Here is a 64,690-nt window from a genome sequence, read left to right as displayed (position 1 = left end):
GCTAGCCGGCTTGGGGTCCACAGCGCCCTCTCTCCTAACAGAGCGCGCCCCTGCGGAGAGCTGGACGGGCGGAGGGGGGATTGGGCAGTGGGCGAAGAGAACGGCTTGTCTTTGAAACTCGGTGTCGTGCCCTAGGATTTCAGGCTCCCTCTTGGGGGGTCCAATATCCCGTGGTCTGGGGCGAGGCCGGATTTCCTCGGGGAACCCGGCCTGTGCCTTCTCAGCTTGGGGTGGGGGTAGGGGTGGGGGTGGGGGCGGGGGTGGGGGCGGGGGTGGGGGTGGGGGTGGGTGTTGGGGCCTCCAATCCTCGGGGAAGGTACGGGGACAGACTGAGCTTTGATTTGGAGACTTTCTAAACCGGTGACTGGGATTGGGGCCTGCAGCGGAGGGGGCGGGGTGGGGGAGGGGCCGCCCCCACTCGCTCCCGGGTTTGGAGTAAACAGGGACACCCGCGGGGACACGCCAGAGCTTGTCCATTCACCTAGGGCTCCGGGATGGAGCCCACCTCAAGTCCCGCTCCGCCTTGCTTGCCTGGCACCGGGCGCCGGAGGGGCAGGCCCTGGTTTGGAGGGAGGTGAGTCACTAGCGGGTGGGGTTGAGGAAGGGCCACCCCCCCTTGCCCCAAGATATGGGGGCTCGTTTATTTTTTTGTTTTTATACCTTTGGGCTGGGTTCTCACCAAATCGGGGTTTTAGATTCTGAGCAGCAGAGATTTGGAGTAAGATGAAGAACTCTGGACCTCCAATTCCAGGCCTCGGGGTGCCTGCTGAGGGCTGGACCTTTGTCCCGGCCCTGATCCCTTACGGGAATGCTACTTTGAGTCCAGAAGGCGCCAGGCGGTTCCCAGAGCCCGGCGAATGTGCTTCTGGCCACCGCCCCCTTCTGGGCGATGTTTAAAGCTGTGGTGTCTGACTTTCTGGGTGTCTGGAAGTCAGGGTTCAGGGACCTAGGGCAGGCGACTTGGACTGCCAGAAACTGACTTTAGAGATAAGGGACATTGGACCACCCATCTTCCTAAAATTCTAGTCAAGGAAGGGCCCCAAACCCCCACTCCAATCTGCCCCTGGCTGAAAAGTGAGCATCGTGGAGGACTTGGCTGTTAATGACAGTGGGAGGGAGTGAGAATCTCGACTTTTCCCCCAAGCCTGTGCTGCTTCTGGGCTTGCTTGGCTCGGCCATCCTCACCCGTCTTTAGTCACCTAGGCTAGAAGCCTCAAAATTATTGCCAACTTCTCAGGGCCTTTCTTACATCCAATTGTGCAAGCCTATGTTCAAGGCCTGTCATTTTTCCCTTTGAAATCTATCTATGATTTCCTCCATTTCCACTTCCAGACAAAGTTTTTCTGGGTAGAGGTGGGGTCTTACCTATCCTTTTATCCAGCCCTCATGGCCCAGCGCTGTGCCAGGCACACGGCAGGGACTAACTAAATGTTATTAATGAATACCTGCTAGGTTCCTTCCTCTGCCAGGGCCCCTACCAATATTGTCATCCAAGTGAAATTAGGTTAAAATAGGCTTCAGGCAGCTTTGAAAGTAAAAAGATACCTGGAGTGACCATAGGTAGCCCCAGGGGGCTGTGAGAGGGCAGTCTCATTCCCCCTCCCCTCTGTCAGTCTTCCTAAAATTCTGCTTTCCTGTCTCTCTTCCTTGTTGGTAAACTTCTGCTGGGTATCTGTAGACAACTAAACCAAATGTGAACTTTTCTCCCAGACAGTCATGGTGTAAAACCTGGCCTTGGCCAGCCTGTAAGACTTTTCACTTTTTACCTCCCAACGTACCCCAACTGCCATCTCCTGAATGTGAATGTGTATTCATTTTTATGAACTTTATGTTGTGAAAAAGAATGCATGCTTCACTATTCACAAAAGGTGAATGTCCATCCAGAGATAGATGAATGAATAAACAAAATGTGCTGTATATATATACAATGGAATACTACTCAGCTATAAAGGAAAATAAAATCTTGACACATATTACAACTTGGATGAACTTTGAAAATGTACTGAGTGAAATATATCAGTCACAGAAGGACAAATATTGTATGGTCCCACTTATATGAAGCAGGCAAATATATAGAGACCAAAGTTTGTTGGTGGTTACCAGGGGTGGGAGTAAAGATTGGAGGTGGATCCATTTCTTAGGGGACACTGAGTTTCTGTTCATGGCAGTGGAGTAATTTGGAAAAGGATAGTGGTGATGGTCATACAGCATAATGAACAAAATCAATGTCACTGAATTGTACATGTAAAAATTGTTGAATTGCCAAATGTTTTGTTATATATTTTTTTACCACAATTTAAAGATATAATACATGCTTAGTGGTTAGAACAACCCAGAGCATAGAAGGGTACAAGGTGAAGAGTAAACTTGCTGCTTTCCACATTACCATTCTTGAGCCCCACCCTCAGAGTAACCACTACTAACAGTTCCCTGGGTATCCTTCCAGGAGTTTTTAAATATATATATAAATGAATATCCTTAAAATAATACAAATGAATTCATACAATATATACTGTTCTGTAACTTGCTTTTTCAACAAACTTATCTTGGTCCCTTTACACATAGTATGTATATGTCTTTCATACTATTTATATCTGCTATTTGGAATCTGGAAACCCTGGTTGCATAGTGGTTAAAATGCTATGGCTGCTAACCTAAAGGTCGGCAGTTCAAATCCTCCAGGTGCTCCTTGGAAACTCTATGGGGCAGTTCTACTCTCTCCTGTAGGGTCACTATGAGTTAGAATCGACTTGATGGCAATGAGTTTGTTTTTTTTTTTTTTTAATTTGGAATCTGCTTACTTGGGTACCCCAATCTATTGAGATTGGTTGGCATTTGGGTAATTTCCAGTATGTGAAGTGCTGAGGTGTCTCTGTGAGATGAGAGAATGCATATTTCTACCTGAGCCTTTAATTATACTGTTTCCCCAGCTTCCCCTCAGAAAAGCTCTCTTGTTATTCTCGCTCTGCCCATCTATTGTTTTTCAAACTTGCTCTCAAGATAGCCTGAGTACTCAGAGTTTAGCACTTAATTATGTGTGTCCTATATCCACCACCAAAGTATAAACTTCTCGAGGACAGGGACCATGTCTTTACTTCTTGGTATCCACTCAGTGTTAGGAGTTCTTGACTGATCCGTGGGGAGCCTGTCAAGAGTGTTAGAACTAGGGGCACCTGCCCTGGTAGAGGAGACAGCCATTAATAACTATTGTCGAATAGGGTATGACTGGAAACCCTGGTGGTGTAGTGGTTAAGTGCTACGGCTGCTAACCAAGAGGTCGGCAGTTTGAATCCACCAGGTGCTTCTTGGAAACTCTATGGGGCAGTTCTACTCTGTCCTATAGGGTCACCGTGAGTCAGAATCGACTCGACGGCAGTGGGTGGTGGGTAGGGTATGACTGTAAGCATTTTGCTTCCTCATGTTTTCCTATAGCACTCATCTTTCAATTCCTCTCTGCCTTAGTTTCTTCTCTTTCTCCCCACTTCTATTCTTAAGAAACTTTTCCTTTTATCTTCAAACCCTTGGGTTAGATTATACAGAAAATAATGGGATATCAGGGAAGAATTCTCTGCAATCCATAATCAGGATACCTAGAATGGTGGCAGTGGGCAAAGAAGTTGATGTGGGAAGAGGATATCTCCTTTTTTTTGGATCCTTCAGCAAATTTTTCAGCAAATTATTAAACATCCCCCTTTCTTCATTGAGGAAACCCTGGGTTGGTAGTAGTTAAGAGCTTGGCTGCTAAGCAAAAGGTCAGCAGTTCAAATTCACTAGCTGCTCCTTGGAACCTTATGGGGCAGTTCTACTCTGCCCTGGAGGGTCGCTGTGAGTTGGAATCCACTGGATGGCAATGGGCTTGGTTTTTTTTTTGTTGTTGTTTTTTTCTTCTTCATTGAGTGTAACATTGCCTGGGATGGGGCATTAATAGGGCAGCTCTGGGAGTGTCAGGCCAGACTGTCACCACCTAGTGGTCAGTTAGAGAAGTGTGATTAGGAAGGCGTATCTCTGAAGGATCTGGTAGAAGGTGGGGAGAGAAAAGAGAATGAAGATTTATTGAATGGTTACCATGTGCCAGGCCCATATAATAGATTTTACATGGAAACCCTGGTGGCATAGTGGTTAAGAGCTATGGCTGCTAACCGAAAGGTCGGCAGTTCGAATCCACCAGACGCTCCTTGGAAACTCTGTGAGGCAGTTCTACTCTGTCCTACGGGGTCGCTATGAGTAGGAAGCGACTCAGCAGCAATAGGTTAGTATGGGTGAGTTAGCTCACTGAAGTCTCAAAGCCACCTTGTGACATAGGTGTTATTTCCAGTTCGTAGATAAGGAAATAGAAGTTCAGAGAGATTAAGGAATCTGCCCCAAATCACAGTGCAGATTTGAGCCCAGGTTTCATTCATTTAAGAAACATTTATTAGGTACCCCGGATGTGCCAGGAGGCACTAGGGATATGAGATGGAAACACAGTCTCAGCCTTCAAGAAGCTTACAGGATAGTGGGGTTGCTCTATAAAAAAAGGTGATTGACAATTACACTAAGTGCCCTAATGTCTATGTTAAAGGCATGCATGAGACCCATGGGAATCAGGGAAGCACACCTATTCCAGATAAGGGGATCAGGGCAGAGCATGGCAGATGATGCCGGGGTAAAGGTTGAAAGGGAGGAAGGAAATAAAAAAGGAGGAAGGAAACAGCAAGTGAAAACAGAAGGAAAGGGTGTTTTAAGCAGGAGGGCAGGCAAAGATACGGAAGCATGAGGAAGCTTAAAACATTTGAGGAACTGCAAATATGGTATGGCTGAAGTTTAACATACTTATTGGAGAGGATGATGGATGAAGTGTCAGGGACCCTAATCACAAAGGGCCTTGTGTGCTAAACTAAGGACTTAACATTTTTTTCTAGAAGTAGTGGGGAGCCAGGTGAGAAATCGATGTCTTTAAAAATTCTTGCATCAGTGATAGAGTTGGAGAGGAAGAGAAGGATTCTATAGACACTAAGGAGGGTAGGATCAGGTATACCATTTGGTTTTTCATTTGTGCCTAGAGCGGAGTGACAGAGAAAGGTTTAAAACTTTGGCTCACATTAGAATGTTCTCAGAGTTCTCAAACTTTGGCTGCACCTTAGAGTCACCTGGGGAGCTTTTAAAAATCCCAGTGCTTGATTAGGTAGTAGATAAGAACTACTTTAGGTGAAGGGAAGGATAATACTCAATACACAGAAGGTCGGCTCAACTGGACTGGACCAAAAGCAAAGAAGTTTCCGGGATAAACTGAATGCTTTGAAGGTCAGCAGAACAAGGGCGGGGGTTTGGGGACTATGGCTTAAGGGGACTTCTAAGTCAATTGGCAAAATAATACTATTATGAAAACATTCTGCATCCCACTTTGAAGTGTGGCATCTGGGGTCTTAAATGCTAACAAGCGGCCATCTAAGATGCATCAATTGGTCTCAACCCACCTGGATCAAAGGAGAATGAAGAACACCAAGGTCACACGATAACTATGAGCCCAAGAGACAGAAAGGGCCACATGAACTAGAGACTTACATTATCCTGAGACCAGAAGAACTAGATGGTGTCCGGCCACAACCGATGACTGCCCTGACAGGGAACACAACAGAGAACCCCTGAGGGAGCAGGAGAACGGTGGGATGCAGACCTCAAATTCTCATAAAAAGACCAGACTTAATGGTCTGACTGAGACTAGAGGAATCCAGGTGGTCATGGTCCCCAAACCTTCTGTTGGCCCAGGACAGGAACCATTCCTGAAGACAACTCATCAGACATGGAAGGGGATGGACAATGGGTAGGAGAGAGATGCTGATGAAGAGTGAGCTACTTGTATCAGGTGGACACTTGAGACTGTGTTGGCATCTCCTGTCTGGAGGGGAGATAGGAGGGTAGAGAGGGTTAGAAACTGGCAAAACAGTCACAAAAGGAGAGACTGGAAGGAGGGAGCGGGCTGACTCATTAGGGGAAGAGTAAGTGGGAGTATGTAGTAAGGTGTATATAAATTTATATGTGAGAGACTGACTTGATTTGTAAACTTTCACTCAAAGCACAATAAAAATTATATTAAAAAAAAAAATCCCAGTGCTGGAGAACTTATACTAGTTGACTTTAAGACTTGTAAGCTACAGTAAGCAGGACGGTGTGGTACTGGCATAAGAATTCACAGATCCCTGGAACAGAATAGAGAACTAGAAATAGACTCACACTTAAAGGTCATTTGATTTTGACAAAGGAGTCAAAGTAATACAATGGGGAAATGCATGCCTTTTCAACAAATGGCTTTAGGACAACTGGATATCCATATGGGGGAAAAAATGAATGTTTTCTCATACCTCATACCATACCTGAATTTAATTCAAGATGGATCATAGACCTAAACCATAAAAACTAAAATCATAAAGCTTTTAGATGAAAACAAAGACTATCTTTATATCTTTATGACTTAGAGGTAGCCAAAACCATCCTAAGTTATAGAAAGCAATAACCATAAAAGAAAAAAACTAATAAAACATCAAAATTAAAAACTTTTGCGCAAACTCAAAAGGTTAGATACGAAGCTTAGGGAACAGTGAGTTTATGCCATTGAGGGAGGAAAAATTTGGAAAAAGGATGAGAATGGTTGTACAACTTGAACCATATGACCAATGTCACTGAATTGTACTTGTAGAAATTGTTAAATTGGTATGTGTTTTGCTGTGTATATTTTCAACTATAATAAAAAAATAAAAACTTTTGCTCATCAAAAGATGTAATTCCATGTCCATTCAATGGGAAAGGACTAGTATCTTCAACAAATGGTGCTAAGACAACTGGATTTTCACATGCAAAGGAATGAAGTTGGACTCCTACCTCACACTATGTATGAAAATTAACTCAAAATGGATCAATGACCTAAATATAAGAGCTAAAACCATAAAACTCTTAGAAGAAAACATAGGGTGAATCTTCATGACCTGGGGATGCCCAAGTCCCTGTGGTCTCTGGAGCAATGTCTAACTGGAAGAGCCTGAGAAGGGTTCTTAGTTGGGCAGGTAATGGAGTTAGATGGTACGAAGCCTGAAAATATGAGCTGATGTCACTGAGGACAGCATTTGGGAAGTCCCCCTCAACCCCTTCTCCTTTTGCCACTTTGTGGCACCCCCCACCCTCTACCCTTTCCCACTCTGATAATCAGGCCATGACTAGCAGAAGCACAGCCAGGCCCAGTGGGCAGCCCGAGGCCAGCAAAATATGCCAGTTCGAATTAGTCCTGCTGGGGGAATCTGCAGTGGGGAAGTATAGCCTGGTGTTATGTTTTGTCAAAGGGCAGTTCCTAGAGTATCAGGAGAGTACCTTCCTCACCCAGTCCATTTGTCTAGATGACACAACAGTCAAGTTTGAAATCTGGGACACAGCTGAGGGGGGAGCCATACCACAGCTTGGCCCCCATGTACTATGGGGGTATTCAAGCTGCAATTGTGGTTTATGACATTACTAACGACGAAAATTTTGCCCGAGCCAAGACATGGGTGAAGGAACTACAATGACAGGCTAGTTATAACACTATTATTGCCTCGGCAGGAAACAAACCTGACCTGGCCAGCAAGCCCAAGGTGGAGTATGAAGAGGCCCAGGCGTATGCAGGTGACAACAGCTTATTGTTTACGGAGACTTCAGCCAAGACAGCTGTGAATATGAATGATCCCTTCCTGGCAATCACTAAGAAGTTGCCAAAGAGTGAACCGCAGAATCTGGGGGAGGGGGGTACAATAGGCCGAAGCTGGGGTGTGGATCTCCATGAGCAGTCCCAGCAGAACAAGAGCCAGTGTTGTAGCAACTGAGGGGGTGGCTAGCAGCAAACAAGTATGGAGCTAGCACGAGAGCTAAGAAATAACCTCCATCCCTACCCCTCAGCACACAGCCCCTATGGCAACAGCACCCTGAGCCCTGGCTCCCAAGGGCTGACTCCTGACAGCTCCGTCATGGCACTTTTTAATGCTTCAGCAACCAACACCAGGCAGCTGTTGCCACTGGCCTCTTACCCCCTACTCTGGGGCTTGGGGGTCAGATCCCCCTGGGACTTACCTTCTACAACAAACCTTCTTCACTTTGTATTATAGGTGCAAGACAGTGACCTACTTATCTTTCCTTCTCTTCCTCAGCATTCCTCCCTATTTTTTCAGAAAACACTTTCGTCTCTTGCCCCTTCCCTCTGTCTGCTCTTGGTCAATCCCTGTTGTTGACCACCTTTTTCTCCTTCCCCCAGGATGGAGAAGGTGGTGAACCCAGGAACTGAGGAACGAGGTTTCCAGTTCAGTCACGTGAAGGGCCCTGGGGGAGAATAAGGCTCACAGCAGGAGGGAGTAAGGAAACATTTTGTTTTTATTTGTTTGGAGTTTCTCCTATTTGAAAACACTGCAGTATCCATGAGTCGGCCTTGTGGAGGGTGTTTCTAGCAAGAGATGAGAATGGGAAGGCAAGCTCTCTGGCACTAGGTGGGAGTGGTGTTGAGTTAGCCAACTGGGCGGAGGCGGAGAAGGAGGTGTAGTGTCTGCGGTGGCTCTCCATCTCCCCAAGGCCTGTTTCCCTTCACCCAGGCTCTTAGGTAGCTTCTTCCCTGTGGTGGGGATTGGAGTCCAGAGTCCTCCAAAGAATCTTCACTGGTTGCCTGCATCTTTGGCTCTGCTGCAGTCTGATTGGAGGAAGGACTAGTTTCTGATACCCATCCTCTGATTTATACATATGCATTTTTTCCTCTGGCCTTTAAATGGGCCCTAGTCACCATATCCCCCTGCAGTTTGCACTTTAATTGATGGTATTTCAGTTGGAATACTTGTTTTATGGGGGTTTTATTGACTCACCTACTCTCCTACCTTCTTTTTAATTAAATGGAATCCGAGTATATATGAAGCTTGGGGAGGGGCTGGAGAGAACACTACTCAAGCCCAGTCTTCACTGCTAGCTTCCTCCAACTCTGATTCTTAACCTATATTCTAGCCAGCCTAGTTCTTAAGTGGAGGTTTGCCTTCCCTGTAGAATTAACGAGTAACTGAGGAGTAGACTCCGGATAGCATAGGCCAGGGTTAGAGAGTGTGAGGAGGGGCCAGGTAAGAGGGAGGAGTTTTCTCTCTTTTTCCAGGGTTCGCTTTTAATCTGATATGCATTACCATGTCTTTTCTACTCCACGTAAATAGGTGTGATCTTTATGCCCACTGTACAGTCTGTTCTATCCCCCACTTTACATCAGGCCCTGTTCTTTTCTCTTTTGTAATGTCTTCAGTTTGTTTCCTCCATCCCTATCTCCATTCCTACCTCTTATGCATCCTTGTACCACTAGAGGCTAGTACTACAGAGGCCGGCTTGTGGCCCCTTTATGTCATACCCCCTGTGCCTGTGGACAGGGAATAACTAGCACTGAAAGGTACTTCACAACTGTCTCACACCACCAGAGGGCTTTTGTCCTTTCTAAATCTCTAGCTTCTCTTCATAGCCCTCATCAGGTGTTTTTAGAATATCTGTGGGAAGCCATCAATGCAAGAGAGAACTCTAGGCTCCTTGTTTTTCCAGCCTAGAATTTTGGGAAGATTTGGGGAAGAGAGATAGGAGTGCCACAGTGACCAAGGATTGGGCCTTTTGCCCTGGCAGACTGCCTTCTGTCCCAGAGCAGCTGAGAAATCCATGAAGCTGAGATTTTGAAGAACCAGCTTAGGTTCTTCCACTTAGGCCTCAATTCCCCCTCCTTTTCCAGGGGCAGCCTTAGTTCCCATGGCCCTAAAACATGTATTTCCCCAGCACCCACTAACTCCCCCAAAGCACCCAGTGCATCCTTTTTACAAGTGGAGGAACTAGAACGGCTCTCCAAGTTTCTTAGAAATGAAGTTGAAGTTCTTTCTCTGAGCACCTTTCCCCATGGAGCAGGAGTGAAGATGTTTCATGGCCTTGGAGCTGGGAAACCACTTCCCCTGGCTTCTTCATCCCTCCCCTCTGCCTACCCCCTCCACCCTTAGGAAAAGGATTGGCCTTAGCTTCTGGGCCTGTCTGCTGCCTTCCCTCTACTTCCTACAAGCTCTTCTTTCCTTTGAGCTCTGTGGGCTTGGGGATCTTGGGTTTTTATTTCTCAGTTCTTCATTTTTTCTTCTGATCAGTTCTTTTTTGTTAACCAGGGCTATCTTTTTTTTTCCTTCTTCTTCTAAGAAAGCATTTGCCTTTTTTTCCCCTTTGTCCCTCTCCCAACATAACAATTGTGGTAACAGAATGCAAGTGCTGATTTACTGATGTATTTAATATAAGTAAAAAAAGGGGGGGGGAACTTCATGATCTTCGTTTGGCAATGGATTCTTAGATACGACCCCAAAACTATGAGTAACAAAAGAAAACATAGATAAATTGGGCTTCATCAAAATTAAAAAACTTTGTGCATCAAAGGACACTATCAAGAAGGTGAAAAGATAACCTGCAGAATGTTAGAAAATATTTGCAAATCATATATCTGATAAGGGATTAACATTTAGTTTATTTACAGAGCTCGTACAGCTCAATAATAAAAGGACAAACAGTGCAATTAAAAAATGGGCAAAGTTCACACGAACAGATATATGCACACCCATGTTTATTGCAGCTCTGTTTACAATAGCAAAAAGCTGGAAGCAACGAAGGTGTCCATCCACGGATGAATGGGTAAATAAATTGTGGTATATTCACACAATGGAATACTACGCATCGATAAAGAACAGTGATGAATCTGTGAAACATTTCATAACATGGAGGAACCTGGAAGGCATTATGCTGAGCGAAATTAGTCAGAGGCAAAAGGACAAATATTGTATAAGACCACTATTATAAGATCTTGAGAAATAGTATAAACTGAGAAGAATACATACTTTTGTGGTTACGAGGGGGGGAGGGAGGGAGGGTGGGAGAGGGTTATTTACTGATTAGTTAGTAGATAAGAACTACTTTAGGTGAAGGGAAGGACAATACTCAATACACAGAAGGTCAGCTCAAATGGACTGGACCAAAAGCAAAGAAGTTTCCAGGATAAACTGAATGCTTTGAAGGTCAGCAGAACAAGGGCGGGGGTTTGGGGACTATGGCTTAAGGGGACTTCTAAGTCAATTGGCAAAATAATACTATTATGAAAACATTCTGCATCCCACTTTGAAGTGTGGCATCTGGGGTCTTAAATGCTAACAAGCGGCCATCTAAGATGCATCAATTGGTCTCAACCCACCTGGATCAAAGGAGAATGAAGAACACCAAGGTCACACGATAACTATGAGCCCAAGAGACAGAAAGGGCCACATGAACTAGAGACTTACGTCATCCTGAGACCAGAAGAACTAGATGGTGTCCGGCCACAACCGATGACTGCCCTGACAGGGAACACAACAGAGAACCCCTGAGGGAGCAGGAGAACGGTGGGATGCAGACCTCAAATTCTCATAAAAAGACCAGACTTAATGGTCTGACTGAGACTAGAGGAATCCAGGTGGTCATGGTCCCCAAACCTTCTGTTGGCCCAGGACAGGAACCATTCCTGAAGACAACTCATCAGACATGGAAGGGGATGGACAATGGGTAGGAGAGAGATGCTGATGAAGAGTGAGCTACTTGTATCAGGTGGACACTTGAGACTGTGTTGGCATCTCCTGTCTGGAGGGGAGATAGGAGGGTAGAGAGGGTTAGAAACTGGCAAAACAGTCACGAAAGGAGAGACTGGAAGGGCTGACTCATTAGGGGAAGAGTAAATGGGAGTATGGAGTAAGGTGTACATAAGTTTATATGTGAGAGACTGACTTGATTTGTAAACGTTCACTTAAAGCTCAATAAAAATTATTTAAAAAAAAAAATGGGCAAAGGCTAAAGAATCCACCAGAAAACTACTTGCTTTAGGCTGGGTTCTCTAGAAAAGCAAAACCAGTAAAGCCTATGAATATATAGAGAGAGATTTATATCAAGGAAACAGCTCACATGATTGTAGGGGTTGGAACATCCCAAATCCTTTAATCGGCATAGAAGGCTTTTCCCAATTCACAGAGCTGCACAAGCTGGTGAACCTAAGATGAGCAGGTGAAAGAGCAGGACTCCAGCTCACAGGCTGTGACAGTTGAGGAATCTCCAAGGTTGGCAGGCAAGACTGCAAAGTTTCTCCTGATTCACGTAGCTGCAGGGCCTGCCAAACCCAAGATAAGTAGGTTGGGGAGCCGGATTCTTGCTCTCAGGCTGTGAAGATCAGTGAATTCCAAGAGGGACAGGTAAACTGCTAGTTCAAGTCCCAAGAACCAGAGGTCAGACAGGAGACAGCTGCTGGATCCAGAACAAGCCAACAACCTTTGCAAGGCAGCATGAAGGAAGGAGGCAGCAGAAGGTAGAGAGATGAAGCCTGAGGGTGTAGTAAGCTGCCACAGGTGCCCCCTGCCGGTACCACTCAGCAGATTCCATCATGGGGGTGATCGCATATCAAATTTCAACAGGCAACATAAAACTGCCAATACACAAGTTGACACACGCAATCTTAACCATCCCACTACTGAAACCTATAGAAGATTTCAGCAAAGTATCGGGATACAAGATAAACATACAAAAATCAGTTGGATTCCTCTATACCTACAGAGACCATCGAAGAGGAAATCTCCAAATCAGTAACATTTACAATAGCCCCCAACAAGATTCAATACTTAGGAATAAATCTAACCAGAGATGAGAAAGACCTATACAAAGAAAACTATAAGACTATAAGACTGCAAGAACCAAAAGAGACCTGCATAAGCGGAAAAACATACCTTGTTCATGGATAGGAAGATTCAACATTGTGAAAATGTCAGTTCTACCCGAAGTGATCTACAGAAACAATGCAATCCAGATCTCTATTGCCACCAAATGCTATGGATTAGCAGTGCCCTCTTAACTAGTGGAAGCAGGGTCATCAACATCTTTAAGACTAACCAGACTGGAGAACTAATTTAGAAAACTCATCCCTAAAATTCTGTTTCTCTTGAACCACTCTTGGTACCAAGTGTCTTAGACTGAGTTCTCTACAGAAGCAAAATCAGTAAAAACGAAAAACCCAGTGCCGTCGAGTCGATTCTGACTCCTAGCGACCCTATAGGACAGAGTAGAACTGCCCCGTGGAGTTTCCAAGGAACGCCTGGCAGATTTGAACTGCTGACCCTTTGGTTAGCAGCCGTAGCACTTAACCACTATGCCACCAGAGCGTATAAATATCTATATACAGAGATTTACGTAAAGGAAATGGCTCATGCAGTTGTAGAGGCTGGAACATCCCAAATCTGTGGGTCAGTCTGGAGGCTTCTCCTGATTCAGGCAACCACAGGGGCTGGTGAACCCAAGATCTACAGGTCAGAGAGCAGGGCTCTTGCTCAAAAGCTGCAAAGACTGATAAATCCTAAGAATGGCAGGCAAGACTGCAGGTAAGCTGTTAGCTCAAGTTCCAAGAAGTAGAGGTCACATGAACAGGAGCCAGCTGCAGAATCCAGAGTGAGAAAAAGGTCATAAGCCTTGCCAGAATGTCCATGTATATTTGATGCAGGCCACACACCCAAGGAAACTTCCTTTGAACTGATTGGCAATTCACAGCAGATCCCATCATGTAGGTGATCACATTATATCAAATCTCATTATCTCATCACACCATCATATGACTACTAAGTCACTGAGAATCATGGCCCAGCCAAGATGACACACAACTCTAATGATCACACCATTTGACCCAGCAATTCTACTATTATATTCAAACAAATTGAAAACAGAAACTCAAACAGATACTTGTACACCCATATTCATAGCAGCATTATTCACATTAGCCAAAAGGTAGAAACAACCTAGGTGTCCATCAACACATGAATTGGTAAACAAAATGTGGTATATACATACAATGAAATATTATTCAGCTACAAAAAGGAATTAAATTCTGATACATGCTACAATATGGATGAACCTTGGAAATATTATGCTAAGTGAAATAAGCCAGACAAAAAAGGAGAAATATTGAGGAGGCGGGGCCAAGATGGTAGAGTAGTCAGATGCTTCCTGTGATCCCTGTTGCAAAAAAGACCTGAGAAAACAAGTGAATTGATTATATATGACAATCTAGGTGCCCTGAACATCAAAGACAAAGTTGAGGAGTCAGACTGAGTGGCAGGGGGAGAGAGAGATGGGTTAGAAGCAGCAGGATTTGCCAGACCTGACCTGGCTGGTGCCCTGCAGGCTGGATCAGGTGGCGTGTGCTGGCTGAGGTAAGCAGTAGTGCTTGGGATGCTTTTTCCACACCGGGAGAGACCGAGCAGTGAAGACTCTGTGCAGGCCTGTGGAACTGGGGGAAAGCAGTGCTGAATCTGTGAAAATTAAGTGCAAGCATCTGACCTATCTCGTGGGACCAAAAAAACCCTTCCCGCCTCTGCTAAGTACCTCTTTCTCATTTACCCACGCCTTCCCCACTCTGCTGCTGCTTTGGGTCCAGGTCCCATTTCAGCAATTGCTAAGCCCTATGGGCCAGAAGTAGGACCTGTTGCACACTCTGAGCCATTCTCCTGGCTTTGGAGAAGGAACAAATTAACAAATAGGAAAAAATAATTGGCCAGCTCTGCTAAACTGGGAACTCAGGGCAGGCAGAGCCCTTTGCCTAGGCACAGGCATAAGGGGTCCACAGACTTTGAATACCTTTCACCCCTGCATAGACCTGTGTGGGCCCATTTCAACAGCATAGGGCCTCATTAGCACAATACAAAAGGGTATATACCTGAAGCCTATTTTCAACTGCAACAGCTAAGGGGGAGTGGCAGATTTGTGACTTCTGACACCACTCTGCCAATTAAGCAAGGTCCTCACCTACCCATATCAGGAGCCTGAGGGTTGGTGGCTCCACCCATTCCACCTAGCCACCCGAGACGGAGGTCCGAGAATAAGCAGTGCCTCCCAGTCCTTACAGCCAACAGCACTGGGTGCCCAAAGTCTAATTGCAAAATCCACCCACCTATGTGCTCTAGGGAGCAGGGACACACCTTTCACTCAGGCACTCAGGTGCAGCCGTCAGCCCCTCTACCTTGCTCAGCACATAACCCCCTACCGCAGCCAGATACCGGGGCCTACTCCAATCACCCCTACATAGCCCTGTCCACTTAGGACTGTATGTGAGCGTCTGCATCACACACTTGGTGATGTACAACCTGGACACCTGGGCTGAATCCACACAAGAAAAGTAAATGGGATCCTGGGCTCACATACCTAGTCACAGCTCTAACCATCTGGTGACAGGATGTGAGAGCTTCAAAGATGCCAATAATCAAAGTAGCTCACCCAACCGGCCTATTTGGACATATCAAAACAAAACAAAACAAAACAAGAAGCTAGGACACAACAAGCAAACATAAAATAAATAAATATAATAACTTATTGATAGCTCAGAGACAACAGTCAATATCAAATCACATAAAGAGGCAGACCATGACGGCCTCAGCAAGACACCAAAATAAAGAACCTAGAAATCTCTCAGAGGAAAAGAAGTTCTTGGAATTACCAGAGGCAGAATTCAAAAGATTAATATACACAGCTCTTCAAGAGGTTGGGAAAGAGATCTGGCGAAATGCAGACCAAGCCAAGGAACACACAGAAAATGCAAAAGAGGAACTTAAGAAGGTTATTTAAGATCATAATGACAAATTTAACAGACTGCAAGAATCCATAGAGAGACAGCAAATAGAAATCCAAAAGATTAACAACAAAATTTCTGAACTAGACAACTCAATAGAAAGTCATAGGAGCAGAGTTGAGGCAATCTAAGTCAAAATTAGTGAGATTGAAGATAAAGCACTTGATGCTAATTTACTTGAAGAAAAATCAGATAAAAGAATTAAAAAAAAAAAAAATGAAGACGCCCTAAGAATCATGTGGGACTTTATCAAGAGGAATAACCTATGAGTGATTGGAGTACCAGAACAGGGAGAGATAACAGAAAATACACAGAGAATTGTTGAAGATTTTTGGCAGAAAACTTCCCTGATATCATGAAAGACAAGAAGATATCTATCCAAGAAGCTCATCAAACCCCACATGGAGTAGATCCCAAAAGAAAGTCACCAAGACATATTATAATCAAAATGAAAAAGCCAAAGATAAAGAGAGAATTTTAAGAGCGACTAGGGATAGACAAAAAAATCATCTACAAAGGAGGGTCAGTAAGACTAAACTGTGACTACTCAGCAGAAGCCATGCAGGCAAGAAGGCAATGGAATGACATATATAAAGATTTGAAGGAAAAAAATTGCCAGCCAAGAATTATATATCCAGCAAAACTGTCTCTCAAATATGATGGTAAAATTAGGTCATTTCTAGATAAACAAAAATTAAGGGAATTTGTAAAACCTAAATCAAAACTACAAGAAATACTAAAGGGAGTCCTCCAGTTAGAAAATCAATAACATCAGATAACAACCCAAGACCAGAACACAGGACAGAACAACCAGATATCAGCTCAGACAGAGAAGTCACAAATATAAATCAAAGCTAAAACACTGAAAACAAGGAAACAAAGACATCAATCTGTAAAAGATGACAACATTAAAATGAAAAAGAGGGACTAAGTAATGTAGTCATAGAACTTTCTAGTTTAAACTTAGAAAAATAGAGGTAAATATTGAGGTAATCACAAAGGAAATCAACAATCCTACACATCAAAATAAAAATGAAGAAAAACATAAAGACTCAGTAAATACAAAATCAACAACAATGAAAAACATGAAAAGAAAATACATAAAAATGACTCAGCACAGAAAATTAAGTGGAACAAAGAAACTGTCAACAACACACACAAAAATACATCAAAATGACAGCTCCCAACTCATACCCATCAATAATTTCGCTGAATGTAAATGTACCAATAAAGAGATGGAGAGTGGCAGAATGGATTAAAAAACATGATCTGTCTATATGCTGCCTACAAGAGACACAACTTAAACTCAAAGACACAAACAAACTAAAACTCAAAGGATGGAAAAAATACATATTAAGCAAACAACAATCAAAAAAGAGCAGGATGCAGCTTTTCTAGATATGCCAAACATATTTCCATAGCAGTTGTATCAATTTAAACCTCACCAACTGTTGTACATACGGCTTCTTAACATCTTTGTAAAGATTCGATATTACGTTTTTTTTCCATTTCAGCATTTTGGTACTCATGTAGTTGTTTGTACTGCATTGGGATATTAATTGTCATTTCCTTTATGGCTAATTAGAGAACTTTTTATACCTTTATTATCAATTTGATATCTTTTCATAGGGTCTGTTCCTATATTTGGCCATTTTTATATTGACTTGTTTTCCTATCTCGTATTAATTAATAGAAGTTCTTTTGTATTTGGAATGAGAGTTCTGTGTGAAATAAATGTATTAAAAATTAAAAAAAAAAGAGTAAAGTGGCAATATTAATCTCTGGCAAAATAGACTTTAAAGCAAAATTCACCACAAAGGATAAGGTAGGACACTATATAATGATTAAAGGGTCAATACACCAGGAAGACATAACCATGATAAATATTTACTCACCCACACCAGGGCTCCAAAATACATAAAACAAACTCTAACAGCACTGAAAAGAGAAATAGACAGCTCTACAATAACAGGAAGAGATTTCAACACACCACTTTTGGAGAAGGACAGAACATCCAGAAAGAAGCTCAATAAAGACATGGAAGATCTAAATGCCACAATCACCAACTTGATCTCATAGACATGTACAGAACACTCCACCCAACAGCAGTCAAGTATACTTTCTTTTCCAACACACATGGAATATTCTCCAAAAAAGACCACGTGTTAGGCCACAAAGCAAGTCTTAACACTATCCAAAACATTGAAATATTAAAAAACATCTTTTCTAACCATAAAGCTATAAAATTTGAAATCAATAACAGAAAAATCAAGGAAAAAATTCAAATACATGAAAACTGAACAACAGCTTGCTCAAAAACTACCAGGTTATAGAATAAATCAAGGACAGAATAAAGAAATTCACAGAATCAAATGAAAATGAAAACACTTCCTCCCAGAATCTTTGGGACACAACAAAAGCAGTCCTCAGAGGCCAATTTATAGCAATAAATGCACACATGCAAAAAGAAGGGCCAAAATAAAAACATTAACTCTACAACTCAAACAAATAGAAAGAGAGCAGCAAAAGAAGCCCTGAGGCACCAAAAGAAATGAAATAATAAAAATCAGAGCAGAAATAAATGAAATAGAGGATAGAAAAACAATTGAAAGAGTTAACAAGACCAAAAACTGATTCTTTGAAAAGACCAACAAAATTGATAAACCATTGGGCACACCAACAAAAGAAAAACAGGAGAGGAAGCAAATAACCGGAATAAGAAATGAGATGGGCTATATCACAACAGATTCAACTGAAGTTAAAAGAATTATGACGAATACTATGAAAAACTGTACTCTTAACAAATTTGAAAACCTAGAGGAAATGGACAAATATCTAGAAACACACTACCCACACAAACTAACACAAACAGAGGTAGAGCAACGAAATAAACCTATAACAAAGAAGAGATTGAAAAGGTAATTAAAAAACTCCCCCCCGCCCAAAAAAAAGCCCTGGCACTGACGGCTTCACTGGAGAATTCCACCAAATTTTCAGAGAGGAGATAACACCAGTACTACTAAAGGTATTTCACAGCATAGAAAATATGGAATACTCCCAAACTCATTCTACGAAGCCAGCATAAACCTGATGCTGAAACCAGGCAAAGACACTACAAAAAAAAAGAAAATTACAGACCAATACCCCTCATGAACATAGACGCAAAAATCCTCCACAAAATTCTAGCCAATAGAATTCAACAACATATCAAAAAAATAATTCATCATGACCAAGTAGGATTCATACCAGGTATGCAGGGATGGTTCAACATTAGAAAAACAATCAATGTAATACATCACATAAATAAAATAAAGGTTAAGAACCACACGATCTTATCAGTTGATGCAGAAAAGGCATTTGACGAAGTCCAACACTCGTTCATGACAAAAACTCTCAGCAAAATAGGAATAGAAGGGAAATTCTTCAACATCATAAAGGACATTTATACAAAGCCAACAGCCAACATCATCCTAAATGGAGAGAGTCTGACAGCATTCCCATTGAGAACAGGAACCAGAAAAGGATGCCCTTTATCACCACTCTTATTCAATATTGTGCTGGAGGTCCTAGCCAGAGCAATTCTGCAAGAGAAAGAAATAAAGGGCATCCAAATTGGTAAGGAAGATATAAAAATATCCCTATTTGCAGATGATATGCTTTTATACACAAAAAACCCCAAAGAATCCACAAGAAAACTACTGGAACTAATAGAAGATTTTAGCAATGTATCAGGATAATAAATAAACATACAAAATTTGGTTGGATTCTTCTACACCAATGAAGAGAACATTGAAGAGGAAATCACCAAATCAATACCATTTACAATAGCCCCCAAGAAGATTAAATACTTAGGAATAAATCTAACCAGAGACGAAAATGACCTACACAAAGAAAACTACAAGACACTATGCAAGAAACTAAAGGAGTCCTACATACGTGGAAAAACATACCTTGCTCATGGATAGGAAGACTCAACATTGTGAAAATGTCAATTCTACCTAAAGTGATCTACAGATAAAATGCAATCCAGATCCAAATTCCAATGACATTTTCTAATGAGATGGAGAAACAAATCACCAACTTCCTATGAAAAAGGAAGAGGAAAAGTCCATTAAATGAGGAAAAGACAGTCTCTTTAACAAATGGTGCTGGCATAACTGGATATCCATCTGCAAAAAATGAAACAAGACCCATCCCTTACATCATGCACAAAAACTAACTCAAATTGGGCCAAAGACCTAAAGATAAAATCTAAAACAATAAAGATCATGGAAGAAAAAATAGGGACAATGCTAGGAGCCCTAATACATGGCATTAACAGAGTATAAAACCTAACAGTGCACAAACACCAGAGGAGAAACTAGATAAATGAGAGCTCCTAAAAATCAAACACACATGCTCATTCAAAGGCTTTACCAAAAGAGTAAAAAGACAACCTACAGACTGGGAAAACATTTTTGGCTACAACCTATTTGATTGGGGTCTAATCTCTAAACTCTACAAGATACTGCAAAACCTTAACAAGAACAAAACAAAAGCAAATAACCCAATTAAAAAATGGGCAAAGGGTATGAACAGACACTTCACCAAAGAAGACATTCAGGCGGCTAACTGCTACATGAGGAAATGCTCATGATCATTAGCCATTAGAGAAATGCAAATCAAAACTATGAGATACCATCTCACACCAACGAGGCTAGTATTAACCCAAAAAACACAAAATAGTACAAGTTGGAGAGGTTGTGGAGAGACTGGAATACATACACTGCTGGTAGGAATGTAAAATGTCACAACTACTTTGGACATCCATTTGATGCTTCCTTAAAAAGGTGGAAATAGACGTACCATATGATCCAGCAATCCCACTCCTTGGAATATATCCTAGAGAAATAAGAGCCATCACATGAATAGACACATGCACACTCAGGTTCATTGCAGCACTGTTTACAATAGCAAAGTGATGAAAACAACCTGGGTGCCCATCAACAGACAAATGGATAAACAAATTATGGTATATTCACACAATGGAATACTACACAATGATAAAGAACAACGATGAATCTGAGTAACATCTCGCAACATGGATGAATCTGGAAGGCATTATGTTGAGTGAGATTAGTTGCAAAAGGACAAATATTGTATGAGACCACTTTTATAAGAACTCAAGGAAAGGTTTAAACACAGAAGAAAACATTTCTTTGATGGTTACGAGGGTGGGGAGGGAGGGAGAGGGGAGCTCGCTAACTAGTTAGTAGATGAGAATTGTCCTGTGTGAAGGGAAGAACAACACACAGTACAGGGGGAGTCAGCACAACTGGACGAAACCAAAAGCTAAGAAGTTTCCTGAACACAGCCAAACACTTGGAGGGACAGAGTAGCAGGGGCAGAGGTCTGGGGACCATGGTTTCAGGGAACATCTTTGGCGTAACAAAGTTTATAAAGAAAATGTTCTGCATCCCACTTTGGTGAGTGGCGTCTGAGGTCTTAAAAGCTTGCGAGCAGCCATCTATGATGCATCAATTGGTCCCAGCCTGGGGGCCGTATCTTCTGGGGTTGCTCTAGTCTCAGTCAGACCATTAAGTCTGGTCTTTTTACGTGAATTTGAGTTCTGCACCACACTTTTCTCTCCTGCTCTTTTAGTTTCGTTTTGATTCATGGGCCTCTCTAATCTTTGGCTGAGAGTGAACCTCAGGAGTGTGTTCATTACTGAGCTAAAAGGGTGTCTGGGGCTATACTCTTGGGCTTTCTCCGGTCTCTGTCAGTCCAATAAGTCTGGTCTTTTTTTTTTCTCGTAAGTTAGAATATCAGTCTACATTTTTCTTCAGCTCGCTCTGGGACCCTCTATTGTGATCCCTGTCAGAGCAATCAGTGGTGGTAGCCAGGCACCATCTAGTTTTACTGGACTCACTCTGGTATAGGCCATGGTAGTTGTCGTCCATTAGTCCTTTGGACTAATCTGTCCCTTGTGTCTTTAGTTTTCTTCATTCTCCCTTGCTCCCGAAGGGGTGAGACTAGTGGATTATCTTAGATGGCTGCTCACAGGCTTTTAAGACCCCAAACGCTACTCACCAAAGTAGAATGTAGAACATTTTATGAACTATGTTATGCCAATTGAGCCAGATGTTCCCTGAGACCATAGTCCCCACAGCCCTCAGTTCAGCAATTTGGTTCCTCAGGGAGTTTGGATGTGTCTGTAGAGCTTTTGTGACCTTGCCTTGTACAAGTTGTGCTGGCTTCCCCATTATTGTGTACTATCTTAACCTTCATGAAAGTTACCACTTACCTATTGTCTATTTAGAGTTTATCCACCCCCACCCCTCCCCGAACCATCAAAGATTGTTTCTTTTTGTGTGTAAACCTTTTCATGAATTTTTATAGTAGTAGTTTCATACAATATTTGTCCTTTTGTGATTGACTTATTTCACTCAGCATGATGCCCTCCAGATTCATCCATGTTGTGAGATGCTTCACAGAGTCATCATTGTTCTTTATCGTTGCGTAGTGCTTCGTTGTGTGTACCATAGTTTGTTTATCCATTCATCTGTTGATGGGCATTTAGGTTGTTTCCATTTTTTGCTATTGTGAACAATGCTGCAATGAATATGGGTGTGCCTATATCTATATGTGTGACGACTCATTTCTGTAGGTTATATTTCTAGCAGTGGGATTGCTGGATCATAAGGTATTTCTATTTCTAGCTTTCTAAGGAAGCACCATATTGTTTTCCATAATGGTTACATCATTTCGCATTCCTACCAGCAGTGCATAAGAATTCCAATCTCCCCACAGACTCTCCAACATTTGTTATTTTCTGTTTTTTTGATTCATGCCAGTAATGCTGGGGTGAGATGGTATCTCATTGTTATTTTGATTTGCATTTCTCTAAAAAAAAAAAAAAATTTTTTTTTTTTTAAATGCTAGTTATCTCTAGCATTTCCTCATGTGTCTGTTAGCCACTTGAATGGTGAAGTGTCTGTTCATTTCCTTGGTGAAGTGTCTGTTCATTTCCTCTGCCCACTTTTCAATGGAATTATTTGTCTTTTTGTTGTAGATGTATTGGATTTTCCTGCAGATTTTAGAGATTAGAACTTTATCGGATTTGTAACAGCCAAAATTTTTTTCCCAGTCTGTAGGTTCTCTTTTTACTCTTTTGGTGAAGTCTTTTGATGAGCATAAGTGTTTAATTTTTAGAAGATTCCAGTTATCTAGCTTATTTTCTGAAGTTTGTGTGTTGTTAGTTATGGTTTGTATCCTGTTAAGGCTGTGTGTTCGGGCCTCTAGCATTGATCCTATTTTTTCTTCTATGATCTTTATAGTTTTTGGCTTCATATTTAGGCCTTTGATCCATTTTGAATTAATTTTTGCGTGAAGTGTGAGGTATGGGTCCTCTTTCATGTTGTTACAGATAGACATTTGGTTTTGCCGGCACCATTTGTTAAAAAGACTGTCTTTTCCCCATTTAATGGACTTTGGGCTCTTGTCGAAAATCAGGTGACTGTAGGTGGATAGACTTACATCTGGGTTCTCAATTCTGTTCCATTGGTCAATGTATCTGTCATTGTATGTAGCAGTTTTTTATAAAACTAAGCATTCACCTACTCTACAACCTAGCAACTCCACTCCTAGTTATTTATCCAAGAGAAGTAAAAACACAAAGACTGGAACGAGAATGTTCATAGCAGTTTTATTTACAATTACCAAAAACTGGTTACAGCTCAGGTGACCATCATTAAAAGAAAGTTAAACAAACTGTGGTGTATCTCTACAGTGGGATACTACTCAGCAATACAAACTGTAATACTCACAACAACATGGATGAATCTCAAAAACATGCTGAAGAACAGAAACAAGACATTAGGTAAAAACTAAGAAAATCTGAATGCATTATGGGCTTTAGTTAATAATAATATGTCAATGCTAGTTTGGGTTAGTTCATTTGATTGTAACAAGTGTACCATATTAATGGAAAGTGTTATTCACAGGGGAAACTGTGTATGAGGGTATATGGAAGCTCTGCACTATCTTTGAAATTCTTCTGTCAATCTAAAGCTGTTCTAAAAAAAAAAAGTTTATTAGAACAAAACACATTGTGTGAAAGAAGCCAGGCCTAAAAGTATGTACTATGTTATTCCATCCATGTCCATGAACTCAAGAACAGACAAAAACTAATTTATAATGGAAAAATATCAGATCAATGATTTCTCCTGGAGTGAGGATAATGATCTGTATCTTGATCGGGGTTGGGTTACACAGGTGTATGTATTTGTCAAAACTCAATGAATGTATTAAGATTTGTAAATTTTATGAGTTGCAAATTTTGGCTCAGATTTTTTTTTAATTGTAAAAAAACAAATTAATGATTAAAAATAAATTTCAATGCCCAGGCCACACCCCAGAGCAATTATAACAGAATCTCAGGTGCTTCTAGAATACAATCTAGGTTGAGAATCACTGGTCAGCGATGACTCCCAGGTTTCTGGCCTGGGCAACTAGGTACATCTATGGTTTCATTTACTGAGTCAGGGAATAGAGGAGGAGGAGGAGCCAATTTGGGCAGAAGGTGTGATGGGTTCAGTTTTGCATTGTCTGACTTTGAGATCTCCATGGGACTTTAGTGGTGATGAACAGGAGGCAGCTGGATACCCTAGAGCAAGCTGGGCCTCATTAGCAGGGATTTATTTAGAATTAACTCAACTCTATGAGGTAGATAGGATGATTATTAATTCCATTTTCCAGATTGGAAGCTGGAGCACAGAGAGATTCTGAAGCCTGTCTGAGGCTACACAGCAACCAAGTGGTAGGGCAGGGATTTGAACCCAGGCCCTTTGATCCCAGAGGCCATGGTTTTAACCACTATACTATATTGCCTTGCCTCTGGGACACTGCAGCCTCGAGTATAGTATGGATTACACAGGAAGAGTAGCCTGTGCAGACAGGAGACTCAGGAGGAGCACCCAGAGGGGAAGGAGGAAGATCAGGAGAGAGGGACCGCAAGGATCAACGAGGGGAGAGCTTACTCAAGAATGGTTAACAGTGTTGAATACTGCTGAGAGGTCCTGCAAGGTAAGGACAGGGGCCAGCCATCTTTCTGGGCCTGAGGAGGACATGTGTGACATGGGCCAGAGTGGTTTCATTGAGCTAGTAGGGGCAGCAGCCAGCTGGCAGTGTACTGAGGATGTGAGGAAGGGAAGATAGTAGATATAAACAACTTCCTCAAGAAGCTTGGCTGCACAGGCCAGGGGAGGGGAAGGGGAGAGGCAAGACAGTAATTAGAGAGCTAGTTACCCACTGCCATTGAGCCTATTCCGACTCACAGCAACCCTATAGGACAGAGTAGAACTGCCCCATAAGGCTTCCAAGGCTGTAAATCTTTACAGAAGCAGACTGCCACATCTTTCTCCTGAGGAGTGGCTGGTAGATTCAAACTGCCCACTTTTTGTTTAGCAGCTGAGTGCTTTAACCAGTGTGCTATCAGGGCTCCCAGAGGACTAGTTAGAGGGCTCGAATTTCCTTGCAAAGGCTCAATTCTGACCACAGCTGGCTCCATCCAGAGACGCTTGACTTCACCCACTCACCAGGGCTGCTGCTTGTTCTTCTATGAGGTGAAGGTCTGCTGGCTGAGCAAAGCCTCCGGCAGCCCCAGGGCTCCATCTGGAACCTTGAAATCAGCTGACTCTGCCATTGCTCATATCCTGTCATCCTTGGCAGGACACGATGGGTGTTCACCCTTCACTCAGCCTAGCGCTTCTTCTTTCTGACCACCCTTGCTCCTCCTCTCACAAAGCCCTGGGCGACCCTCAGCTCAGTCTGTCTCTGCTTCTCATTGCTTGCCTGAGACCTGGCTTTTCCCTGAGGACACTCTTCCATTAGTGTCCTCAGCGACACTTCTTCTCCCAAGTGCACAAGACGGGTGGTGGTGGGATCACAAGCCAGTCAGCTCACGCTGTGTTCTCTGTTTCCTATAACCATTATGTTACCACCAGGGTCTCAGGGATGCTTTTGGCAGCAAGTACAGGAGATCCAATTAAAGCAGCTTTAACAACGAAGAGCTCTAGAGCAGGTCCAAGGCTGGCTGATTCATCAAGAGTTTTCCAAAACCCCTTCACACTTCTATCCTCAGTGGTTTGTGGCATCTCTCCTCACAGTTGCTACATGGTTGTAGCTGTTCCAGGCCTCACGTGTGGACATGGCATGGAAGAAGAACAAAACCTTTTCCGGGAGCTACCTAAAGTCCTCTTGACCAGGATTGGGTCATTCACTGGCCAGGGAATGGAAATACTGTGATTGGCTAGGCCAATGAAGATTCATCTCTTGAAAACATGGGAGGGGACACCTGAACAAAATCCAGTCTCTGCCAGCAACGGAGAAAGGACTGGCTGCTAGTGGGAACCACCAGGGCTTGCCCCAGTAGTTATATATTGCCCTTCCCATAAGGGTCAGTTATTTCACCTTCCATGGAGAAGACTGATAGCACACTGCTTAAGGGTTCAGATCCCGGCTCTCCTATTAACTGGCTCTGTGACCTTGGTTAAGTTACCTAACCTTTCTGTGCCACAGTTTTCTCATCTGTAAAATGAGGGATATCAGCACTATCCAATAGAACTTTCTGGGATGATGGAAATGTTCAATGTCTGGCTAATATGGTAGCTGCAAGCCACATGTTGAAATGTGGCTAGTGCATCTGAATTTTTAAATTTAAAATTAAAAAGCTGCATGTGGCTAGTGGCTACTATATTGAGGAGCACACTTCTATATCACAGCATAGTTACAGGAGAAAAGGTACAGTACTTAAATATTTAAGTTGGAATTGAAATAGCATAGTAAGCTCTAACTAAATGTTAGCTATTTTTGTTGTCATCCATTGATGTTCTTGGTCACTAGCCCACATTCCTTGAAGACTCTAATACCTGACTCACTGTCTTTCTGCCCACCTCAGGTCTTCTGCAAACCTAGATGGCTTCAGTGTTCATGCAGACAGCCCAGTTAGCACCTCGGCCTCTTGGTCCCACGTCCTCCTCAACTCCAATGACTCAGCTCCATGTCACCACGGCCACTCACTCCCACAGATGCACCCTGTACCACACTCTCCCAGGAGAGCTGGACTGAAGTCTCATCCCTGAGTTTCTGGCCACACCATCCCAGCCCTCCAGCTTTCTTTCCCTTGCTCCCAGGACAGCTGGTCTTTAGGTCTTTGAGACTTCCAACTTCTTGACTGCATTCTTTCCTTACCCACTGGCCCCTGTGTCTTCACTTCCTTTCCTAATCAGCCTCAACTCCACAATGCTTCATTTCTACTCCTCCACCGTACAGTCTCCTCCTCTGTTGTTATTAACCTTCTGAACTATCTGTCACGTTCAGACTTGCCCTTTTCAAGCCATCCTTGACACTGCAGCTAGAGTGGTCTATCTAATAAATCTCACATTACTCACCTGCCTAAGTCCTCTCATGGTTCTCTATTGCCAACTACTGCTCATTTCCAGGAGGTACCATGTTCCCACAGGTATCCATGCCTTTGCACATGCTAGGTCCTCTTCCTGGTTTAACTCTTCCCTTGTTCTTTGCCTGAATAACTACCATTTCTCTTTCAAGATTCAGTTCAAGCATCACCCCTTCCAGGAAGCCCTCTCTGATCTTCCCCAAACCCCTACTAGCTTAGGTACCCCCCCATAGGCTTCTGGGGCACCCTGTGCTCACTGGAATAGCAGCCCCGATTATCCTGTAGCATCGTTGTCTGTTAGCTAGTCAGGCTCCTCTCACCTGTAAGGGCCTGAGGATAGACACTCAACAAATGTCTGTAGAATTACTGGACACAGGTTCTGGGAGGATTGGTTTTGTTCATTTGTTTGGTTGATTTTACTTTTTTAAAGGTGGAAGGGATTTTAATGAGTTTATATGCTAAGAGTAAGAAACTGTAATAATTAGAGAGTGAGTTGCAGCACTATTCACAAAGGCCAAAAGGTGGAAATAAACTCAATGCCCATCAATAGATGAATGGATAAACAAAATGTGATCCATACATACAATGGAGTATTACTCTGCCGCAAAGAGAAATGAAGTCCTGATACATGCTATGACATGGATGGACCTTGAAAACATTATGCCGAGTGATATAAGTCAGTCACAAAAGGACAAATATTGTATGATCCGACTTATATAAAATAGACAAATATATGGAGACCAAAGTTTATTAGTGCTTACCAGGGGTGGGAATAAAGGGGGGAGGGGGAATCACTGCTTAAGGGGGATGGAGTTTCTGTCAATGGTGGTGGAATAATTTGGAAAAGGACAGTGGTGATCATTGTACAACATGATGAATGGAATTAGTGTCATTGAATTGTACACTGAAAAGTTGTTGAATTGGTAAATGTTTTGTTACACATATATTTTTACCACAATAAAAAAAATTAGAGAGCGAGAGGTTGAAGACTGGGGGGACTGAGGGATGATTAATGGAACAAGAACCTGGGGTCCTGCACACAAGTGAAGGACCACACCTAAGGCTGGGGCTGAGCCTCACGGAGGGCCCAGGCGCTGACGAGTAAGTCCGTTGATTCGGAGCAGGCAGGAAAGCGAGGGAGTTTCCAACTGATGGCCTCTGTTTCCTCTAATCCAAATGGTGACCTGGTATCAAGGTGGAGGGAAATTGAGAAGAAAGTTGAAGGCTTAGGTGAGAGAGTTGGCCAGGGGCCCACATCAGCTGCCACACTTCTTCCATGGCTTCATCTTTCTATCTCTCGATCCTCCAGGCACTGCCCAGTCCTCCTGAACATGGCACTCACTCATCTTGTCTGTGAAATATATTGAGCTTTTGCAATCAATCCATCAGTAACTTTGTTGTTGTTGGTTGCTGTCAAGTCGATTCCAACCCATAGTAGACTCAGAGTAGAACCGCACTCAATAGGGTTTCAAGGCTGTGACCTTTTGGAAGAAGATCACTGAGCCTTACTTTTGAGGTGCCTTTGGATTGGTTTGAACTGCCAACCTTTCAGCTAGTAGTCCAGTAGTCTATTTGCACCACCCAGTAAATTTAATGCTTATGTAAGAAAATGTATGTGAAACATTTAACCCAGCAGTAGGTAAACAGTAAATACTCAATAAAAGGTAGCCCTTGTTGTAATCAATAGCAAAAACGCATGCTGTCTTCTGATTGCATAGCAGTGTGTACAGTATATGAGTCCCTGCCCTCTGGGAGCTTATGTTCCTGTCGGGGGTGGGGGGAAAGGAAGTACCTGTAAAAGAATTAAAAAGGAATGCAAACCAATAGATAAGGATCACCAACATCTGAAAGGTGCTTTCTTTGAACATAACCTGTACAAGAAAATGCATTTTATATCATGACCTAGAATTCAGATACGTATGTAAAACTGAAACAAAAGTCTCATGAAACCATACCTGCCCTTACTTTGTGTGATGCATTCTGATATTTTCTATTCTACTTCATTAAAAAAAAATGATGGTCAAGGCCCACCGAATTGATTTTGTGACCAACTATTGGGTTGCTAGTTTCAGTTCACAGACCATAGAGTTCTTTTTTTCATATACTTTCTCTCATGCAATTCTTAACAGCCACCTGGGGGGTGGCAGGACCAGGAAGAAGGTGAGGCAAGTGAGGCACTCACTCTCCAGGTCACGAAGGTCTTTTGGCCAATCCTGCAATTGCACACCTGAGAGTAAGCGCCTCCTTAAACTCGTACCCCAGGTACCCTAGGCGCCTCGCTTGCCTCGCGCTAGTCCAGGCCCTGTGAAGTAGGTTTAACTATTGTCCCCATTTGAGGAGGTGACACGCATGGTCACAAAGCTCTTAAGTGGAGTAAGACTCCAGCCGGATTTGCTTCTAAATTCTGAGTTCTTTCCATGATATCACCGCCCCCACTGGTGCAATCAGTTAGAGAGGAAGACAATAAACAGTTTCCTACCAGTACTTGCTCCTTACCTACCCCCTAAAAGGAGCCAAAGTCAGAAAATGTGTTCACTCCTTCCCCTCCTCCTGTCCAAGTTGGGGAGGGGAGGGGAACTCTGCCCCCCTGAGTCCCCTGAGATGGAGAAGCCTGAATTCAGCTACTATCTGTGAATGTCCACAAGCAGAGTGGACACCTGGGAGGACACAAAAAGTACAGGTGCTTTGACCACATATGTGCACACACTGCGGTCCTAGTGTTGCTTGCTGTACAAGCTCATGGACAGATACCCTGCCTGCCACCTCCACCCCCCAGCTCTCCCCTCTTCAGTGTAACTGCCTTCCAGAAACGGTAAACACATACACACCTCCGACAGACTCTGTCTTGTGGTGGTAGAATTATTCCCCAAATATGGGGACCCCACCTTCCTCATCCCTGGTTTATCCTGGACCATAAAAATAGGGCTTAACGTTTACTATGTGCCCGGCATTGTTCTCAGGCATTGTTCACATGTATTACTGCATCCATTCTCACTGCCTTATGGGTTAAGACCATCATTTGCACCATTTTACAGATGATGCAACTAAAGCATAAAGAGGTTAAGTAAATTGCCCAGAGTTGTGCAGTTAGCAATATTGGCAGGATTTGAACCCAAGCAGCCTGCCTCCAGAGTTCAAGCTCTTCTATGTTCTGGGCTGTGATGGGCCCGCACATGCGTACTCCTTCGCAGACGTGCATATTTGCAGATGGGAGGTGGAGGTGTTGGGGGGCTGGTTCAGCCACTAGGGGGAAGCATAAGCCCAGCTTTGACCCCCTCAGCCCTGCCCTGTTGGAGAGAAAGAAGGGGAGTGGAAACTTCCTCCCACTCCCCACAGCGCCCCCCCATACCACCGTTTCTGTGCGCCCTGCCTCTCAGTTTTGGGAGCTTGAAGGCCCCTCTGGGACCCTTGGGTTCCCCTAGTTCCTTGCATAATGAAGACTGCAGAAACCACGAGTTATGACTCAGAAGCTCTGCTGGTCAAGTCTTGTGTATTTTGAGCGCTTGAGAGAGAGACAGACAGAGTGGCGTTGCGACTGCATGTGGCTCTGAGCGCTGACATGTCTGTGTGCCTGCCTGAACGTGTGTGTGTGTGTGTATGTATGTATGTGTAGTCCTGTGGCCAGAGAAGTTGTGCATGTGTGTGTTTGTTTCTGGGTGTGTCTCAGTGTTTACCCCAGAAACAGATAGGAACTTCGCCAAGACTGCGCAGCAGATTCGTTTTCAAACCTGTCCCTTGGGAATCTGCAGTTAGTAGCTCTGACTGGTGCCAGCTCCCACCAGGGTCTGAGGAGTGGTACTCTGTGAGTGAGGAGGAGGCAAAGACTGTCTTCAGTCCCTGGTGCTCCTTCTCGAGTCTTTCAGAATTCTGAGCTGTGGGGTCCCTTCCCCCACCCCCTCCCAGCAGTGGTCACGGGACCTCTAAGGCATTCCCGCCTCAGAAGGGAGGGGGACCCAGGAGTTACAGAAGGCTTCAGGCTCCCCAGTTGCTTTTCTGGGTCCTCCACTGGAGGGAGCGCAGAGCCCAGAGGGACTTGCTTTTCCCGAGGCCCGGGTCCCTCGTGAGCCCAAACCCTAGCCCCCGCGAAAGTTTGAGTATAGGAGCGAGGCAGTTTGGGGTGGCATGTTTCTGCTTGATGTTGTGACTTCCTGGGAGAAAAAAAATCGATCGCCTCCAGGGGGACAGACAAAGTGAGTAGGGGGCAGGGGCAGCCTCCCCTCCTGCCTGGCCATAGGCCCCCCGAGGCACAGCCTTGATTTTCCGCTGCGCTCCCCGACTGGGCACTGGAGGCACACACATTCACCCCACTTTCTTCCTCTTCCTCCTCCAGCCCACTTTCTCTTCTCTGTGTCGTCAGAGCTCCAGGGAGGGACCTGGGTAGACAGAGAAGCCGGAAACAGCCAGCGGGCTGGGGCAGCTACTGCTTACACTGAAGAGAAAGGACGGGAGAGGGTTTGTGTGTGTGTGTGTGTGTGTCTGTGTGTGTGTCTTTTTGGTGGTAGTGGTGGAGGGGGGGTGCTGGCAGGTCCGACCCTCAACTTGCTGGACAGAACTACAGACACATGGGGCCTGGCAGTGCCCGCTGAGAGAGGGAGAAGACAGCAGAGGGGTTGCCAAGGTGAGGGGATGCCTCTGAGGGGGGTGGGGAGACCTCTGGCTATGAGTGTGGGAGAGGGGTTAAAAGGGATTCTTCCTGGGCAGGGTGGATGGTCCCCAAGAAATTGGTAGCTGGTGGTACTGGGTTTGGGCAAGTTTCGAACTCTGAAGAATCAGGGCGGGTACAGGCCCCAGCACCCCCACCCCTGCCCATGGGTCACCTCCACATTCCACCGCGGCACTTTCAAGGGGATGTAAAGCAGGGAAAGGAGGAAAAGGAGGTGCCTCTCTGGCGGGGGGACGTAGTTGCCCCTCCCTAGAAGGTTGATGCCAGAGAGCAGTGGATCCCAATCTTCGCCCCCATAATGGTTCTTGTTCAAGGGTTTAGCTTGTCTGGGGGGTGAGCGAGCCCCAGATGTAGACTTCATGGTGCCCCAGAGGAGGGGGAATTTCCCCCTCAAAATTGATCCACGCTTGGCTGCTGTAAACGCTGAGATTTCCCCGGAGCCGAGTTAACCCTCCTCGTGCTGAACTGGCTCCGCCTCCCCTCTTCCTCCCCCCTCCCTGCCCCACCGCCACATACACACATTGGGCAATTCTGAGAAGCGCTTTTGCGTTTCGATCCAGTGGCCACAGGGCCAGAGGACTCGCGAATGTAGGGGTTGAGTGATCGCGTTTAGGCCAAGAAGCGGGCCGATGAGGATCCTGGACGTGGGGCTTCCCTTCCCGGTCTGGGAGGGAACACTGGCCCCGCCCCCTCACGCCGTGGCTCCTCCCCCGACTCCCTTTGTACAAGGTGGCCTGTCCAGTCTAGGCCGAAAGACCCAGCCTCGCTATGGGGTAGGGGTGGGGGTGGGGGTGGGGGTGGGCGTTACCCTGTGGGGGTGGGAGGAGTGTGGCTTCCTGATGCTTGGGGAGGTGGTGGGGGGCGGAGATTTGAAGCCAGGAGACTGGTCTTTCAGCTAGGGGATACAGAGGAAAGGGCGGCTGCCTATGGTTTAGGGCTGACCAGGAGTCCAAGGTCTGGAATTTCAGCACCGGGAGAGATGGGAGGAGCAGATAGATTGGAGCCCTCCCTTGAATCTGAAATAAACCAACCAGCTCCAGAAGGTGCCTCCCCCACCCCACGGGGTGGAGGAGAGCAAGGCCTGTTTGGAGACCCTGAGCAGAGGGGGACAAGTGGAGAAGATTCTGCCTTTGAGAGAAAAGAGCTGGAGGGGGTAAGGAGTGGCAGGAGAGGCCAGAGGATCTTGGAGCAGAGTCTGCAGAGAAGGGGCCCTCTGTTCTCCATGCCTTCAGGAGACTTAGGAGAGGGGAGAGGCTGAAAGTGCAACAGGAGAGTTTGGGGTTACTGGGTCGGGGGAGACCCAGGGAGTTTCCATCCCCATCCTCTCCTCACCTCAGGGACAGGCACACTACATGAGAAACGTGAACTGAGAGACTCCTGGGAAACCACTGGTTACCTCCACCCTGTAGCCCACCTAGAAGTGAGGCCGCAACCCTCCCCCCATCCGCCCAGGTCTCCTGTGCTCTCTCCTTCTTTCCTTCTCTCCCCTTGGCCTTCTAGTGCCCTCTCACTTTCTCTCCCCCTCCATTATGCTTTTTCTCTTCAGGCTTATTAACCCCACCTTTCCCCCAGTCTCCCTCACTCTCTTCCTTAGTTCTTTCTACTTTCCCCCTTGTCTCCATCCCTCCTCCCTCCCTTCTCCTCCCACCCTCCCCCTCCTCATAGGATGATGGGATGTGAAGCCAGAAGGAGTCTTGACAGCACAGTGTGGTGGCTAAATCTCAAGAATTGGGCAGACTTGGATTCAAATTCTGCCACTGAAACTCACTAGCTGAGTGGTCTTGAGCAAGTTAGAGAACCTCCTTGAGCCTCAGTTTCTTCATCCATAAAAAGGGATAATTATATGTTTTTGAAATTGTTATGAGGCTCTGAGATAATACGCTTAGTGTAATTCCTCATACATAGTAAGCTCTTAATAAATGGTAGCTGTTATCGCTCTGGGGGCATTGGTGGTTCAGTGATAGAATTCTCACCTTCCATGCCAGAAAGCCTAGGAGATACCCTGGTGGCACAATGTTTAAGCACTCAGCCGTGAACCAAAAGGTTGGTGGTTCAAACTCACCCAGCGTCTCCACGGGACAAAAGATGTGGCCATCTGCTCCCATAAAGAAAGATTACAGCCTAGGAAACCCCAATGGGCAGTCCTACTCTGTCATATAGGGTTGCTATGAGTTGGAATGGAGTTGATGGCACACAACAACAACAAGAAGATGTTGGAGACTCAGGTTCCCCAACCAAAATACCTCATACACAGTCACTACCCATCTGTCAGTAGAGGCTTGAATGTTACTATGGTGCTGGACAGGTTTCAGTAGACCTTTCAGACTAAGACAGACAAGGAGGAAAGGCTTGGTGATCTGAAAACCAGCCAGTGAAAACCCCGTGGATCACGAGGGCTTTATCCTGGGAATGGGGCTGTACCAGGGCAATGCTTAGTTCCGTTGTGCATGGGGTCACCATGAGTTGGGGACTAATTCGACACCAGTTAACAACAATATTATCACTCTATCATCTTCATCATCTAACCTGATGGTTTTCAAAATCTCTTGGAGCCCAGGAATTTTGAGGGGTTTTTCCAGGGACATATTTGGGGTCAGAAGGTGGGGAAAGGGACGTCGAAGCAGTGGAGCTCCAGGCCTTCCACACTTGCTTTCAACAGAGCAGCTTCAATTTTATATCTTCTGTATAGTTGAGAAGAGGCCTGGTGGTGTACTGGTTAAGAACTCGGCTGCTACCAAAAAGTGGGCAGTTCGAATCCACCAGCCGCTCCTTAGAAACCCTATGGGGCCGTTCTACTCTGTCCTGTAAGGTTGCTGCTATGAGTTGGAATTGACTCAATGGCAATGAGTTTTTTGGTACTCTACAGATTAAAAACTGTAATTGTCTACTACTTTCAAAAGTCTGGAAAGCTCTGCACTCATCCCACCCTCGTGTCTTATAGATGAGAAGACTGAGGACCACGGAGGGGAGGTCCCTTGTCCACAGAACCAGAGCTAGGTCTAGACCTGGAACCCAAGTTCCCCGCCTTCTCTGGGGGAGATTTTTCCCCACTTCCTTGATCCCCTTTTCTCCCCACCCCTCTGAAAGCCCAATTCTACCCACCACCATTGCCACTGTGAACACCATTAAAGGTGTTACCCTGTTTCAGGCACTGACCAAGGATGTGTCTGGTTTGAGGGGATCTGGTTGTGAGTGGCAGTGGAGATGGTCTCTGGGAGGGCTGTCTACAAGAGGTCCCTGGCTGCCCCAGTAGATAGACTGAGTTGCTCAGGCACATCTCAGAGTGGGCTTTTTCCTGTCCTCCAGGCACCCTCCAAGCCCCAGATCATGTCTTTGTGGGGTCTGGTCTCCAAGATGCTCCCAGAAAAACTGCAGCGGCTCTACGTCGACTTTCCCCAACACCTGCGGCATCTCCTGGGTGACTGGCTGGAGAACCAGCCCTGGTGAGTCCCTCCAGGTCCTCCCGACCCACCTCCCTCTCATTGGACTGTCTCCCTTCACCTGTGCGATTCAGGATCTGGGACCCATTATCCCATGTGTGGTGCCAAGATTTAGAGGGCTGTCTGTGCCCACCCCCCCTCAAGACCAGACTATACATGTTGACACGTGGAGTCCCTGTGTGCAAGTGTGCAAGAACACTTCCCATAACAGCTGGAAAATGGGGGAACAAGAGGCAAGGATGAGGGCTGCAGAAGTCTGGATGGAGAATAAGGAAGGGAAAGGAGCCACTGACCTGTTTGCTGTGGGGTGGAGGGTCCAGAGAGCTGAGGAAGCCCTGGGCTGAGGCTGCTTCACCCTGATCTTCCCACAGGGAGTTCCTGGTTGGCTCAGATGCTTTCTGCTGCAACATGGCCAGCGCCCTACTCTCGGCTACTGTCCAGCGCCTTCAGACCACTGCTGGAGAGCAGGGGGAGGGGAGCACCATCTTGCAACACATCAGCACTCTGGAGGTGGGAGCAGGAGTGGAGGGGACAGGGATGGGCTCTGCTGGGACCTGGGTGGAGCTGGGGTGAGCACTGGACCCTGGAAGAAAATTGGTGTTCCTGTGGTTGGCTGTTAGCTAGCATGCAAATTAGATTTAAAAGTATGCAAATGCATAAAAACTTCTGGAGTCTACAGTTGTCTCCCTTCAGTGCATGTGTGGATGGGGGGGTGGGCAGTGCGGGAATGCTGGATATGAAGGACGTGAGTAAGATCTAGGCTAACCTTGCCCATTGCCCTCGCCTCTACAGAGCATATACCAGAGGGATCCCCTGAAGCTGGTGGCCACTTTCAGACAAATACTTCAGGGGGAGAAAAAAGCTGTTATGGAACAGGTATTGTGATACCCTACTCCCCACCCCAACTTAACTCCCTGATGCCACAGCTTGAACCATGAAAATCCAGAAAAGAATTTGAATCTCAGGAAAGCCTCAGTGTTCTAAGCCCAGGATGACCAAAGGAGGTTCCTGGGGTCAGAGTGAACCCCAAGCCAAGCTCAGGGAAACTTCAAATGAGGTACAGAGGGTAGTAAGGCCTGGGGAGGACAGAGCAAAAGGTGGGGAATTGATTCTGCCAGGAGAGAGGTCTGATCTCCAGGGGATCCCAAAAGGTCAGGAAGAGCTGCCAAAGGGGAGATGGGAGTCAGACAAGGGCTCTGTCTGTCTCCCTTTCTGCAGAGCATGGCAGAGGGCACCCCTTCAGGGAGTGGGGGCTAGGTGTTGAGGGATGGGCAGAATGTCTCACCTCTTGGCATGTGTCCCTCCTGTGCAGTTCCACCACCTGCCAATGTCTTTCCACTGGAAGCAGGAAGAACTTAAGTTTAACACAGCTCTGCAGAGGCTGCAGCATCAAGTAGGGAAGATCCGCCTTCTCCAAGAAGCCCTGAAGCAGGGGCCTGAGGCTGGCCAAGGTGGGGGCCAGGCCCTGGAGCCCCAGGAGGGTTCTGGGGAATGTGTGGGGTGTGATCCCACCTTGGACCTCACTGCTGATTTTTGTCCCCAGTCTCAGTGTCTCTGCACACCTTGATAGAAACTCCTGCCAATGGGACTGGGTCAAGGGAGGTGAGTAATGGGCTGAAAGGCGGAGCCTGAGCTCCCGGTGCAGCTCAAGGGATGGAAATTAGACCTCAGAGAGGCAAGGACTGAGGTGGGGCAGGGTAATGTCAGAGGTGAGAAAGAGAGCCCTACCCCCCAAAGCTGGGTGAGGAGGCCCTGTGTGGCCTTGGCTCAAGCCCCTCCCTGTCCACAGGCCCTGCCCACGTTGCTGCAGGAGTCTGTGGGGGAGCTGGAGGTGGTCCAGACCCTGGTGCTGAAAAGGATCCAGATTTGGAAACGGCAGCAGCAGCTGGCAGGGAATGGCGCACCCTTTGAGGAGAGCCTGGCCCCTCTACAGGAGAGGTTGGGCAGGGCTGGTGGAGAAGGGCTGACTGGGAGTGGGCACCTGCTGTCCCTGCTGGAGGGGGGCAGGTGGGCAGGACCCACGGGTGCGAGAGAGAAAAAGCCAAGTAGGAGGGCCTTGGAGCAGGCCAGTGCCAGCCGGATGGTGCACACCATCGCGCAGGTCCTGTCCTATACAGGTTTGACCGGCCAGGGGACCCAAGTGGGGCTAATCCAGCCCACGCTTTTCTCTTCAAGCCCTGTGCCCAGAGGAATGGGAGCCTTTTTCTATCTGGCCTATTGGGTGTGTTGTTGTCAAGTGCCGTCGAGTTGATTCTGACTCATAGCGAGCCCATATGACAGAGTAGAACTCCCCAAAAGGGTTTTATTGGCTGTAATTTTTATGGAAGCAGATTGCCAGGTCTTTCTCCCTTGGAGCAGTTGGGTGGGTTCGAACTACCAATTTTTCATTTAGCAGCCGAGTGCTCAACTATTGTGCTACCAGGGCTCCTTTGTTGGGTGGGGGCACCTTCCAACTTGCACACAAGCACTGTATGTGTTCGCAGCTGCCCTGGTACCAGAGCCCTGGTGAAGAGAGGCAGCTGTGTTTCCGCAGGGGGCCTGGGCACTGAAAACGAGCCCAGAGCCTCTGCAGCCCAGGTGCCCTGCAGCCACCCATTGCCTACTCCACCCCTCCACAAACACTATCCTGCTTTCTTCCTGGGTTAAGGGGAAAGGAGTGTGGGCTGGAGCAGGCAGCCTAAATCCTGTTCCCCCTGACCTCTGTCCTGGCCCCAGGTGTGAGAGCCTGGTGGACATTTATTTCCAGCTGCAGCAGGAGGTGGGGGCAGCTGGTGGGGAGCTTGAACCCAAGATCCGGGCATCGCTGGTCAGTCGGCTAGATGACGTCCTGCGAACCCTCGTCACCAGGTATGCCCCAGGAGCTCCCAGCCTGGCCTAGAGCAAGCCCCACAGATGGAAGGAAGGGAGCTAGAGTGTGGGGAGGGCACCAGGAGGGAGCAGGCCCCTAACTCCCCTTGTGTTCTCTTCACTCCTCGCAGCTCTTTCCTGGTGGAGAAGCAGCCCCCCCAGGTTTTGAAGACTCAGACGAAGTTCCAGGCTGGGGTTCGGTTTCTGCTGGGCCTGCGGTTCCTGGGGGCCCCAGCCAAGCCCCCGCTGGTCAGGGCTGACATGGTGACTGAGAAGCAGGCGAGGGAGCTGAGTATGCCCCAAGGGCCCGGCACAGGAGCGTAAGCCAGGGCGAGGGCTGGAGAAGGTCTATTGGGGTGATGGAGGCTAGAGGAGCCTGGGGGGATGGCATCATGAAGGTGGGGTGATGGGGAGAGAGCCATGGGATGTGGGGATCCTCAGTGGTCAAGGCAGGGGAAAAGGAGGGAACCATGCAGGGGCTGGAGTGGGGCGGAAGAATCATGGTTTGGCCAAGATGGAGACTCCTGTCTTAAAAACCCAAGTGAGAGGATGCAGATTTGGGGCTGTGACAGCGGGTGGCCCACGCCATTCACCCATGGACTCAGGCTCCTCACACTCGTGGGTATACCTGGCCCAGCTGGGATGAGCTCGCTCACTCTCTGGCCTCCCTCGGCAGAGAAAGCAGCGGGGAGATCATCAACAACACAGTGCCCCTGGAGAACAGCATTCCGGGTAGTTGCTGCTCCGCCCTGTTCAAGAACCTGGTGAGGGGCTTCAGGGTGCAGTGGAGGGGGTGTGCTCAGACTGTGGGACTCTCCTGGGAGAGGGTGCCAGGAGCCCAGGAGAAGCTGTCTCTGCCCTCGCCCCTCCCGGCAGCTTTTGAAGAAAATCAAGCGGTGTGAGCGGAAGGGCACGGAGTCTGTCACCGAGGAGAAGTGTGCTGTGCTTTTCTCCACCAGCTTCACACTTGGCCCCAACAAACTTCCCATCCAGCTCCAGGTGAACCGAGGCCCCAGCCCTGCCCCAGTCTGGGACACCACACACTGGGGCCCTGAGTCCTTAATCCTCCTGACTTCCTCCTGCCTTATGTGTCTGGGATTCTTAAACCCTGGGACCAGGAAGACCTGGCGATTTGCTTCTATTAAGATTATAGCCAAGAAAATCCTATGGAGCAATTCTGTTTAGTAACAAATGGGGCCGCCATGAGTCAGAATCAACTCAATGAGACGAATTTGGTTTTTTTGTTTGTTTTTGAGCCAGGGTGAGCAGGAAGGAGTGAGTGTATATGCCTGGGAAGAAGAGTCTATAGCAACTAACACTCATTAAGCACTTTTTATAGACCAGGGCACTGTTTTAAGTGATATCTACACCCTGTTGGCACAATGGCTAAGTGCTCAGCTGCTAACCCACCCAGCGGCTCTGTGGGAGAAAGACCTGGCGATCTGCTCCCATAAAGATTACAGCCTAGAAAACCCTATGGGGGCAGTTCTACCCTGTCACATGGGGTCACTATGAGTTGAAATTGACTCAACAGCACACAACAACACACACACACATTTTGGTTTTCACAATAACATTATGAGATAGGTACTATTACTGGCCTCATTTTATAGATAAGGATATTGAGACACAGAGAGAGCAAGTAATTTGCCCAAGGTGACACAGCTCTTAAATGTTAGAGCTTTATTTGAAACCCGGAAGTCTGGCTTCATAGCATTGATGCCTATCCACTTCTCTACAGTATGGGACTAGTTCGGCTTCAGAAAGTATTTAATAACATACCGTAAGATTTTAACTATACCGTGCAAGCCCAAGAACTTCCCTATACCCTCAGAGTCAGCATGCCAAGGAAATTTCTTACCCCAATAAGAAGAACCCCCTCTCTCCATCCCCTTAAGGCCTTGTCTCTGCCCCTGGTGGTCATCGTCCATGGCAACCAAGACAACAATGCCAAAGCCACCATCCTGTGGGACAATGCCTTCTCAGAGATGGTGAGGAAAGACCCAAAGTGGGGGAACAGTGCAGGGTGGGTTTTAACATGAGGGTACATCCTGGGAGAGTACCTGTGCTGCAGGCTGGAGGGGTGGCAGACATGTAAAAATGGATTTACCTTGATTCCTTCTCATGGACCTGCTTTCGCATTCCTTCTGACATCTTTTCATTCCCAGTTTTGATGACTGTCACGTCATAGCACCATAAAACCACTGATGAAAAAGCAATGTCTTTGTGAACGAGTGAAGGAGACAGTGCTAGGAGGATGGAGTGTGGGGGAGGTAGAAGGCGTGAGGGCCGATCTAAGGAAGAACAGGGGTGATAGCCTGAGATGCCCTCTCCTTTCCCCCTTCACCCCAGGAGCGTGTGCCCTTTGTGGTGGCTGAGCGAGTGCCCTGGGAGAAAATGTGTGAAACTCTGAACCTCAAGTTCATGGCAGAGGTGGGGACCAACCGGGGCCTGCTCCCAGAGCACTTCCTCTTCTTGGCTCAGAAGATCTTCAATGACAACAGCCTCAGCATGGAGGCCTTCCAGCACCGTTCTGTGTCCTGGTCACAGTTCAACAAGGTCATTCTTCTGCCCTCCGAACCTCCCACCCAGGAGCACCCAGTGCTCTTCATATCAGAGCACTCAGCCTCCCCACCCTCCACCCAGGGATGACCCCTGGGATCTTCACTGTGCTTCATCATGCGTAGCATATCACAGTGCTTATGGGGGGCTCTGGTGCCAGGCCTTGGTCTGGGGATCAGCCCAGAGTGCTTGCTTTCTGGCACCCCTCAGGTTTCGGGAGGCCCCCTGTCCTCCCTCTTCACTGTTGACTTGCATGCCTCTCCCAGATTGTTTGTAAACTGAGCTCTGATTCAAAATGACTTTGGCCCATCGGGAAAACAGTACAATCCACGGCGAAATTCCATAGGGACGTGTGCAGTAATAATAGCTACCATGTGTTAACGGCTTACTACATGCCAGGCATTGTGCTTAACACTTTTGCGTGTTATCTTATTTAGTCCTCCCAACATCCCTTTGAGGCAGGTACTATTATTATCCCCGTTTTACAGATGAGGAACCTGATGCTCAGAGGGGTTAGGTAGTTTGTCCATGGTCTCACAGCAGGTTAGTGGCATGGCTAGGATGGAACCCCATATTTCTGACTCTTGCTGTTAACTCCTGCATTTGACTGCCTCCAAAATAGGATGGCCCAGGACTGGGTGAGTTACAAAAATGGGGAAAATGGAGATCTGGGTGTCTTGATGGCAATCAGCTGAGTGAAGTGCAGGCATGTTCTGCTCTCTTAGAAAAAAAGGAAGAAAGAAAAGCCACGAGATCAGAAGATGTGTTAGTAAAGGGAGAACAACACATACCTGGCAAGTTGCCTTTCTCTGGACTCCTCCTCGGCCGGGCCTCCTTAGGAAGATAGCGTAGCACGGTGGTTATTGGGGGCTCTGGTGCCAGACCACCTGGGGTCAAATCCCAGCTCTGCCTCTCACCAGCTGTGCTGACCTGGGCTGACTTCTCTGTGCTTCTGGAGTAAGATGAGATAGTTACAGTAGCTACCTCCATAGGCTTGTAAAGATCAATTAATATATGGAAAGGGCTTGCAATAATGCCTGGCATATATAATAAGCTTGAATGTTAGCCATTATCATTAATTCGGTGTCAGGTCCAGTTTGGTACCTGAACCTTGTGATTCTTGTGTATGTACTCACAGCCCAACTCCTGTCCCCCCTCCACCTCCGCACACACATTCTCTCCTCCCTGTCTCCCCCTGCCCCCCCCAGGAGATCCTGCTGGGTCGTGGCTTCACCTTTTGGCAGTGGTTTGATGGTGTCCTAGACCTCACCAAACGCTGTCTCCGGAGCTACTGGTCAGATAGGTGAGTCCCTGCCCCAGGTGGCCTGGGTAGCTATACCTCCAGCTCCCTCTCCATCCCGTGTCCCCACCGCCATGCTGTCCTTCATCCTGGCCAGGCTGATCATCGGCTTCATCAGCAAACAGTATGTCACTAGCCTTCTTCTCAACGAGCCTGATGGGACCTTCCTCCTCCGCTTCAGTGACTCCGAGATTGGGGGCATCACCATTGCCCACGTCATCCGGGGCCAGGATGGTGAGGTCACCCCAGCTGGTCCTCTACGTCTGTGCTTGTGTCTTCTGGAGTTTCTTCTGGAGAGACATATACTAGCCTTCCTTGATGTCAACCCTACCGTTCAGGAAATTTTCCCTTGGGCCGAAATTCTCTTCTTCCTTCTGTGGTCTAAACTTCTGTCTTCTCACTGTGAGCTTTGTGGGAATGGAGACTAGCAAGCCTCCTTCCTTCAGGACTCCCACCCCAGGGGCCTCTTTCCCTTGCCTTTGTAGACTGATAATGGGTCCTGTGGCGGGGCCTGGCCCTGGGGAAGGGGAAGAACATCTGGACAGAGGGACCCAGAGTCTCATTCCTGTTGTAGGCTCCCCACAGATAGAGAACATCCAGCCGTTCTCGGCCAAGGACCTGTCCATCCGCTCACTAGGGGACCGAATCCGGGACCTTGCTCAGCTCAAAAACCTCTACCCCAAGAAACCCAAGGATGAGGCTTTCCGAAGCCACTATAAGCGTGAGCTGGAGCTGGCAGTGCTGCCTCCCTCCTGTCACTCGCCTTCTCCCTGCTCCCAGCTGCCCCCTCTCTACCTGCCCATCGTGTCATCCCCAACTTCCCTCCCTGTCTTCTTAGTCCCACTTCTCCTGGCTCCCCATCCGCCATGCCCACCTTCTCCACCTCCCTTCCTCCCTAACTCCAAGTATTCCATGGCTCTCTTTGCCTCCCCACAACAGCTGAACAGATGGGCAAGGATGGCAGGGGTTATGTCCCAGCAACCATCAAGATGACTGTGGAAAGGTGAGTGTGATGGTGTTGATGGTGAGTGGGGCCTGGGGACTGGCACTTACCTGCAGGAAGGGGTGGTGGCATCAACCCTTGGTCAGGCATATGTATTTTCCTCCTACTTTCCAGGGACCAGCCGCTTCCCACCCCAGAGCCCCAAATGCCTGCCATGGTGCCCACTTACGATCATGGAATGACCTCTGATTCCTCCATGAACATGCAGCTTGGCTCAGATATGGTGTAAGGAGCTTGAGAGACAAGAGTGGGGCTGGTCTGTGCAGAGGACTTTCAGTGTGGGCCTCTGGGAGAGCTGGCATTGGGGGCTGGAGCAGGGCATTTTCCTTTCTGTGAAAGGGGGGTTCCCCTTCCCTAGGATGGGGGTGGAAGGGGGCCCAGGAGAACAGCTGGCATCAGAGGGTGTACTTTCTTTCCCCAGGCCCCAGGTGTACCCACCACACTCTCACTCTATCCCCTCGTATCAAGCCCTCTCTCCAGAAGAACCGGTCAATGTGTTGCCAGCCTTCCAGGAGTAAGTCAGGGTTGGGAGTACCCAACTGCAGAGGGGGTAGGCATTTGCATTTGTTAGGAGAAGCTGTTCTGTGAAAAAGGGGCAGTGAATGCTACATCTCTTCTCTTGTGCCCACTCCATCAAGGCAGTAGTGGTTAAGACTGCCTAGGTTCGAATTCCAGCCTTGCCACTTAAGAACTTTGGGGGGACTTACTTAACCTCTGAGGCCTCATCTGTAAAATGGGGGAAATAATAATAATGCCTACCTCATAGGGTTATTGTGAACGTTAAATAACTTAATGATATGTGTAAAGCTGAGCACAGTACCTCCTAGCAAGAACTAGGTATTAGTTTTATCTTTCCTACCCTTGAAATCCAATGTCCCTAATTTACTGTCTTGATTTTTATTTATTCATCTATTTTGACCTTGGAGTGGCCTAATTAAAACCTAAATTTTTGTTCCCTAATTAACACCTAAAAAACCCAAAACCAAATCCATTGCCATTGAGTTGATTCTGACTCATAGTGATCCTACAGAACATAGCAGAACTGCCCCATAGGGTTTTCAAGGAGTGCCTGGTAGATTTGAACTGCCGACCTTTTGGTGAGCAGCCAAACTCTTAATCACTATGCCACTAGGGTTTCCAAGTAACACCTAGGTGCTTATTAACTCTTGTTGGTGTTAGATGCCATTAAGTCAATTTCGATTTATAGCAACCCCATGTGACAGAGTGGAACTGCCCCATAGGGCTTTCTAAGCTGTAATCTTCATGGGAGTAGATCGTCAGATCTTTCCACATGCCTGCACATGCAGTACACACACACAGCTCTCTGTGGAAGGTGGCGTTGAGCTGAGGGCGGGGGGTGAGAGCACAGGTTAGGGCACAGAGTGTTCCTCTGCCCACTCTGAGCCAGGGCCCAAAACGCACATGTACAAACAAGCAGAGCCACTGGGTGGGATGAACCGCCAACCTTTCAGTTAGCAGCTGAATGCTCCACCGCTGTGCCACCAGGGCTCCTTTATTAACTCTTAGTCAAGGTATAACATCTCCCCTCCCAAGAGCTGAAGTGGGAGTGGGGACTGTGAGGGGCTTAGAACATTCGAAGTTAGCTAGTCCAACACTCCCCCAACCATTTTACAGATGGGAAGACTGAGCTCAGGCTGTAGAATCTGGCTTGTTAATAAGGCCGCTCAGTTAGTGAGCTGTGAAGCCAGGATACGGAGCCAGAACTTCTGTCTCCTCACTCAATGGTCTTGACCTTGCTAACACCTTCCTTCCTCTGACCTTGCATCCTTCCTGCTTGCAGACCTCACCTGCAGATGCCCCCCAGCCTGAACCAGATACACCTGTCCTATGACCAACCTCACCCCCAGTGAGTGACAAACCCCTCCTGACCCCATGCTTACCATTGTTTCCCCACCTCAGCCCCTCACCTATCTCCTGTTCTGGTCCCAGCAGGGGCCTGTTGCCGTGTCAGCCTCGGGAACATGCTGTGCCCACCCCTGAGCCCCTGCTCTGCTCAGATGTGCCCATGGCGGAAGAGGGATGCCTGAGCCCGCAGGTGGGAGGGTTCCCTCAGGGAACCTGGTGAGTGTTGGCCTGGGTTGGCGGCTGGGCAGGGCTGAAGAATGGGCACCATGCCTACCCCACTCTTTCCCCCTTCCTCCTTGCAGGGTCGGTGAAGACTTGTTCCCTCCCCTGCTGCCTCCTACTGAACAGGATCTCACCAAGCTACTCCTTGAGGGGCAAGGGGAGCCAGGGGGAGGGCCTCTGGGAGTCCAGCCCCTCATGCAGCCCTCCACCTATGGGCAGTCTGGGATCACCCTGTCTCACCTGGACCTAAGGGCCAATCCCAGTTGGTAATCCCAGCTGGAGGGAGGGCCCAGAGACAGCTCTCACACTCCCAGGGATCTGCTATAGACACCTGCCCATGCTCCTGCCAAGCGGCGGAGGGGAGGGTGCCCTCTTCACCCCCTACCTAGTCCCTGGTCAGAAAAAAAGACTACCAAAAGAATGCATTGTAAGTGGAACCGATCCACTCCTTCCCTCCCACTCCTACACACACCCCTGCCCGCCCCCTTCCAGCACAGGAAGGGAAGTCAGGCTCCAAAGTGAGACATGCCTCAACACGCCTGCATATGCAGCACACACAGTGCACACACACAGTTCTCTGTGCAATCTGGGGTTGAGCCAGAGGGCGACAGAACAAGAGCACAAGTTAGGGTATGGAGTTCTCTGCCCACTCGGAGCCAGGGCCCAGGATGCACATGTAGGAACACACAGTCACCTGCATACATTCGCACTAGAGGTCAAGGATGGAGTGGAGGGGTTGGGGTGCCAGTCTCCAGGGAAAGGGGGGGGCAGTTCAGAGGTCCCTGGGTGGGAGAAGGAGAGGATCTGTACATTGGGTTACTGATGTGGGTTTTGCCCAGATTAAAAAACAAACAAAATCCCCAACACTGCAATTCCTGACAGACAGATGGAAGCTTTTCCTGTGTGTATGAGCTCACCCAGAAGTACAAGGGCTGAGTTTTGTCATGTGTCGCTGTGTGGAAAAATATGTACCTGAGACATGTTAATGTACAGATGTTACACCTAAGAACACGTGTCTATTTGATTTTGCCTGTGTGACAACACAGATTTGGAAGTGGGAGACCCCACACAAAAGACACCAGCAGTGTGTCTTTTGTACTTTCAGTTTTGAGTATGACTGGGTGACCGGGACAGTTGGGATTTGGCTCTGGCTCTGCTCAACCTCCAATCCTGCCAGGGGGCGAGAGGGTGGGGTGCTGACCCAGTGTGTAGTACGTACTCCCAGTGACCTAGGGGCCCTACCTGCTGCTCCTATTTCCCTAGCCACTGTGCCAGCGTCCCTCCCACTCCCCCATTCCATGCCACCCTTTCTCTCTTGGGGGAGGAGATCATAGATCCTAAGCCATAAAATAAATTTTATTCCAAAATAACAAAATAAATAATCTACTGTACACGATCTGAAAAGAAAGATGCTCTAACTGCTCAGATAGCTGCTGCAGTCCAGCCCCCAGCTGGGGGAGACTCTGAGTCCAACCCAGGCCTCCCAAGGGAGCTGGTGAAGGGGATCCCACCTCCACCACCAACCTCCCCCTCCGCCAGACAGGGCTGGAGGAAAAGAACTGCTGAGGGCTTGGGGGAGAGATGGGGACGGGTGGCTAACTGCAGCATTTGTTAAATTAAAGAAACAAACTAGAAGCACAAAAATGGGAAAGGGGAGGGGATAGAGGGCAGTTCCAGTGTTCCCAGGCCCCCAGTTCCGGGATAAACATTTCCATTTTTAGCTGCTGGACTTTTCACAGGGAAGTCCCCCTCTCCCCCATGTCCAAACTGAGTCCAACTGCTCACATCACTGGTTCAAACCTAGAGAACGGGAGTGTGTTGTGTAAATGAGGGAAGAGCCCCAAATGCCCTGGAGGCAGAGTCCTCACCCCCTTGACCTGGGCAGGGGTGAGGGGTACCACGCACCCTCCTTGTGTCCTCTCGCCAGGCCCCTGCTCATTATTGCTTGAAGCCCCATAGTCCTTGCTCATGGAGCAGGTGGGGAGGTAGGAGAAGGGCAGCGGAAGGATCCAGGTTCTGACTAGACTCCAGGGATCTCGAGTGGGGGGATCTGTCTGTGTGAGCCAGAAGTCCAGGGACCCCAGTCTGCCCCTCACTGCCGGCTGGCCTCAGCCTCCACTTTCACGCTGCTCCGGCGCCCCTCCACCAGCGCGGGGTGGGGTCCTGGGGCAGGACATCGGTCCAGTAGCCCTTCCTCGAACTCTGCAGGGAGGAGAAAGAGGTTAGGAGGCTGTAGGGGTGAAGGCTGCAGAGAGTGGTGGCTGGGAACAGAAGCAGGGACAAAGAGAACTATGAAAGATGAGCTGGATTTACTGAATTATTGTCTCCTGCCCACTGCAGGTGTATAGAAGGGAGATTCAGAACACAAGTGTGCTTGGCCCCCTCCTCTTCCTGGCTGTGTGTAGCTCCCTCTGTCTCTGTATGGGTCTCTCTGTCTCTCCCGCCTCCGTTCTGCTGGAATTTCTCGTTCTGTCAGGAGCTGCGGGGGCGGCTTGGCTCTGACCTCTCCCTCTCCCCCCTCCCTGGGCTCTGCCACCCCCACTCATCCCTGGCCCCCTCCCAGAACCCACCCACCTTACCATGGCCCCTCAAGTTTCTGGAAAGCCAAATCAGGGGGAACACAGGAAACCAGCCTCCCAGCTCCTCCCCTAAGAAGAGCCCCCCTCCAGTCCCCGCCCCCACTTCCCACCCACGCAGAGTTTAAAAATACCAAGCCAGGGTTGGTGGCTTTGTCTGCTGCGTCACTCTCAGCCCAGCCGATGCCCAGCTCTCTGCTGGCCCACTCCCCTTCTCCCATCCACAAAGAATGCATCCCCCCGCTTTGGGGTCTTCTACATCCAAGCTAGACAACCCTACCACTGTAACTCCTAGTCTGCTCCACCCTCCACCTGCAGTGCTGCAAATTATATTCAAGCTTTCTTCACTGGTGGCCCTCCTTCCTGCTTCCTTTCACCCATGTTCTTTGTCCCCCCACCCCCCCCACCCCAACTCACCCTTCACAGATCTCCATTAGCGTCAGACCCTCCCCAGTGCGAATAACCTGCAGGGTCCTCCTCTCCTCAATCCAAGGTCTGGCTGGTTAAAGCCTGACCCTCCTACTACTGTTTCTGGCTATTACATCCCTCTTCTTCCTGCCTGGCCCCAGAATAACCAAAATAACTGTATGGGGCCGGGGTGGCTGGGGTGCTTGGGGACAGCACTGCTGGCTGCCTCACCTGCGAGAGGTGGCTTTGCAGGCACACAGGGGCTGAGGCGGCCCACGCGGTCATGGGAGACGAGGCGGGCCAGCCGCAGCCCCTCATCCATCAGTGTCTGCTGCAGGATATGGCGACTCCACAACCCATGGGCTGGCAATGCCAGAGGCAGGTCAGCAGGGGGCGGCGTCAGCCTTGGGCACGACCCCACAGCTGTGGGCATGGGCACGGGTCAGATAAAGGACTGCAGCGAACTGAACCCCCACCCTCGACAACACAGCCAGACCCAGAGGCCCTTCTGCCCCCATCCAGCCAGGCCTCCCACTCCTGTTCCAGGCAGCTGCCTCCTGCCTCCCTCCTCCCCATCCCCCAATGAGGAGAGAAGACTGCTCTGATACCCACTCACCCTGCAAGTGTCCATCTAAACTCTCCCCAGACAGGCTGGCACTGTCCTCCTCCAGGCTGGGGCGGTATGCAGGTGCATAGGACTCAGGGCCTGGGGGAGGCTGCTGGATTTCAGAATGACTCTGCTCTCCAACCTGTAAAATACCCCAAAAGGGGAAATGAGGACACAGCAAGGGGAAGGGGACGGGTAAGGCTGCCCTACCTCCCTCACACTCATCCTGGAGAACCCACCTCCTGTTTCAACTTCTTCAGGGGGGGGCCTCCCAATTCTTCAGGGTGGATCCTGAAAAGATGGAGAGGAATGAAGTGGTACAGGCTGGGGAGGACCACATGAACGGCAAAACAGAATCTGAGCACGAGTACACCTTATTTAAAGACTGCAAAGCAGCTGGCTAGGCAGGAAGCTCCAGTTCGGGCACTATACTTGTGGGGGTCTAGGAGGGGCCTGAAGAGGATTAAACAATGGGCTAGAACTCAGACCAGCCAACACTACCAAAGACAGGATGTGAAAATAGATGGGAAGCAGGCTTAGAGGCTCCTAGCTCAAGGTTAGGCCATGATCCATCTCTTTGGCAAGGGTCCAATCCAGGAAGGACCTGGGGAAGGGGGTCTCACCTAGAACCCTTCAAGGAGGACAAGTAGGTGCTCTCACGGGCCACTTGGCGGGACAAGGAGAAGAGCTCCACCCTTCGCAGTAAAAGTGTGTTGTCCCTCATGCAGAACTGGGCAGCAGCCTCATTGATAGTCAGCTGTTGGAGAAAAGACAGCCAGGGCAGTCAGACTCCTAACTCCTCCCATTGCCTTGTCCTCACACCCCTTCACCATGGAGGCCTATCCACCACAGGCTTGTTTTGGTTTTGAAGCTACACAGAAGCTTTCTTAGGGAAGGAGACAAGAGCTAACACCCCCAGCTTCCTAGGAATGTCTGGGGCCTCCTTCCTATCTATGGGGTCCCGAGCGACCCTAAGCCGGACAACTGGTCCTGGTTTCTCTCTCTGCTTTCTTCTCAGTTAGGGATGGAAGTGCTGCAGCAGCTGGGGTCAAGGTATGTGGAATAGGAGATTGTGGCCTGGAGTTCAGACCAAGCAGTAACGACATAGACTGAGAAAACGCTAGGATTCACAGAGGTGAGGGGGTGAGGCCCAGGAGCCAAGGGCAATTTTGGGAGGCAAGGTCCTCACCTCATGCAGGCTGAGTTGCTTGCCCTCTCGCCGCTTGGAGTCAAAGCGGCCATAGATGATGCTGTACTTGCGAATCTCCTCTTCTTTCTGGCTGTCACTATCATCCATCTCAAAGATGTGCCCCACGCTCCGTGCCAGCTTCTTATTCAGCTTTAGCAGGGAGGTTACCTCCCCAGCATCCCCCCTTGGGAAGCTCCGGAAGATTCTCTCCACACTCTCTACCACCATGCGAACCATTTCTGGCTCCAGTCGGTCTGGACCACCCCCAGTCCCACCTACTGCTAGTCCCCCAGCCCCAGTTCCCTCAGGGACTCCTCCCCCTGCAGGTGGGGAGAAGGGGGGTGAGCCAGCCTCCTCTTCTCCTCCTGCCCCAACATCCGACTCTGGAGTGCTCCGACCTGGCCAGATCCGGGGATCCCCTGCCCCAGGTCCCCCTGACAGTGGTGACAGCTTCTCCCCAAGTTCCAGGGGGCTTTTGGGGCTAAAACTGCGGGCACTACCCGCCTTTTCCCCTGGGCTGCCATGCCCATTGCTCATGTTCCCTTTCCGGGTACCCGCAGTCTCAGAGATCTTGAACAGGGGGATGCTGGAGACGGGTACGGCAGGCACTGGCTGGCTGAAGAGCCCTGGATTTGTGGCCCACTCTCTCAGTGCCTTCTGCAGGCGCCGGACATGAAGGGGCTTAGTGGCCATGCCCACGAGTGCCATGATCTCCAGGAACTCCTCCTCCCCCGCCTCACACAGCTGCTGCACGTCGTCCCCTCCCTGCTGGATGAAGGTCTCGTAGTAGGAAAGGAGATTGGCACGCTGCAGGACCCGGTACAGCTGCAGCTCCCCCAGCGTCCGAGGCAGTGCCATTGCTCGGGCACTGGGCCTGAGAAGGAGGTGCACAAGAGAGAGAGACAGTGGATCCAAGTCCCTTGTTGGGTACCAGCCCATCCCCACAACTGTCTTCTCTTGGCTGCCTGCTTTTCTTCCCTTCTCTTAAACGCTCTATCTGCCCAGTGCCCAAGCCTAAACACAGACCATGAGAATCAAGACACTCACTGCTCAGAAATACAAGCATGCCAGTGCCATCCCAGAGTGGCCAGAAGTACACAAAGCCAATGCCCAGTCTTTACAGGAGTCAAAGACTCAGCCTCTGCCTTCAGCTTTTATCCTGCAGGCCTGGTGCAAGGAGCACTGAAACCTGCCAGCCCAGCCCTGAGGTGGCTGGACCTCCCTCTCTCCCAGAATGCAGATTTCACCTTGAACTCTAAATACTCAAAAATCTCAACATTACCCAAGATGACATCTCACTCTAAGGTGAAGGCCCACCTTTTCATCCCACATGGACAGTGGGAACCCTGCTGGCTAGCTCCACACCCACATGACATGCTGCCCAGGTGGATGAGAGGGAGGGGTGTGGCCCCTTCCCCGCCCTTTTCAACTAATGAGCCAGGGGACCCATGTTCCTCTCCCAGGGCTTAGATGGTCTTCTTAAAGCACCCTTCTAGGACCTACCCTCCCCCCCAAGCTACCCAGTGCCCCTCAGTTGGCCCCTCTCCTAGCAGTGACCTTCCCCACTTGCTAGCTAGGCCTGTCCCTTGATGGGGGGGGGGGGGAATGCCTCAATTGTTCTGCTTTGGGGCCCTTCCGCCCACACACACTCCCACAGTGGTAGGGTCTGTGGGCGAAAACCGCCCGGAGACTCCCGCCTACTTTCCACTCCTTCATTTCCCACCCACATCTTCAAGTGGAGTGGAGGAGCGGCTCAAGGCGGGAGGGGCTGCACATCAGCTCTTCTACACTCCCCCCCCCCCCCGCACTGCTGTAACTAGAAAGACTGAAAAGGAAAAACAGGCTTAACACATTCCTCTGCTTCCCCAGTGCCCTAAAGATGCTCTCTTGGCCCAAAGGCGCTGGCTTCTCCCGGACCCCGGGGCCCCGCGCACTCCGTGCCAACGCCAGATTGAGCCAGCCAGCGGCCCTCCCGCGACACTCTTGCCTCCAGCTCCAAGGGCTTCCCCTGGTGCTTGGGGGCTCCCACGTTCTTTGTGGGGAGCTCACAATGCCTCCAGATCCCTGCCAGATCATGCTCACAGAGTAAACGGGTGAGGAGGAGCCAGGTACTACTCTTTCACATTCAGCTCATCAAATCCCTGCTGCCCCAGGGTCCCCTAATTCGAAAACTCACCCCCTCTCCCATCAGTCTCCACCCCCCCACCCCCATCCCGCTTCCCTTGTTCTCTCCCAGACCCCTGCCCCCCCGGACCCCATTCCGAAGTCCGACTCCACCCATCTCCATTCCCCGACGCTTCCCTTTGCCCACTAACTTGAGTCTGGGCTGCGGGGTCCGGTGGGCGCTGTCCCCTCCGCCCAGCGGCTGCTCGGCAGTGGGGGAGGGCGCTCTGTGCATGGACGGCAAGAGACCACCCGGGCTGCCCCTCTCGGTGCTCAGCGCTCAGCACCTGGTGCGCGCTGCGCTCTTCCCGGTGCGCGATACCGTGTCCGTAGCTGTCCAGGCTCCGTCCCTCCCTCCACGTCTCCTCTCTCCGAGCCTCCGCGCCTCTGTCTGTGCCTCTGCCCCCCCCCTCCCCGGCTGCGCTTGCCGCCTCTCCGCTCCTCCGCCCCCGCAGGACGCACGGGGAGCGAGGCCCGGCGCTGCGCAGGCTGCTGGGCGGGCAGAGGGCGTGGGCAGTGCCGGGGCGGAGGCCGGGGGCGGGGGGCGGGAGTCCAGGTCTGTCCGCCGCGGAGAGGCCTCGGCGGAGAGATGGAGAGAGGCGGAGATTGCGGGGAGGGGGTGTGAAACAGGAGGCGGGGGCGGTGACTGGGAGCCGGGGTGCCAAGTTGGAGATCGAGGTGACTGAGGCCGAGCTGTGGAAGGCGGGCTTGGGGACCCAGCGGGCGGGGCGAGGTCGCTCCGTGCCGCCCACCCCGGATGCACAGCCAGCCTTCTCCGCACCCACGTGTCCACGTGAGCGCCCCGCCGGCGACATTCCTACACCCCCACCACCTTTACTCCTCTGAGCTGAGAGCGGAGTTTCACAACCGCGCGCAAGTACACAAAGACAACAGAAGCGCACGGACGGGTAAAGGCACTGAGACAACTACGCGGACGCCCGCGGCCCACACTGCGAGGGCGTCGTGGTGCCGTATGTGTGAATGTTAGGAGCGAGCCGGCCAAAGTTGGCGGAAAATTGTGCGCAGCTCTGCTGGTGCGTGCATCTGACTACCATAGGGTTTGAACGTAAGGCAGATCTGTGAGCGTAGGGCTTGCTCTGGAGGAATCCCTTAGGTATTCCGGTGCCATTCCCCAGTCCTAAAAGGAGTAATCTGGGGAGACTGCTATCGGAAACCCAGGCCTCCTCCATCCCTGCCTCCCTTGTTGCCGAAGTTTGGGAAAACAGGAACAGGAGGTCACCACATAGGTTCTCTTTCATTAGACGCGTCAGGGTTTGTTAGCGCTTAGGTCAGGCAGGGGGTATGCTGCTTGCTGTGGTAGTAGAACTGTTCCTTGAGAATGTCCGTGTGGCAAAGCTGGGATAAGAAGATACCCTTCTGGGACACCTATTAGGGGATCTCGTTAGAGTCTAGTTGAGGAGCTGCAGGAGGCGCGCGTCCGACTTGCTTCCTTATTTAAGCGCTAGATGGAGAAGCGCCTTCAAGGACTTAGGCCCCCCCATCCCCAACCCACCACCTCCTCCCCCTTTTGTTTCTCCCAGCCCCATCTGGTTCCCATTTCGCTGCCGCCTACGGCTGGAAGGGCTGGAGGGGGGGCGGTGGGGGCTCTGAAGCCCCGCCCAGCGGCTCGCGGCCGGGGTAAAAGGGGGTGAGGGGGCGGCGGAAAGAGAGTGGACAGGCCAGAGGCAAGGTTCCCCTTGGTCTGAAACCTCAGCCCAGCCACGCCCCGCCATTCCGCGCTTCTGAGTGGCCCAAGGCTGCAGGGCGTGGGTGGCGCGGGCGGGAGCTGGTTCTACATTCCGGCCCAGCGAAGGGACCTTTCTGTCTCCGGTGGGGGCAGGGGAAGAGGGGTGCGTTATTGGGGAGGACTTCAATGCTTCATTCCATTAAAAGCAAAACACAGTGCGGGGGCGGGGGGGTACTAGGCACAAGGAAAGTTGCCGCTTCCAAATCTCCATCCTACAACTGGACAGCGCGGCTAGACGCGCTCCCTCCGGGGTCGCCCCCCCCGCCCCCTTTGCTGTGTGCGGGGGCGGCCCCTCCCCCACTCCACCTTCGGGTTATTTCTGAGCTTGGGCTGCCAGCCGCTGGCCCCGGGTTTCCACGTGCCCCCTCCCTCTCGCCGCCCACGCTCCCCGTGACGCACATCCTCCGCCCACGCAGCCTCTGCTCAAGGCGCCCCCTTCTCCCCCGCCCGCGCCCCCTTGAGGCGGCGCTGAACCCTCGAATCCGGAGGGAGACCGAGGCCCGGGGAAGGGACCGGAGCAGGGCGTGAAGCAAGAAGGCGGGAACCTGCTGGGCGTCAGGCGCCTGGGTACCCATGTAGGAAAGAGAACGAGGGAGGAGCCGATCTAGTGCCCTCTGCCCCTTGGTCCTGGGGCGGGTCTTCGGCCAGAGAAGGAAGAAGGGAGAAAAGCTCGCGGACTGTGTGTGAGAGTGAAAGTGTTTGCATATTTATCAAGGTTGTCTTGAGGTTTAAATAAGAAAACTATTTTTAAATTGTAAAATACTAAGTAAACTTAAGACGCTATTACTGGTCTGTGCTTCTGGATCCTGAGATTGTATATTTATGTTTCTTTACATTTGCTTGTGTATCTGTGTCTTTTTCTCTAGGTTTGTATCTGAGAGTCCCTGTGTGTGGATTTAAAAATACATATATTTTTAAAATCGTTGACTTGTCAGGCCCCGCTGGAGGCCCAGAGCGCCCCCGCAGGGGGAGCTGCCGAGATGTCTGTTCTTTTCCCTCCCACTCCAACCACCCCAACTCCCCTCCTACTCCCTTCCGTTGAGAACAAGGAATTTCCAGCCTTGAGAAAAGAGACACAGAAACGAAGAGAGGCCAAGACCATGGAAAACCATCGAAAAACATAAAGATAAGAGACTTGTGGGGGGAGGATGACAAAAGGGGGGGTTGGGACAAATACAAATTCATTTTTTCTTTTTTGTCCCCAGAGTCACTTTTTCTCACTCCGTACCAGTTCCTTACCTGACTCACCTGCCTCCCTCTCCCCAGCTTTTCCCGGTGTTCCCAGACGCCCATAGAGCAGAGCTACGTGTCCCATTTAATCAAGGATGAATCCCGTTATCATCCGCACTGGTTTCTTCCATGAAGCTTTTCTGAGAATAAGACGAAGGAAAACAATATCCTTAGTCCTGGTTTTCCAAGAAAAAAAAAAAGTTGGGAAGAAATGGGGAAATGTGGGTGGAAGAAGAGTGAGGAAACTGAAACCCAGAAAGATTGTTTTTCGTCACCACGTGCGGATTTCCATCTAGCAGACTACCATCCTCGCTGCTGTCCCCACGTTTTCACCAGGCTAATTCCACTTCCAGGTTTCTAGCTTGGCTCAAATGTCACTTTCCCGGACTTTCCCTTTCCTGGACCCTCTTAAGCATCTAGGCAGAATTCCTCCCATCTCGGTGGCCTCCTGGATGTTTGTACACATTTGAATTAACAGTTGCTTGTTTCACCCTGGGACCTCGAGAGGCAGGCCTGGGATCTGGTGGGTCCCCTGAGATGAATGAATTGGTGATGGACTTTACAGGCCTGAGGTGCTTTGAAAAGAGCAGTTGGTCCGGCTTGTACTCCAAAAGGGGCTGAACTTTGGCAAAACTAAGTGGAAAGGTTTGTTTTCCACATATCTTCCCCTGTTGAATTTTCCAGTGAGTCTCACAAGTTTGGCTCCTTGGCTTTCTAAAATGTCCACTATTCTGGTAAATTAACCCCAGGTGCTAAAGGAGAAGGCTGAAACCCTTCCTAGTAATAGAAAGATGAAAAATTAATCTCCTTTTTTGTTCTTGAAGTAATATATCAGAATAAGTAGTCTAAGGAGTGATCTTCAATTTGGTCATTTCACAAGAGATTCTTCACTCTTCAAAGACAATGCTAACCTTTGCGTTTATGGAACTCAAGACGAGTAGTGGAAATAGACATATCAACAGATAATTACAACATAATGCAATCGGGGGGTACAGACAATGGCTGAAGTATAGAGACCAAGTGCTCCATTTTGCTTGGGGTTGTGGAGGACTGGCTTTAAGACTTATTAGAGTGGGTGCAAGATTTTGAAGTATGAATAGGAGATTTCCAGGAGGGACAGTTGTCAGATCAGAATGTGAGAATGCACAGACGTGTGAAACGATATGTTTTTGAAACTAGAAATTGTTATTATCGCTGGAGGGGAGGAGCTCTGGTGGTGCAATGGTTAACTGCTGGGCTGCTAACCAAAGGTTGGTGGTTTGAGCCCACCTGGTGGCTCCTCTGGAGAAAGACCTATAGATCTGCTCCTGTAGAGATTACCGCCTAGAGACCCAGCAGTTCTCTGTCATATGGGAGTGGCTATGAGTTGAGAATCGACTTGACCGCGCCTAAGGACAATATTGCTGGAGAAGGAGTGATTAGAAATGAGTCTAGGAAGGTGTACAAGTTCGTTTCATTAAGGATGGTGTAATCGGGCACTCAAATTATCGTGGCCAAAACAATGGATTCAAGCACACCAACAATTGTAAAGATGGCACAGAACCAGGCAACATTTTGTTCTGTTGTACGTGAGGTTATCATGAGTTGAAGCTGACTCAGTGGCAAGTAACAGCAGACCCGTGCTTCTCAAACTATGGCAAAGGGCCAGTTTTTTTTTTTTTTTAATTTGCAATCCATTGTCTACTACTTTTATAAAATACTCTAAAATGAATTGTTAGAAAAATGAAAGAAAAGTCTCACCTTTATTAGCTTCAATAAATATAAGATTATTCTGTGGGAGTTCGGTAAAGGTTTTAAATGGTTACACTTAATTTCTAAAGTTGTTCAATTGCCGAATGGCAACAAAGTTTGGATGGCATTGTTACTTGTTTCTTTACACCTGTGTTTCAGGTCATATTAAGGACCCTGGACTTCATCTTGTGTATATAATGTGCAGCCATGAAGAGTTTCTAACATGGGAGTGATACGGTCAGGTCTGCATTTGGGAGCAATGTAAAGGAAAGATTATATGGCTGCAAAACCAGCAGGGGGGCTAGCTTGGAGGGACTGAAGTGATCCAAGGGAGAGGTGGCAAGGTGTTGGACTGAGTCACTGGCAGGGGGCATGAAAAGGAAAGGACAGATGCAAAAGATACCAGATGGTAAAATCAGTAGGACTTGATGATTGATAAAGAGTAGTCTGAGAGAAGGAGGATTTAGGGAAACTTTCTAGGTTGGGTGACTGAGTAAATGGAATGGTGTGTTCCTTCTCAAAACTTTGGAATTGTGCTCATCAGCTATTCACAGTCCACAGTCCTAAATTTTATCCACAGTTCCTAAATTCAAAGAGTTATGACAAAAAAAAAAAAACTTCAGATTTTTCCAAATCGAAAGTTTTTTTTTCATAACTCATTTGGCAACAAAACCTAATCTGACCTGAATGTATTTTGTGGTAGAACCTTACCTAAATCTATGTTAGGTTATTTATAGTTTTTGTTTATCCCACTTATTGCAAATATTCATGCATGTCACTGCAGAAATAATGTATTTGATTATTGGGTGGCACAAATGGTGTGCAATTGGCTGCTAACTGAAAGGCTGGCAGTTCACAGAAGAAAAACCTGGTGATTCCGTAAAGATTACAGCCAAAAAAACCCTATGGAGCAGTTCTACTCTGTAACAGGTGGATTGCCATGAGTCAGAATTGATTTGACAACAATGAGTTTTGTTAATCCCAGACCCCACTGGGATTGTTGCCTTAGTGTATATTGTTTTGTTTCATTGTTTTCAGGTGCCATTGAGTGTGTTCTGACTCATAGTGACCCCACGTATAACAGAACAACACATTGTCCAGTCCTGTGCCATCCTCACAATAGTAGGTATGTTTGAGCTTATTGTTGGAGCACCAGTGTCAGTCTATCTCATCCAGGGTCTCTCTCTTTTTCCATCACCCTCTACTTTACCAAGCATGAGGTTCTCCTCCAGGGATTGGTCCTTGCTGATAACGTGTACAAAATTAATGAGACAAAGTCTCACCATTCTCACTTCCAAGAAGCATTCTAGCTGTACTTCTTCCAAGACAGACTTGTTCGTTCTGGCAGTCCATGGTATATTCAATATTCTTTGCCAAGACGATAATTCAAATGCATCAATTCTTTTTTGGTCTTCTGAAATTTAATATGGTACATATCAAAAAAATTCTGAATTCTGAAACACATTTACTATCCAGATTGACCACCCCATTTACTCATCAGTCTTGGCCTGAGTTACTATTGGCTATTTGCATAAATCAGACCCACCTGCAGATAATGAATATTCATTGCAGTGTGTGCTATATAGGCTTAGGAATTAGTCTGAAAATGTTTTGAGCAGTGATTGTATTGCTAAAACAAGGCTAAAAGCTTCTGGAGTGACTACCTTCAAGTTACACCACTCGTTTGGACGATAAATTGTGATGTGTTTATGGACAGTTGGTCTCGTTACCATATACGTTGTTGACACATTTTAATAGTCAATGATCTGTTGGAACTAGTTCCCAGTATTTCACACCCCTATGCTGTGGCTTTTAGTTCAAACCAAAGATGGAGCTCTGAATGGTAAGAATTTGGGGACTGGTAGAAACTGAAATTTTTAAAAATAGTTTTACTTTTTAGAACAGTTTTAGATTTACAGAAAAGTTAAGATGGCATAGAGAGTTCCCACACCATATACCCCACATCCAGTTTCTTTGATTATTAATATCCTACATGAGTGTGGTACATTTGTCATGATGAATGAGCCTGTTTTGATGTATTTTAAGTCCATAGTTTATTTAGATGTCCTTAGTTTTCCCCTAATGCCTTTTTCTGTTGCAGGATCTCATCCATGATGCCACATTACATTTAGTTTTCAAGTCTCCTTAAGCTCCTCTTGACTGTGACGGCCTCTCAGCCTTTCCTTGCTTTTGAGGACTACTTTGAAGGATGCCCCTCTCTTGTAATTTGTGTAGGGTTTTATGATTAGACTGGGGTTGTGAGTTTTGGGAAGAAAAACCACAGAGGTAGAGTGGCATTTTCATACAGTGTATAAAGGATACGTAGTATTAATATGATTTATCACTGTTGGTATTGACCTCTCCAGGTCAGCTGAGGGATTGTGTGTGTGAGATATAGGATGACCATTGTAACAGGGGTGGCCTAGACTTTTCTTTCAGGGGGATGAAATTTCTTCTGTAGTCCAGCACTCCCCCCCCAACTTTGGCTATTCAAAAATCACATTATTTTGAAAGCTTGAACCTTCCCTAGCAGTTACCCCCTTCCTGAATTCAGACTTCTAGACTCCTAAACTGTGAGAAAATAAATTTGTGTTTGTTGAAGCCATCCACTTGGGTTATTTCTGTTATAGCACCACTATGTGACTAAGACAGTCACCCAGAGCTGGGTCTTCACAGATTGACTGCCTGCATAGTCCTTTTCTGTCCACCCTTCACCCAAAGCTGGCTCCTCATGCGTTAGGACTCTGTCATGACTGCCTGTGCAGCTTCCTTGTGAATTAGCCATCCCAAGTTAAGTCCAAGTCTCATTGCCCCTTTGTGGGGTTGTTAGTTCTCTATAACAGCTCACAAAATTCACAGAGACGATTATCTACACTTGCAGTTATCCATTTTTTATAACCAGGAAGGATACAGGTGAGGAGCTGTGTCAGACAAGGTGTAGGAGAGTTCGTGGCATGAGACTTCTGTTGTCCTCCGGGACATGGCATACTCTCTCTTGCATGGGTGTTCTTGCCACTCCAGGATCCCAAAGAGAGCTCCAAGGTCCAGGATCTTTAAGTCATTGGGACTTCAGTGTATACGGATGTCTCAATGAATGTGCATGATTGATTCCCTCTCACCCACCTCCCTTTCTGAGGTTTGCTGCCAGGGTGAGGCTTGTGAAGCCCCTACTCATTTGCACATATTTAAGTGTCTCCGAGAAGTCTTGGTGGTGGTGCAATGGTTAAGAGCTCAGCTGCTAACTGAAAGAACGGTTAGTGGTTCAAACGCACCAGCTACTCCACAGGAAAAAAGACTCTGGTGAACTGCTTCGATAAAGATTAAAGCCTAGAAAACTCTATGGGGCAGTCCTATTCTGTCCTATAGGGTCGCTATGAGTTGGAATCAATTCAACAGCGCATAAGAACAAGAAGTGTTGCCTGGCTATATTTTAATTTTTATTTTTGTGCTGTAGGTGAAGGTTTACAGTTCGTTAGTTTCTCATACAAAAGTTTATACACACATTGTTATGTGACCCTAGTTGCTCTCCGTATAATGTAACAACACGCTTTTCTTTTTCACTCCTTATTTCCCGTTTCCATTCAACCAGCTCTTGTCCTTTTCTGCCTTCTTATCTTGCCTCTGGACAGGAGCTGCCCATTTAATCTTATGAATCTACTTGAGCTAAGAAGCACACTCCTCCCAAGTATCATTTAATGTCTTCTGGTTCAGTCTAATCTTTGAAGAGTTGGCTTCAGGAATGGTTTTAGTTTTGGGCTAACAGAGAGTCCGGAGCCATGTCCTCTGGGGTCCCCCCAGTCTCAGACCATTAAGTCTGGTCCTTTTACTAGAATTTGAGTTCTGCATTCCACTTTTCTCCTGCTCCCTCTGCTCTCCTGCTCCCTCAGGTTCTCTGTTGTGTTCCCTGTCAGGGTGGTCATTGGCAGTAGTTGGGTACCATCTAGTTCTTCTGGTCTCAGGCTGATGGAGTCTCTGGTTTATGGGGCCCTTGCTGTCTCTTGGGCTAATATTTCCCTTGTGTCTTTGGTGTTCTTCGTTCTCCTTTGCTCCAGGTGGGCTGTGACCAATTGAGGCATCTTAGATGGCTGCTTGCTAGCTTTTAAGACCCCAGATGCCACTCACCAAAGTGGGATGCAGAACATTTCCTTAATAAACTTTGACCTGGTTATTTTAGAAAACTAAAGTCAACTTGATTGTTCCAGAATTCCAAGGGCTATTTTCCAGAAACCAGAGAGAAGGCCAAACCAAGTTCTCTGTCCCACACACTACCCAACACCAGATCCTCTAAATAAAGGTGCTAAAAGCTTTTAACAGTTTCTGTCAATGTTTGTTATTGTTAGGTACCATCGAGGAAGGATTCATAGTGACCCTATGTACAACTGAATGAAACATTGCCTCGTCCCGCACTATCCTCCCAATTGTTGCTATGTTTGAGCCCATTTATTGAACAATTTTTTTTTTTATTATGTGCTGTGTGTTCCGATAGGCCCTCACGAGAAGCAGTCTAATGCATAGAATAAACTCAACTTTTGGGGTCTGTAAGACTTGGTTCGGAACCAGGGCTTTGAACTGGTTCATTTTGGTTCGAACCCCTGCTGAGAATTTGCATTTCTAACAAGTTTGCAGGTGATGCTAATGATGCTGGTTAGTCACCAATTCTGAGAACCAGTAGTAGACCCCAAAACACGTTGCCATTGGGTCGATTCCAACTCATAGCAACCCTGTAGGACAGAATAGAACTGCCCCATAGGGTTTTCAGGGAACAGCTGGTGGATTCAGACTGCCAACCTTTTAATTAGCAACCAAATGCTTAACCACTGTGCCACCAAGGTTCCACTAGTAGAGCAGTGGTTCTCAAAATGTATTAAGAATCACCTGGGGATCTTGTTAAAATGTAGATTATGATTCAGTACGTCTGGGGTGGAAAGGCAAATTCTCAGCGAGGGCCCAAACCAAAATGAACCAGTTTGAAGCCCTGGTTGGAACCACTGCCCAGCCCAATTAAATATGAGGCCTCAGTTTAGGGTCCTTAGTCTGTCTTAGCCTTCATGTTTTTTTAAATGGAGATGATTTTACTTGTCTCACAAGATGTGAGGAATAAAAAAACCTCCTCTTAATCCTCACATTCATTTTGCTTCCGAAACAAAAAATTCCCCTTGACTGCATTTTTTATGTGAAGCTTGTAACATCTTATTTTTTTTAAATGATAGCTTCAGAACAGATCTAAGTGTAACTTTTCTAAAATACACCAAAAAGTACAGTGTAAAACACCTCCTCATTAAATACAAACTTTCATTTTGTGATCCACTGTATCAGTGTTTTGCATACACCTGGTGCAAAGGGATTTTTAAGTTGCATCCTATTTAAAAACAAAACAAACTGAACTGAAAAAGAATTGAAAAAGGTTGACTACAAACACATTAACTCCTAAAATTCCAACAAAGAATTTTCTTTCTTCAACAAAGCATATTCTTTTGTGTATATACAAAATATTAGCATTTAAGTGTTTAATTTCATTACAGGCAACATTTTATATTTTAAAAAATTACAGATGCACAAAGCAAAAGTCTAATATGCTGAAGACAGTTTGATGCACTTAATATTTGGGGCAATTTTTAGGGTTTTCAAAAATACCATTAATATTACCTCAGAACCTATTATACAGCCATAGTAGTCAGAACAGCCTGGTACTGGTACAATGACAGACACATTGACCAATGGAGCAGAATTGAGAACCCAGATGTAAATCCATCTACTTAAAGCCACTTGATCTTTGACAAAGGGCCAAAGTCCATTAAATGGGGAAAAGACAGTATTTTTAACAAATGGTGCTGGCAAAACTGCATGTCCATCTATAAAAAAATGAAACAGGACCCATACCTGATACCGTACACAAAAACTAATTCAAAATGGATCAAAGACCTAAATATAAAACCAAAAACTATAAAGATCATGGAAGAAAAATAGAATCAACGCTTGAGGGGCCTAATACTTGGTATAAATAGGATATAAGCCGTAACTAACAATACACGAACACTAGAAGATAAGCTAGATAACTGGGATTTTCTAAAAATTAAACACTATGCTCATCAAAAGACTTCACCAAAAGAATAAAAAGAGAACCTACAGACTGGGAAAAAATTTTTGCCTGTGACAAATACAACAAAGGTCTACTCTCTAAAATCTACAGGAAAATCCAACACCTCTACAACAAAAAGACAAATAATCCAATTAAAAAACGGGCAAAGAGTATGAACAGACACTTCACCAAAGATGACATTCAGGTGGCTAACAGACACATGAGGAAATGCTCTCGAACTACAATGAAATACCATCTCACCCTGAAATGACTGGCACTGGTTAAAAACAAAACAAAACAAAACAAAATAACAAATGTTGGAAAGATAGCGGGAAAATTGGAACTCTTATGCAGTGCTGGTAGGAATGCAAAATGGTACAACCATCCTGGAAAACAATATGGTGCTTCCTTAAAAAGTTAGAAGTAGAAATACCATACTACCCATCAATCCCACTCCTAGGAGTATATCCTAGAGAAATGAGTCATCACACGAATAGACATATGCACACCCGTGTTCATTGCAGCATTATTCACAATAGCAAAAAGATGGAAACAACCTAGATGCCCATCAACAGAAGAATGGATAAACTATGGTACACACACACAATGGAATACTATGCAGTAATAAAAAACAATGATGAATCTGGAGGGCATTATGCTGAGTGAGATAAGTCAATCACAAAAAGACAAATACTATATGAGACCAGTATTATAAAAACACATGGAAACATTTCCACACAGAAGGGAAAAATCTTTGATGGTTACGAGGGAAGGGAGGGAAGGGAAGTGAAAAACAAACGATGGTAAATAAGCGGTAACTTTGGTGAAGGGTAAGACAGTACACAACACTGGGGAAGTCAGCACAACTTGGCCAGGACAAAGTCACAGAAGCTTCACAGACATGTCCAAGTGCCCTGAAAGGCCAAACGACTGGGCTGAGGGCTGGGAACCATGGTCTCGGGGGACATCTAGCTCGACTGGCATAACATAGTCTATAAAGAAAATGCTCTACATCCGACTGTGGTGAGAGGCCATCTAAGATAGCATCTACTGGTCCCATCCTGGCAGGAGTGAAGGAGACCAAAGACACAAGGGAAAGATCAGTCCAAAGGACTAATAGGGCACAAGTAGTACAACCTCCACCAGACTGAGCCCAAAACAACTAGATAGTGCCGGGTTACCACCACTGACTGTTCTGGCAGGGATCACAATAGAGGGTCCCAGACAGAGTGGGAGAAAAATGTAGAACAAAATTCAAATTCACACACGCACACCCATAAGACCAGGATTGCTGGTCTGACAGGGATTGCAGAAACCCCAAGAGCATGGCCCCCAGGCACCCTTTTAACTCAGTACTGAAGTCATTTCTGAGGTTCACCCTTCAGCCAAAGATTAGACAGGTCTATAGGGGCAACAACAATAGCAACAACAAAAACGGCATTAATAATAGCTCTGTACATGTACACCAATGTTTATTGCAGCATTTCTTAGCCAAAAGGTGGAAACAACCTGAATGCTTATCAATGGATGAATAGATAAACGAAATGTGGTACATACATAAATGGAATATCACACAGCCAGTAAGAAAAATGAAGTCCTGATACATGCTATAACATGGATGGAGCTTGAAGACATTATACTGAGTGAAGTAAATCAATCACAAAAGGACAAATATTATATGACCTCAGTTATATAAAAAGACAAGAACAGACAAATACATAGAGACCAAAGTTTATTAGTGTTTACCATGGTGGGAGAGAATGGGAAAAGGGGAGTTATTGCTTATGGAGCACTGAGTTTTGGTTTATGGTGATGGAAAAACTGCATAGATTAAGGGTAGGATTGCACAGCAGATTAATGTAATTGTGTCTATAAATTGTACATCTATAAAAAGTTGAATTGGCAAAAGTTGTGTGATAGATACATTTACAACAACAACAAAGAGTAGCTGCTGAGACTGCTTAT

At 47.4% G+C, this 64,690-nt stretch overlaps 2 protein-coding genes, 1 long non-coding RNA gene and 1 pseudogene across 12 annotated transcripts; 3 read left to right on the top strand and 1 right to left on the bottom strand.

Moving 5' to 3' along the window:
- The first annotated feature begins 7,186 nt into the window (after positions 1 to 7,186).
- LOC126075693 (ras-related protein Rab-5B-like) lies at positions 7,187 to 8,901 on the top strand (annotated as a pseudogene).
- Positions 8,902 to 31,081: 22,180 nt separating this feature from the next.
- Positions 31,082 to 46,019, top strand: STAT6 (signal transducer and activator of transcription 6). Of its 4 annotated transcripts, none has more exons than XM_049883631.1 (23): positions 31,083 to 31,282; positions 31,423 to 31,710; positions 35,062 to 35,198; positions 35,567 to 35,705; positions 35,988 to 36,071; positions 36,508 to 36,646; positions 36,739 to 36,797; positions 36,985 to 37,133; positions 37,911 to 38,042; positions 38,174 to 38,362; positions 38,719 to 38,806; positions 38,919 to 39,041; positions 39,941 to 40,033; positions 40,395 to 40,601; positions 41,813 to 41,907; positions 42,002 to 42,138; positions 42,479 to 42,625; positions 42,844 to 42,907; positions 43,022 to 43,132; positions 43,329 to 43,421; positions 44,709 to 44,774; positions 44,861 to 44,989; positions 45,076 to 46,019. In XM_049883631.1, the coding sequence occupies exons 3-23, from the start codon at positions 35,083 to 35,085 to the stop codon at positions 45,263 to 45,265; spliced, it is 2,550 nt and encodes an 849-aa protein (XP_049739588.1). In that variant the 5' UTR covers positions 31,083 to 31,282; positions 31,423 to 31,710; positions 35,062 to 35,082; the 3' UTR covers positions 45,266 to 46,019. The 4 variants fall into 4 exon arrangements, with proteins under 4 accessions (XP_049739589.1, XP_049739588.1, XP_049739585.1 ...); XM_049883628.1 differs by having other exon boundaries at positions 44,858 to 44,989; XM_049883632.1 differs by lacking the exon at positions 42,479 to 42,625 and having other exon boundaries at positions 31,082 to 31,282; positions 44,858 to 44,989.
- Positions 46,020 to 46,120: 101 nt separating this feature from the next.
- NAB2 (NGFI-A binding protein 2) lies at positions 46,121 to 52,430 on the bottom strand. 3 transcript variants are annotated; one of them, XR_007517235.1, is made up of 8 exons: positions 52,091 to 52,427; positions 49,776 to 50,649; positions 49,210 to 49,343; positions 48,826 to 48,877; positions 48,596 to 48,728; positions 48,211 to 48,402; positions 46,901 to 47,197; positions 46,121 to 46,795 (listed from the first exon to the last, which is right to left on the bottom strand). XR_007517235.1 is itself a non-coding variant. In XM_049883633.1 (7 exons), the coding sequence occupies exons 1-7, from the start codon at positions 52,171 to 52,173 to the stop codon at positions 47,088 to 47,090; spliced, it is 1,578 nt and encodes a 525-aa protein (XP_049739590.1). In that variant the 5' UTR covers positions 52,174 to 52,427; the 3' UTR covers positions 46,121 to 47,087. The 3 variants fall into 3 exon arrangements, 2 of the variants coding, with proteins under 2 accessions (XP_049739590.1, XP_049739591.1); XM_049883633.1 differs by having other exon boundaries at positions 46,121 to 47,197; XM_049883634.1 differs by lacking the exon at positions 48,211 to 48,402 and having other exon boundaries at positions 46,121 to 47,197; positions 52,091 to 52,430.
- A 179-nt stretch (positions 52,431 to 52,609) lies between these two features.
- Positions 52,610 to 59,251, top strand: LOC126075692 (uncharacterized). 5 transcript variants are annotated; one of them, XR_007517239.1, is made up of 3 exons: positions 52,610 to 52,972; positions 54,552 to 57,772; positions 58,748 to 59,251. It is a non-coding gene; the product is annotated as an uncharacterized LOC126075692 (long non-coding RNA). The 5 variants fall into 5 exon arrangements; XR_007517240.1 differs by lacking the exon at positions 52,610 to 52,972 and having other exon boundaries at positions 53,823 to 55,560; positions 56,806 to 57,772; XR_007517238.1 differs by lacking the exon at positions 52,610 to 52,972 and adding an exon at positions 53,826 to 54,400.
- Positions 59,252 to 64,690: the final 5,439 nt, after the last annotated feature.

Source organism: Elephas maximus, chromosome 4, assembly GCF_024166365.1.
Source record: "Elephas maximus indicus isolate mEleMax1 chromosome 4, mEleMax1 primary haplotype, whole genome shotgun sequence".
In the NCBI taxonomy this organism is placed as follows: Eukaryota; Metazoa; Chordata; class Mammalia; order Proboscidea; family Elephantidae; genus Elephas; species Elephas maximus.
This window is presented reverse-complemented; position numbering and strand designations above follow the sequence as displayed.

What these genes read in the sequence shown, in the direction of transcription:
- NAB2 (XM_049883633.1), bottom strand. Translation starts at nt 52,173, where the DNA reads ATGCACAGAGCGCCCTCCCCCACTGCCGAGCAGCCGCTGGGCGGAGGG. An exon ending in TGAAGAAGTTGAAACAGGAG is followed by an intron (nt 48,729 to 48,825) that starts GTGGGTTCTCCA and finishes GGTATTTTACAG; the next exon opens with GTTGGAGAGCAGAGTCATTC. An exon ending in TTTAGATGGACACTTGCAGG is followed by an intron (nt 48,403 to 48,595) that starts GTGAGTGGGTAT and finishes CCATGCCCACAG; the next exon opens with CTGTGGGGTCGTGCCCAAGG.
- STAT6 (XM_049883628.1), top strand. Translation starts at nt 35,083, where the DNA reads ATGTCTTTGTGGGGTCTGGTCTCCAAGATGCTCCCAGAAAAACTGCAG. An exon ending in CAGCTTGGCTCAGATATGGT is followed by an intron (nt 43,133 to 43,328) that starts GTAAGGAGCTTG and finishes TTCTTTCCCCAG; the next exon opens with GCCCCAGGTGTACCCACCAC. An exon ending in GTGTTGCCAGCCTTCCAGGA is followed by an intron (nt 43,422 to 44,708) that starts GTAAGTCAGGGT and finishes TCCTGCTTGCAG; the next exon opens with ACCTCACCTGCAGATGCCCC.